Source organism: Spinacia oleracea, chromosome 6 (assembly GCF_020520425.1).
Source record: "Spinacia oleracea cultivar Varoflay chromosome 6, BTI_SOV_V1, whole genome shotgun sequence".
Lineage (NCBI taxonomy): Eukaryota > Viridiplantae > Streptophyta > Magnoliopsida > Caryophyllales > Amaranthaceae > Spinacia > Spinacia oleracea.
In genome coordinates, this window is record NC_079492.1 from 32,577,636 (window position 1) to 32,649,724 (window position 72,089).

Consider the following 72,089-nt stretch of genomic DNA (forward strand, 5'->3'; position numbering starts at 1 on the left):
GGACTTGTCACACGAAAAGCTGATAACTTACCATCTTACCCAACTACTACTATTAGATATGATCTTTATTGCATATAAAAACATATAACTTGGAACATCCGATCTAAACGTATGATATACACCAACTTTTTACCGGGGCATCGTCCGAGCAAAACACTAGTAGAAGAATATAAAAGAATCATAAGTAACAAAATTATAATGTGTATGTTTGCTGATTGTACTTTATAAGGGCCTCAGTTTTATACTTAGCACAAGGCCTCTAAATTGTCAGAGACGAGCCTGTATATAAGACTATTCATATTGATCATCAATGACAAGCTACTAGCAATAATTGAGAACATGTGCATTATAGGCTGGTTACAAAGTCCAAATCCCCCCTCCCCACCCGCAATTTGCACATTGTAATTCCCTTATGGCTCATCAATACCATAAAAAATATTGATGAATTCTATCTCGTTTTATGTTATGTTGACATTTTTAAAGTTATGATGATCTTTAGAAACGGGTAGAAAGTGTTTTATTAATAACATAAAATCAATATTTTTGACAAAGGCTAGTAAAAATATGATATGCATGTAGAAGAAGTCAATACAAATAGAGTTCAACTAAATTTTAACAAAATTTTATCAATCAAAATGGGAAATTTACGCCAACTTGTCATACAATTGTACTTATATTTTGAACACTTTCCCAAATCCTAAACAATACACATTCCTTCTTTTGGATGTTCTCATATACAATATCTACCATAGAGCTATGTAGATATATGCATGTGAGCATGTCTTCCTCTAACCACTCTAGGGGAACTTAAGCTGATCATAATTTTATGTTTCGAAAACTTCCCCTAATCCTAAACGATATTAGTTCATTTTTTCAGATGTTCTCATATATTTTAAATATATTCTCAAAATGTAAAAAAATATCCCTATAATGTGACATCATACCTCATTCTCCGCATTAATAGTCCTTGCACAAGCACCTTTACCTACCCCACTCGGAATCTCCAATTTATATCATATTTGTATTGATCCTCGCTCCCCTTCCAATAATAGAATCATCTCCCTGTGTCTCTCGTTGTTCCTCTTTCTTATAAAAATCTTATTTTTTTCTCCTCCAATTTCCTTGATTTTTTAGGGTTTGTCTTAAGAATAATATACACGTACAAAGAATTCGTGAACATATGTTTAGACTCGAATAAATCAACTTTATACGCCTGTTAATAATTTGAGTTCACCCTCAAAATAATAGTCCGGGTATTTAATGAGCCGAACTCTAACTCAAATATATTAATTTAGTTGTCTATCATGCAAACTTTAGAAAAACTTCTAAAAGTAAATCCTTTACCCCAAGACATAACATCCGCATTAATACTTTGTATACGCTGACATGAATATATCACTCTAGCCTCATACTCTATTCATCGATATACTTTAATTTATCACATGTACAACTGTACAAGTGAAGATTGCGGCTCTCTATTTCCAAAATTTGAAAATCATTTCTATATCTTTCCATTATCCTCTCCAATATATTATATTCAAATAATTGAAATATATTATTATTGTTTCTCTCACCGTACTCTTATTGATATATGTAAGCAAAATATTGCAATCCGAAATCTTACAAATTGAGGCTTTAATTGTCGTTTGCATCAACGACCTCAATATTCCGTGCCAAGGTACATTTCTAAACAATAGTTTTAGACATTTTGATATAAATTTTCAATGTTTTTTCTGTTCAAATTTTGAATGATTATCTTATGTGCAATTAGCTAACAACTATGTTCCTTTGTATATGTATAAGAGTTGCATGCTAAGTGTTCGATTAATTGTCCGTTATATATCGATGGTTTTTCAATTTTTTGTGATTTTGTTGCAATGATTTACAATAACATTCGGAACTAGTCTTATGAACCAAGGTAGTATCAATTGAAGAAGTGCATTAGATCGACAAAGATGGTAAACATTAAAGGAGGGTTAGGAAAGGAATCAAAGGGAATGAGAATAAATGAATATAGATGAAACAAAATAAACAATTATGGAATATTAATAATCATCATTTCAAATAAACGGGGAAATTAGTTGGTATGACATATTTGGGTTTGTGTTTTTATACTCCATACAACTCATGATTCATGTGGTCAAGTAAGTAATATTTATCCGTGTTTGATGATTTATATCAGTGCACGTGATATTTTTTTTCTATGATGTGAGATTTTTTAGTTTCGTTTTAAAGTGTATTCTCAAAAAAATATCTAACTTTTATGATCTAAATTTTTTTAATAGTGAAATCTGTGCATTGAAGATCGTGAAAAATTAGGTACAAAAAACATGCGTTTATCAGCTATTATCTCAATTATTTGTTTTTACATTCTCGATTTTTAACAAATGTATGCATTAGTTTCTGAAAAGAGATAAGTAATGTTTTTGTCTTATTAATATTGTAACAAGTTAGAGAAATATATTTTTTTAAAAACTAAAAAGGGAAATGTTAAGCTTTTTATTGGCAGGAAATAAACTTTTTTGATTTTCTATGTTATCGCTAGTTATTATTATTATTAATAATAATAATAATAATAATAATAATAATAATTATTGATGTGGCCTAAAAGAACGCCGCCTGGCTGTACCATTAAAGCCCAGAAAGAAGGCCCAAAGCCCATCAGCAGGCAAGTCTCTAACCCACATAGACCCATCAGTGGGTCATGGGACCCACTTACTCAGGAAGGAGCCCATTCTGCTATTTTCCAAAGAGAAAGGCCCAAATGCTTAAGTAGCCCACTTGGTCTAAACCAAGCCTCCAAAACTTAGCAGGACACGTGTCCTGGTCTTGCATAACATCTAATCATGCAGGACCAGTTCCCAAGAAACCCTAACACTATAAATAGTGCAGATCCCTAGGTAAAAGGCAATCAATTCATTCCCACCAACCAAAAACTATCTTTGCTCTGCTTTCTCTCTACAAATTACTTATCTCTCTAGCTTATACTTACTTAAGCATCGGAGGGAATATTCCTACGCGAATATTCTTGTTTTGTAGGTTGCCAGAAGTTCGTGCCAGGTCATACTTGATACCTCCGAGGAACGCGTGCCACATCAGCACCATAAAAGATCCCACAACATTTGGCGCCGTCTGTGGGGAGGTACCGAACTACACTCTGACAGAGAGTACGCTGGTGAAGGAGAAGAGAGACGGCCCCTCGAAAGAAGCCAACGGCACATAGAAGAAGCCAATCGAATCGCAAATGCAGGAAACACACCGCGACGGGTGCAGGAAGCTGAGGTGGTTGTAGAAGAAGAACCAATGACCGAGGCGTCTCCGCCAGGCGGCCATCTAAGTCCCAGCGTCCGAGACGCCGTGCTAGATGAGAATCTAGATTTGTCAGTCTCGGTAGGCTCCCTACGCGAGATCTTAGCAAGATTCCAACAACAAATGAATCAGACCTTTCGACAACAGATGAGCACTACATTGCAAGATGAAATTCGGAAAAATATGCTAATCTACAGCGCTGAGAGGACGGCTCCACAGAGACCCCTCAGCCTAGGCGTCAATCGGATAAGCAGAATGCCACTCAGATCCAACGTATGGAGGGCTGGAGGAGGTGGTCGTCCACAAGCAAGCAGGGGAGTCAGCCCTGTGCCTGAGCACTCGGGAAACGGCCGTGACCCCCCCCCCCCCCCCACTTTTTTACCTCGAAGGGACCCGGTCATACGACCATCGTCTAGGGGAAGCCCACCAGCCGTCTTACGGCCTGCCTCAAGGCGTCAAGAACATTATGAAGCTGAATCTGAACTATCAGACACCGGGTCCACTCCTGTGATGGAAGATCCGCCATTTTACCCCACTACACATGGACAGACCCAGATGACACCCAACAGAGTAAGCATGCGCCTCCGCCTGCTATCCAACCGTCGTGAACCAACTTATCATATTCAGCAAGGGTTTAACAATCTGACGCTAAGGCACATGAGTACCCCTTTCTCTGACAAGATCATGAACGCCCCGAAGGAACCCAAGGTAAAAACTCCTACAATTAAATCTTATGACGGGACCACCGATCCTGATATGCACCTTGTCGCATACCGCCATCACATGTATGTTCAAGGAACCAATGAAGCCACTTGGTGCAAATACTTCCCAGACACGCTCAAAGGAGTAGCGTCTAAATGGTTTGAACGGCTACCCCCAGGATCAATTGCCTCTTTCAACGAACTACAAACTTTGTTCTCTACAAGGTTCATGGCACACAAGGAAGAAAGGAAAACAAGCATGCATTTGGGACGGATCCAACAGGGGAAAGACGAGTCCCTAAGAAGCTACGTGAAGCGTTTCAACCAAGAGGCCGGAAAGATCCCAGACTTGCCCGATGGCGTCTTCTTTGATAATTTTATCAGGGGATTGAAGAAGGGATCCTTCAAGTTTGATCTGGTTAAGAAGAGTGTAAGGACTATGGCCGAAGTCCTGGACGAGGCTGAAGCATTTATCCATGCAACAGAAATATGCAGCGTGTCAAAGGAAGGAAGGATTGGAGAAACAGCAGACTCCTCCGGAAAGAAGGATAAAGTGGACCGAAAAGCCCCACGAGTGAATGGCACATGGGCCCTCTCAAAAGAGCATGATACCAACTCTCCTGGGCACAAGAGAGAACGACCGCAGGAAAGAGAATATTTTGAGTATAACACAGATCTCCTCACCATACTAAAAGACGTTGGGACAAGGTGTGACCTTGATCGACCTTTCCCCATGAAATCTCCTGCTGAGAGTCGAGATCCCAAACTATATTGCCAGTTCCATGAAGACATAGGACATGAAACTAAGAATTGTAGAAGCTTGAAAAGGGCTTTAGATGGCCTAGCCTCCAAAGGACACCTCAAGAACTACTTACAGAAGAATGCTCATGGCTTTGGAAAAAACCAATACAAAAAGAACAAGTCACCTGCCTCACCTACCAAGGGACAGCACAGCGACGGAGGATTTGTAGCCGTCATATCTGGAGGACCGGCCGCTGGAGGACCCACCATGAGAGGACAGAAAGATTATGCTCGCCGCCTAGGACAAGTGCTGCTGTCAGAAAAAGCACCCATAGATCCATTCCCAAGGATAGAGATATGTGAGTCAGATGGTGGACGGATAGCCACTCCGCATGATGATCCCCTTGTGGTCGAATTCAAGATATCTAACATGAGGGTTAAACGCATACTAATAGACACGGGAAGCTCGTCCCACATAATGAGTCTAGAATACCTCAATCGCCTAGCACATGACCCCAAAACCATCGAAAGAATTCACTATCCCATCATTGGTTTCGGAGGGAGCATCATTCACCATGTGGGCGTGATCACTCTGCCGGTTCGAATTGGGGATAGGAAAAATGGACGAAAGATAGAGGTGGACTTCCTAATTGTTAAAGACTTGACTGCATACAATGTCATCTTGGGACGACCCACCTTAAACAAGATTAAAGCTGTAGTCATCACCCATCTGATGCTTTTGAAGTTTGTGTGCAATGATGGAGTGATAGGCACCATACATGGAGATCAAAAACAGGCTAGGGACTGTTATCTGACGACCCTCAACCCGTCAGCATGGAAGCAAGATTCTGCCGAAGTCAGAGGTAAACGAAAGCATGAAGATGAACCTCAAGTCGCCAAAGAAACTAAACCCGTCCAAATAGAAGCGGTCAAGATTGAAGAAAGTGGCTAAAATAGAATATCATTAGGTTAACTATTGTACTCAGAGCCTACAAAACGGCCTAGCTATTGTACTAGAGCCCACAAAACGGCCTGAAAATGCCCGCCTAAGACGCGGTGAATTTAGCGTGCAATTTAGTAAATGAATATTTTCTTATCTGACGAATACAAGTCTCAGTTAAATCTTTAAAAAAGAAACACTAAGGGGTGAAGAAACTCACCAGAAAACAATCCCTAAATAGTGGCGTCAATATCTACTAAATAAACAATACCCAGTGCTAATAAACACAAAGGGTTCAGACGTCCAACATGACGCCTTCTCTTCGGAAGGCGCCCAAAAAAGAGAGAAAGAAGACTCAACAAGAGCAAACATTCAGACATAAGACCTCCTCTTTGGATGGCGTCTAAAAGGAATAATCGTTTGACGGCCTGAGAAGTGGCCTAGATTAGCGCCTCAAATTAGGCTGATCACCTAAAACAATGAGGTTCCCGTCCAACAAATGGACCCAAAAAGAATTCCCAAGAAATCAGTAACGAATTGAAATGGAATTAAAATAAAATAAAGTGCACAAAGGCACAAAATGTTTATACATAGCGCTCAAGGCGCAAACAAACCAAATCAAATAAATGCCAAAAGGCACCGAAGTTATTACAAACGCCCACGGCGTCATTCAAACCAACCACGAGAAAAGCTGATCAAGGATGAGGGGCAATAGAACTCCCATCCAGGACGTCTTGGCCTTCAGGGGAGTTCACCTCGTCCTCCTCCATGTCCTCCTCCCCGTCACTAACGAACTCAGGCGGATCTAAGCCTAGGCGTCTAGCCGTCGAAACGGCCATCTGGTAGGAGATACGGCGTTTGAACCAGGAAAAGTCTTTCCCGTCCATAGACTGATCCCACGCCTTTTGGGCACTCTCCAAAATGGACTCCTCGCCCAACTTGAAAGAGCTCGCAGCCTCCTTGCGCACGGCCTCAATCTTTCCCTGCATGGCCTTGAGCTGACCCTCCAGGACGTTCACCTTGGAAGAGAAATTAGTCACCCGCTCCGAGACAGAGGAGTACTCCTTTCTCAGCACGGCCAGTCTCTCCTCATGCTCCAGCAATTTCTCTTTATACTTCTCGGCGTCCTCCTCAGCGTTCCTCAGAGCTTCATTTTCGGACTTAATCTTTTTGTCCGCGTCCAAGTTGATCAATCTGGCTGTCTTCTCAACTACTGCTCATGATTCTCAATCTGGTCCTTGTGCTTGAGCATCTCATTATGCATATCAAAGTGGTAGTTCCTACTCTCGGCACAGCGGATGAAAAGCTGCCGAAGACAAAATAGAGTTCAGAAAGTATATATAATAATAAATAGAGATCTAGGAGTAAGTGTCTCACATCAAGGACGAGGGACTGAATGGACCCAAAGAACCCCAAGTCAATCCCGGGGAGTGACCTCACATACTCCTCAGGAATGGCCGCATACACGTTCGCAAGGATCTTATCATTCGCCTCTAAGCTAAAACCGCCAGAAGGGGGGATGCTCGCCACTTCGGTCCGCCGCATCCGCTTGAACATCTCAACTGAACCAAACGTCAAGTTATCAAACATCATGCAAATACCGACTTGACACAACAGATTTAAAGTATAGAAACACTAACCAATTGGCGAAGCTGCAGGAGGCATGGAGGCATTATCAGTAGAAGGAGCTTCAGCTTCCTTGCCTTTACCCTTGTCCTCCTTGGACGAGGTGGTGGCGTCAGCAGCCTCAGCCTGTTCAGCTGCTACTTCGTCAGCAGCCGCTCCAGCAGCGAAATCCCCTTCAGTGTCCACCTGGGGAGGGACCTCCTGTTGCTCAGGTGGAGGAATGGACGCCTGGTTAAGAAGAACCTCTCCCCCAGCTAGGGGAGCAGACGGTTTTGGTTCCGACGGCTTTGCTGCAGCATCGGCCGTACCCATCTTCTTAAAGAAGGGTCGTTTTGGCTTAGGAGCCTCCGTCGAAGATGCAGGACACTTCTTCGTAGCTGACGAAGTGGGCTCCTAAAAAATGTAGGAAGTCAACGACCAAATCGTAATCAGAAAAGAATACAGAGGCATAGTAAAAAAAAAAATTACCTTGGCGACGTCACCAGAGGCACCCTCGCCGGACTTCTTGGAGGAGTCCTTTTTCTTGGCCTCCACAGCCTTGAGAATGTCCTCAGTGTATACCTCGGACAGCCAAGCAGGTACGTCCACTACGCCCTTGTCTTCGGAGGATAGGTGATCCATGGTAGAATCTACAAAGCCAAGGGTTAGTAAAAAAAAAAAAGAGCGATGTTGAGTGAAAATCTATGGAAAACTACCTCTACTCAATTAGGAACAAAGACCAACGGCCTACATGGGGAAGCCAAGCATTAGGCACCCAGGCATGGCTCTTTGACGACAGCCGATACATCTCAGCCTGGAACAGGGGCTTTACTAGCCCCTATTCCCTTCACGAAAGGCGAGGGAAGGCGTCATCTTTAGATAAATAGCGGGGCCGACGGTTCCACCTAGAAAGACGTCTTGAAAGAGAGAGGTCTTCCATTCGAACAATAGACCACTTCTTCCTCCACCAAACCCAACTAGAAGTCTTACCCACCACCGTCTTATATCCCCGACGGCTGTAAAGGGTGAACCATCCCTGGGGAGAACGAGAGAAAGGGGCAATAACTACAGGACGAAGGAAAGCAGGGAAGGAAGGGGTGATGCCGCTCAAAGCGCATTTTGCAATAAATCCAAAAACGTTTGCCCAAGAGTTAGGCGTCAATTGAGCAAGGCCAATATCATACCCCTCCAAGACGTCCATCACAAAGGGATGCAAAGGAAATCTAAGACCCAATCTAAAGGCAGCAGTATAGACAGCTACCTCTCCCTGAGAGAGTTGGTCCACGGAATCATGGGGTCGAGGGCTCCTAAGACTAAAACCTGGGGGCAAAAGCAGAAACCGCTCAAAGTCACATCCCTGCTCCCTCAGGTACCTCAGCCATTTCATGCTGGGAAAGATGTCAGAAGGAAACAAATTGACATCCTCCTTCCCTCGGACCATAGGAGGAAGGTTTTTTGCAAACTCCTCGTCTGAAGAGCTAGAGGAGTCATCTTCAAAATCCTCGCGTGGAACACGGGGACGGCAAGTCACATTCTTCCTTCTTCTAGGAGAATGTGTCATTCTTATGGCCCCGTCTCCTGTATTACGAGAGGAACGGACTCCACTCCTACTTCCTTAGGACGGGTTCGAAAAAGGAACCCTATCGTCCCCCTCTCGCGGTGCAGCCCATGCACGCACGTTGGCTGTTTGTCTAATTCGAGTCATGCCGTCCTGCATAAGGAACAGGACATCTGACTTTAGCAAAAGAAAGAAAGAGATGGGTGTCATAACCCCCAGGACGCCTCCACAGAACACTATAAACGATAAAAAAGAGGGGGCCCATAAGCATGCAGAAAACAAGAGTTTTGATAGAGAACTTACCAGAAAATGATCAAACTAATGAGAAGTCTTGACAAATCTTCTAAATCCTCAAGAACACTGAACAAAGAATCCAAGAACACTCAAACGCAAACACAAGCGAATCTTTGGCAAAACAAATTCGCTCTCTCTCTCTCAGAAAATTGCTCTGAGGTAACAAAAGAAAAATGCAAGAAGTTCTGAAGGTTTTAAAGGAAAACCTGAGCTCTGAAAATCCCTCACACGTGGCACTCCCTCCGATCAAGCAGCCTACCCCACAGGGGCAAGGGGCATCCTCCTTGAGGGGCAAATGATGTGGCCTAAAAGAACGCCACCTGGCTGTACCATTAAAGCCAAAAAGAAGGCCCAAAATCCCATCAGCAGGCAAGTCTCAAACCCACATGCACACGCAGGGCCAAGACCCATCAGTGGGTCATGGGACCCACTTACTCAGGAAGGAGCCCATTCTGCTATTTTCCAAAGAGAAAGGCCCAAATGCTTAAGTAGCCCACTTGGTCTAAACCAAGCCTCCAAAACTTAGCAGGACATGTGTCCTGATCTTGCATAACATCCAATCATGCAGGACCAGTTCCCAAGAAACCCTAGCACTATAAAAAGTTCAGATCCCTAGGTAAAAGGCAATCAATTCATTCCCACCAACCAAAAACTATCTTTGCTCTGCCTTCTCTCTACAAATTACTTATCTCTCTAGCTTATACTTACTTAAGCATCGGAGGGAATATTCCTACGGGAATATTCTTGTTTTGCAGGTTGCCAGAAGTTCGTGCCAGGTCATACTTGATACCTCCGAGGAACGCGTGCCACGTCAGCACCGTAAAAGATCCCACAATAATAATAATAATAATAATAATAATAATAATAATAATAATAATAATAATAATAATAATAATAATAAATAATAATAATAATAATAATAATAATAATAATAATAATAATAATAATAACAACAACAACAACAAAATATTACTCCGCAATAGTAATAATAAATAACATTTAAAATATATTATTGATATTTTATTAATATAGTTAATTACTATAGAGTATATTACTACGAATCTACAATAGTTAAAATTAAATTTTGTGATAATGAGTTTATAAGTCTAATAAATTTGTTCATCTACCATAAATTCATAATATACCACTTTGATCCTATTTGTTTATGTCGTTCTTCATTTTGCACAGTTTTCTATTCAAACATTTAAGCATTAATATCTTCAACTATTTGTATGTACACATTTCTTCTGTTTGTGAATACTTGCAATAATTTGACTATTGCACTATTCATACATTAACTTTGACCACACTTTCTTACTAATGTATATAAAATAAATGTTATTGTGTATTTGTTGTTGTATTAATCTCAATGTATATTTTTCAAATATCGACCTTTTATATTTTTTTAACAATATAAATCACGGTCTTGGCAAATATGTTAGTCAATATGTTGCAAGTATTCAAAAATAGAGAGAGTCTTATAAAATTTTATAAAAATATATGGAACTGCACATCTAGATGAAACTAACAAGATCCGACCACTTGAATATGTTTTTTCTCATATAAAATCATTGAATACTCATTGTCAAAATTTCTCTCTTTTCAAATGAAAAATTCAAAACAATTCTAAATGGGAAATCAAAAGGGAACATAGTGAGGGAGTAGTAGGTTCACGTAAAACCTCTCAAAATAGGCGTTTAGGGCACGATTATGTGCGGTTAGGGTACCTTCAACGTCGGTTATCCGGGGGGGCTCCGGCGTCGACGGTTCAGTGTTAGGCGACGACGTTCAAGTGTCAGGCGGCGGTGACGACGTTTGGTTTGATCAGGTTTGTTGGTTTGAAGGGTCTGTTGGTTTGAAGGGTGCAGTTTCTTGGTTCGATTAGTTTGGGGTTAGTTGGTCCTTGGCAGGCGGTGGTTGCAGGCGAGGCGGTTTCAGGCGGTGGTAGGGTATCTCAGGCGGTGGTGTTTTCATTTTTCGGTGGTGCAGCGGGAGTTTGTGACAGAATCAGTTTCAGGGTCGACTCCTCAGTTCTCAGTTTCGTTTTCCGGCGGTGAGTTCAGTGGTGCGTTCAGTGGTGTTTGGCAGCTTGGTGTGTTCAGTGGTGTGCTTCGGGCGTTTCAGTTTCTATTCGGTGAGTTCAGTTCAGTGGTGCTTTTCAGTTTCAATTACATGGTCGGTTTCGTGCGTTGTTTTGGCCGGCAGCCTGTGCATTTTGTGATTGTCAGCAAGTACATACTCGTGTTCGGAAGTTCGTTTCAGGCTCATGCGTTCAGTTTGGTGATTTGATCAGGTTCGTTCAGTTTTCGACAATTCGTAATTTTAGTTTCTTGCCGGGGTTCAGTTCGATGATTTGGTTCAGGTTCGTGAGTCCAGTTTGGTGATTTGGTCAAATTATTGTGTTGTTTTTTTACGTTTGTTTTGGAGTTCGGTGTTTGTTTGCTTTCGTGTGCTGGGCAGCTTGAGTTGTTGCTTTTTGGTGTTGGTGTTGTTTGTGTGTTGAGTTTCTTGGTTGCTGTTTGGTGTGGGTTGCTTCTTGAGTTTCGTTTGTGTGTTGTTGTGTGGCAGTGGTTTGTTGTTTGGTGTTGGTGGTGTTTGGTGTTTGGCGGTTTTTGGTGTGTTATGGTTCTTCGAATCTCGTGCCCCTTTGAAGGGTGTGATGGGTGTAATAGTGGGGGTGGGAAGGGGTTATCCAAGAAGTATTTCATTGATCATCTAGGGGCTCGTCATTTTAAAGATGGTGCTTTGAAGGCTTCTCACAAAGCCAATGTGGGGAGAGATTTTTCTTTATTCTCTGCTTTAGATTCCGTGCTTCACCAGGCTGGTATTTGGCTCTGTGGTGAGTGTTTTTGCAGTCACACTTTTAGTAAGAATTGTAAGCATGCTGATGGTTTGGTGGTTTGTGCTCCTTCTTTCAAAGAGGTTGCGATCCTCGGTATCCCCGAGCCTACTGGGTCTGTTCTGCTTGTTGGTTTGGCTGGTGGTTCTGTTGGTTCTTTTGGTGATTCTGTTGCCTCCTCTCCCTCCTTTTTTGATACTGTTTTACTGCATGGGGTTTTGGCTTGCAAGTGTTTTACGGTTAAAAGTATCCCCAAAGCTAACCGGCTTGGTTTTTCTCGGTGCCTTAAAGCTGCGCTGGATAAGGTGATTGCTTCCCCACATGACCTTCCTTCTTGGATCCTTTTTCTCATCCTTCCTTTGTGCACCCTTAGGGTTTTTCGGTCTCGTTCTGATAAGAAGTCGGGTAAGAAGGGGTGTAGTCAGGTTGATGGTATTTCGAAGGCTCTTCAGGTCTGGAGAGAGCCGGGCGGACCTGAAGTTCTGGTTAGAGAGCTTCTTAAGGAGAGTGATCGTCGTTCCATGGTGGAGGAGGAAGAGGAGGGGATGAGAAAGAAGGTGAGTTATGCTGCGTTGAATAGGAGGCAATGTATGAGGAAAGTTAGTGATGGCCATTTCACTGCTGCTGTTAGGGTTTTGACTTCGTCGGGGGTTGCACCTGGTACTGAGGAGACTCTGCGGGAGTTAGAAAAGAAGCACCCAGATGCGCTGTGTCCGGTCATGCCTCCCTTTTGTGCTGATGTCGAGGCGGTCTCGGCCCCTAAGGATGTTGTGTTAAGCAGGATTCGTAGTTTCCCCAAGGGAACCTCCTGTGGGCGTGATGGTTTACGGGCCTAACATGTTGTGGATGCGCTTGGTAAGGCTGCTGTTGCAATGGCTGATGACTTAGCTACTTTTATTACTGCGGTGGTTAATCTGTTACTTGCTGGTAAGTGTCCTGCTTCTTTGGGTGAGTTTATTGCTAGTGCCCCTCTTACGTCTTGCTTAAGCCTGGAGGGGGTATCCGTCCTATTGCTGTTGGGACGGTTTGGAGGAGGCTTGTATCCAAGGTCGCTGCTGTCGTGATCGGGAAGGAGGTTGGTAGTTATCTTGAGGATTTTCAGTTTGGGGTGGGTGTGCCTAACGGGAGTGAGGCTATTCTTCATGCGGTCAACAGGTTGGTCGAGGCCAAGGGAGAGGTGAGAAGCATGTCTATGCTTCTGGTTGATTTTAGCAATGCCTTTAACTTGGTAGACCGTAGTACTATGCTTAGAGAGGTCCGACGTCGTTGTCCTTCGCTCGCTCCTTGGGTTGAATTCTGTTATGCCCGGCCGGCTAGGTTGTATTATGAGGGCTCTGTCTTGCTTTCATCCCAGGGGGTTCAGCAGGGTGATCCCTTGGGGCCTTTGTTGTTTGACCTTACCTCGCATCCGCTTGTCCATCTGATCAACGAGAAGTGCAATCTTGATTTCATGGCTTGGTACCTCGACGATGGTACCATTATTGGGGACACTGCTTTGGTTTCTTTGGCTTTGCAGGTGATCACTACTGAGGGTCCGGCAATGGGGTTGCATTTAAATGTTGAGAAAACAAAAATCTTTTGGCCTACTCCTGATCCGAGGAGCTACGATTCCACACTTTTCCCTCCTAGTATTGCCCGCCCCAAGGATGGAGTCACACTTCTGGGTGGGCCAGTTAGCTTGAAGGCTGACTTTTGCAGCCGCTTGATAGAGGACGGGGTCGCTATGACGGTGGGTTTGATGGAGGCCGTGGTTGAGCTTAATGATCCTTAACCGGAGCTCCTTCTTCTGCGGTGTTGTGTGGGGGTTAGTCGTTTGTACTTCTCTTTACGGACTTGTCCGTCGCATATGCTAGGGTCTGCTCCTATTTCCTTTGATCTCGCCTTAAGGAGGGTTCTTCAGAATATTATTGTGGATGGTGGTGCGGGCTTTGGAGTTTGGCAGTGGCGGTGTGTCACTTTACCTTTTCGGTTGGGTGGTTTCGGGGTCTACACTGCGCAGGATTCTTCCGCATATGCTTTTGTTGCCTCGCGTCTCCAGTCTCTTGGTCTCCATAACATACTGCTTGGCCATGGTGGTGACTCTGGTTTAGGCCTCACTTGTGATTTAGCTTTAAATAGCTTTCGGGATTTGTGTCATTTCGATCCTCTCGATCTTTTCCGTGTGGTACCAGGCCCCCCGTTTATGAAAAAGTTGGCTACAGTGTACTTTGATATGGTAGAGAAGAAGATGATGGGACAGCACAACCCGAGTTCCAGAGAAAAGTCTATACTCATTAGCAACCGAGCGGCGCACTCCTTAGACTTCTTGAGAGCCCTCCCTATTGAGGGGTTAGGGCAGACGATGCACCCAAGACAATTCAGGTGTGTTTTGTGTTATCGCCTTGCGATTCCTATGTTCCCTCCTGACTTTACTTGTCCTTGCTGCTCTTCCAAAGTCATAGATCGTTTCGGGGATCACGCAGTGCATTGTGGTAATGATGTTGGCCTGAAATTCCGTCATAACTTGGTTCGAGATGTGTTAGGGGATATCTGTTCGCAGGCTGGGGTTGTTGTGCAGAAGGAGGTGCCTTTGGGATTTCTGTCTGAGGAAGGGAGAGATCTTCGTCCTGCAGACCTTCTTGTCTACTCTTGGGACAAAGGGAAAAATGTATGCTTAGATGTCACAGGGATCTCTCCATTCACTGGGCCAGGAGTTGATGCTTTTGCTCCTGGGGTTGCTGTCGCTAATGCTGTTGCAAGGAAGAAGAAGAAGTATGAAGCGAAGTGCATAGACAACGGATATGGTTTTATCGCTTTTGCTTTCTCCACCTTTGGAGAACTAGGGTGTGATGCCCTCGAGTTCATGGCTAGGGTCTCACGGGTTGCTCAGAGTAACACGGCTGCTGCTAACATTCGTTCTTTTCTTTTTCATCGTTTGTGTTTTGCTTTGAATAAGGGTGTTGGAGCCCAATTAGTGGCTAGGCTCCCATCCAACTTTGTGTAATCGCTTCTTTATAATAATAATAACAATAATAACAATAATAACAATAATAATAATAACAATGATAACAATGATAAAAATAATAATAACAATAATAATAATAATAATAATAATAATAATAATAGTAGTAGTAGTAATAATAGTAGTAGTAATAGTAGTAGTAATAATAATAATAATAATAATAATAATAATAATAATAATAATAATAATAATAATAATAATAATAATAATAATAGTAGTAGTAATAATAATAGTAGTAATAATAGTAGTAGTAATAATAATAGTAATAATAGTAATAATAATAATAATAATAATAATAATAATAATAATAATAATAATAATAATAATAATAATAATAACGTTTAGAGTGGAAAAAGGGGCGAGTAGGGTGCGCTAATGGCCGTTTAGGGCAGTTTCCACGGCCATCTCCGACGGCTTTTCCGGCACGGCGAAGTTTCGCAGCGGCGCGCAGGGCTCAGGCAGGGTTTAAGCTGCGGTTACTGGCGGTTTTTTAGGCGGTTAACACGACGTTTGGGTGCAGTTTCGGTGATATTCTGGTGCAGTTTCTGGTGCGGTGTTTCTGGGTTGTGGTTACAGCGACGACCGAGGCTGTTTATAAGGCAATTACCGGCGAGTTTGGCAGGCGGTTTTGGGCGTTTCTTGATCAATTCAGGCGAGTTGTTGGTTTCTTAGTCGTTTCAGGCGAGTTTCCGGCGACATTCAAGCTGTTACGTGGAGTGTGTTTGGTGTTTGGGTTCGCTGCTATTACGTGGGTTTCTGACCGGCTGCTTCCTTTGTCCGACGACCTTGGAAGAGCTTCCAGTTGGGTGATCGTCGCATCCTCATTTTCGAATATATATCATATTTCAGATTAGTGAGAATTCGCTGGAGTATTGTGCATTGCGCATTGTGTAGTGCGAATTCGCTGATTGTCTTGTGAATTCAGTAATTTGTGTGTCGTGATTTTGTGGCTGGAGAATTATGGTTCGTTCCTTTGTGAATTGGGGTTGGTAGGGTGCTGGGGTTCTTGTTATTTGTTCGTTGACAAGCAGGTTGCAGAAGGGTGTAGCTTTCTTTAAAGTCAAAAGTTGTGTTGCGGTGGTGGAGACTAGTTTTCTCGGCGTTGTGTTGAGGTTAGTGGGGCAGTTCACCGACAGTTTTTGGTGCAGTTTTTGGTGCAGTTTCCGGCAGTTTTTGGTGCAGTTTACCGGCAGTTGTTTTGGTGCATTTCCGATCGACGTTCGACGGGGAATTTTTGGTGAGTTCCGTTTTAGATTCAGTGCGGTTGAAGTGCTTTGATATGGCGGCTTCCGTGGAGAAGTTTCATTGCCCTTTTGTGGGTCTTAGCGGGTGCCAGGATGGAGGTGGGCGTGGTTTGGTGAGGAGTTCTCTGATCACTCACTTACGGGATCGTCATTGTTGCACTGGTGTGCGGGATGTAACCCGTCATTCCCTTACTACCAATTTGCAGGTTTTTACTACGGCTGAGGTGACCTTTCGTCGTATGGGAATTTGGCTATGTGGAGATTGTTTCAGGACGCATACTCATCGTATTAGGTGTCGACATGGCAGTGGTTCTAGTACGGTTTTTGTGGACCCACCTGATTCTGGGGATGGTACTATTCGTTTTACTCTCTACGGTATTCAAAAACCACAAGCTCCTGCTTCCGAGCTGTCTACTTCTGATGCGCCTCGAGAACATCATTTTTCTTTTGATGTTGCTCTTCTAAACACTTTATGGTCTAAGCGGTTGCGTTCTGTGAAATCCATCCCTCCCAAATGTCGTTTGGGTTTTTCGCGAGTTCTGAAAGGGGCGCTTGATAAGGTGATTTGCAGACCAGATGACATCGCTTGTTGGGTTCAGTTGCTCGTGTTACCTCTTTGTGTCCTCAAGACTTTTTCTCCACGAAGTAATCGTGAGTGTTCCTCCGGTGTTAGGCGGCGACAGCAGGAAGAGAGTATCACCTCTGCTATTCGTTCTTGGGGTGTGTCTGGTGGTTCTGAGCAACTTGTCATAGACACATTGGCTAGCGTGTCTCCCCCTCTATTGGATGTTGACGAAGACCATGATTTGGCAGAGCGTAATATTATGCAATGCAAGAGAAAGATTTCTGACGGTCACTACACTGCTGCCGTTAGGGTTCTTTCTTCCTCAGGTCTTGCCCCTTACAATGATGATACTCTTGCAGATTTGCAAGCAAAGCATCCTTCCGTTCCGGTCCCTACCTTACCGAATATCCTTGTTGATCATCACCTTACTGCTTCCTCCGCTGTTGTTTTGGAGCAGATTAAGGGCTTTCCACGTGGTACTTCGTGCGGTAGAGATGGCTTGCGTGCTCAACACCTTTTGGATTGCTTGGGTGGTGCTGCTGTAGCTGTTTCTGATGAATTGGTGGATGCTATCACTCAGGTAGTTAATCTCTTTCTTGCTGGAAAGTGTCCTGCTGAGCTTGGAGGATACATTGCAAGTGCTCCTCTTACGCCACTTGTTAAGCCTGGTGGGGGTATTCGGCCTATTGCTGTGGGCACTATTTGGAGGCGCCTTGTTTCTAAGGTCGGGGCTGCTTTGATTGGTCCGCGTTTAGGAAACTACTTTGGAGGTCTTCAGTTTGGAGTTGGAGTTCCAGCAGGCGGTGAGGCCATTCTCCATGCTGTCAATCGGTTGGTTGAGGCTCGTGGGGCCGATGTTGGCCTCTCTATGTTATTGGTGGATTTTCAGAATGCGTTCAATTTAGTTGATCGATCGGCTTTGTTGCGTGAGGTTCGGCTACATTGTCCTTCTCTTTCGCGTTGGGTTGAATTCTGCTACTCTTCTCCAGCGCGGCTGTATTATGGGGAGCATACCTTGTGGTCTTGTCAGGGTGTGCAGCAAGGGGATCCTCTCGGCCCTTTGCTTTTTTCTCTGGTTCTACATCCATTGGTGTGTCGAATCAGAGACTCATTTGATCTATCTCTTCAGGCTTGGTACTTGGACGATGGCACTATCGTTGGTGACACTTTGGTGGTTGGACAGGTCTTGGAGTTGATTTTGGAGGAGGGTCCTCATTTAGGTCTCCATGTTAATGTTGAGAAGACGGAGGTTTTCTGGCCTTCGGAGGACCCACGCCGTCGTCTAGAGGGTGTCTTTCCTACGGATATTGCTCGTCCTGCGCTTGGTGTTAAGTTGCTTGGTGGCCCAGTCATTTCGGATTCCTCTTTTTGTAAGGAGTTGGTTTCGCAGCGTGTGTCGAAGACTGTTGTGTTGATGGATGCTGTAGCCAAGCTTAATGATCCCCAGTGTGAGTTGTTGCTTCTTCGTGCGTGTACTGGAGTTTCTAAACTCTACTTTGCTATGCGCACTTGTCCGCCTCATCTTTTCGAAGCGGCCCAATTATCTTTTGATGTGGCTCTGCGGGCTTCTTTAGAGCGCATCGTGACTGCTTCGGGACCTGGGTTTGGTGACTGGCAATGGCGCCTTGCCACCTTGCCTTATTCTTAAGGAGGATTGGGTGTGTATTCAGCTGGTGATGTTCGGGATTATGCTTTTCTTGCATCCCGTTTGCAGTCTTCTGGTTTGCAGGATTCGCTTCTTCGGCTTTCAGGTGTTGATGGTCCGGGAACGGCCTTTGATGATGCTCTTGGTCTTTTCAATAGGACCGTGGAGACCGACCTTATGCGTAGCCCTAGTGAGATCGCTGCCCCCACACTCATGAAGAAATTGGCAGACATATATTTCACGAAGGTTACTGCTGATGCGGAATCCGCCTACTCCTTATCTTCGCGCCTTGTTGCCCTATGGAAATCACAGCAGGGGGATCACTCCTCAGCTTGGTTGCGGGCAGTCCCCATCTCGGGTTTAGGCCAGACTATGAACGGTAAGACTTATCGTTCGGTTCTTTGCTATCGGTTGGGTATTCCGTTGTTCTCTGATTCGACACCGTGTTCTGCTTGCTCTCGGGTTTTCGACGGGGACATTTATGGTGATCATGTCGTGTCTTGTGCTGGGATTGTGGGTATCAAACATCGACATAATGTTGTTCGTGATACCCTTTTGGATATTTGCTATCGGTCGGGGATTTCTGCTCGCAAGGAGGTTGATGTTGGGCTGACTAGTGAGAGTGATGGAGCTCTTCGTCCTGCAGATATATTGCTTTACTCATGGGATGGTGGTCTAGATGTGTGTGTTGACTTGACTGGATCTTCCCCTATGACGCAATCTGGGTTGTCAGGCTTCGTTCCGGGTCGGGTTGTGGCGGTTGCAGCGCAGCGGAAGCAGGATAAGTATGCGGCACGTTGTAGGGCTTTGGGTTACAGTTTCTTTCCTTTTTCCTTCTCTTCTTTTGGGGAATTAGAGAAAGGGGATGTTTCTTTGCTGAAGCGGGTCCAGATGTACTCTAGGGCTCAGGACATTGGGGCACGGGCAGCTGCCCACATTTTCAGCAGGATCGGGTTCGCCATAGCTAGAGGAGTGGGGGCCGAGATATAATAATAATATTATCAAAGTGTCTTTTCCCCTAATATTGCTCGACCTTTACACAGTGTTAAGTTTCTTAGTGGTCGCGCCAGTTCCAATTCCGTTTTTAGTGGTGAGCTTGTGATACAAAGGGTGACAAAGACCATTGTGCTTATGGATAAGGTTGCTAAGCTTGATGATCCTCAGTGTGAGTTGTTGTTACTTAAGGCATGTACCAGATTTTCTAAACTCTACTTCTTTTTGCGTACTTGTCCTCCTTGTATTTTTGTGGCGGCTCAACGCACATTCGGTGGGGCTCTTCGTTCTTCCCTGGAGCGTATTGTTACTGCTTTGGGGCCTGAGTTTGGCGATTAGCAGTGGCAACTTGCCATCTTACCTTTTGCGTTTGGAGGGCTTGGTGTTTATTTCGCAGGTGTTGTTCATCATTATGTTTTTCTTGCTTCTCGATTACAGTCTGTTGATTTGCAAACAAAGCTTTTACGACATGTTCACAGTGTTGGTCTTGGTCCAGCCTTTGAAGATGCGTTGAGTCTCTTTATATAACTGTGGAGTTTGACAGTTTGAGTAATCCTAGTGAGGTCACTACCCCTAAACTCATGAAGAAATTGGCAGATATATATTTCACAAAGGTTATTGCATCTGCAGAATCCACATTTTCTTTATCTCCCCGACAATCGACATTGTGGAAATAGCAGCAGTGAGATCACACCTCTGCATGGATTCGGGCGGTCCCCATATCGGGTTCGGGACAGACGATGAATGCTAAGACTTACCGTTGTGCGTTATGCTACCGGTTGAGTGTTCCTTTGTTCTCTATTTCGACACCGTGTTTTTCTTGATCTAGGATTTTTGCGAGGGATATCTTCGGTGATCATGGCGTGTCATGTCTGGTATTGTGGGTATTAAATATCGGTATAATGTAGTTCGGGATACGCTTATTGATGTTTGTTATCGGTCTAGAATTTCGGCAAGGAAAGAGGTTGATATTGGACTGTCTGGAGGGAACGACGAAGCTCTCCGACCTGTAGACGTGTTACTCTATTCTTGGGATTGGGGTCGTGATGAGTGTGTTGACTTGGCAGGATCTTCTCCTTTGACACAATCTGGGTTGTCTGACTTTGTTGCGGAACGAGTTGTGACTGATGCAGCTAATCGAAAGAGGTTCAAGTACGAAGGAAGTTGTCGGGCAATTAATTATGGTTTTCTTACTTACTCATTTTCTTCTCTAAGGGAACTGGATAAGGATGTTGTTGCGTTGCTGAAGCGAGTTCAGAAGTTGTCTAAAACTCAAGACACTGGGGCTTGTGCTGCTGCTCATATCTTCACCAGGATAGGTTTTGCTATAGCTAGAGGAGTGGGGACCCAAGTTGTATCTCGGCTTCCTACTAAGACGAAATCGACATGAAAACATGATTAATAGCAATAACAATAAAAATAATAACTTTACTAATTGCATGTGTTTTATGAAGTTCTACCACTTTTTTCCCCAAAAAAAATAAAAAAATTCTACCACTTTTCATTTTACAAGTTTGTAATACGCACCTTTAACCATTAATATTTATTGTTTCTTGTTAATTAAAATTCAGAAAAGTTCACAAAATAAAAACTTCCTTGGAAAAACAAATCTTACAAGTTACGAGATTACTTTACAAGGTACCAAATACGGTTAAAGTGCTTATATATATATATATATATATATATATATATATATATATATATATATATATATGACCACATGAATATCATGAGTGAGTACTGATGTGGGCTTGAATATCTCCACCATAAGGCCCAAAGAAGCTACAATGACCAATACAGGCCAGCTGGGCCCAAGCCTAGGAAGTAGGCCCAAACCTTGGTATCTAAACGAAATAAGAGCAGCCACATTTTGGAAAGCCCATCTTCTCTGAGAAGCCAGGTCCAATTTGTAAAAGGCTCATCATTGTTGGCCAAATGACACGTGTCCTAAATCCCCAAGGGGCACGCACCCCACAGCTAGGGTTGAGGGATCAGTTCCCAAGAAACCCTAGCACTATAAATAGCTCAGATCCCAAGGTAAAGGCAATCAATTCATTCCCACCAACCTAAAACTATATTTGCTCTGCCTTCTCTCTACAAATTACTTATCTCTCTAAGCATCGGAGGGAATATTCCTACGGGAATATTCTTGTTTTGCAGGTTGCCAGAAGTTCGTGCCAGGTCATACTTGATACCTCCGTGGAACGCGTGCCACGTCAGCACCGTAAAAGATCCCACAACATTTGGCGCCGTCTGTGGGGAGGTACAGTGTCATGGCCGAACTACACTCTGACAGAGAGTACACTGGTGAAGGAGAAGAGAGTCGGCATGTAAAAGAGGAACGTCAAGGAAGATGGACGAGGCGAACTTCACAGAAGAAAAATGAGGCCCAGGGCCATCACTCTCTAGAGACTCCTAGAAGACAGCATGAGAGCGTCATCCGGAGAAAGAATGGCCGCGGCTCTGAGGAGAAAAGAAGGCGAAGGAGGTCGTCCTCTAGGGGCTCCTTTATATTCAACACGGCTCTTAAAAACATCCTCCTCGCTGAGGGACCGAGTCTGGGAATAGAACCGTCCCCCCGACGACTGACCACCTCCAGCCAACATGCCCCTTTCTGCGCTTTCCACAACGACGAAGGACATGACACCCAAAATTGTCGGATGTTGAGGAAGATATTAAGTGACCACGCGGCTGAAGGACACCTCCGCCAGTACATCCATTTAAAGGACGCGGACAAACAAATGAGCCCCACCTTTAAGAAGTGTTCAGACGAAAGAGTTATGGTAAATATCAGGGGGAATAGCTGCAGGAGAACCATGTAAGGAAGGATGGCAAAAAGGTCCATCTTATCTTCGCCCAGCAAAGATGAATCTTCCCTCTGTAGAAATTTCCAAAGACGATTACAGAAGGGCGGCAGCGCCATATGATGATGACCCTCTGGTTATAGAGATTAAGGTGGCTAACCTCAAGGTGAAGAGAGTACTGGTGGACACGGGGAGCTCGTCTGACATAATCAGTCTGCAATGTCTGCGGAAATTAAGACATGATCCTGAAACCATAGAAAAAGTGTACGGGCCCTTAGTAGGATTCGGAGGGAGCATCGTTTGTCCAATCGGCTCCATCTTACTCCCGGCCACTATTGGAGTTCCCCCAGTGACCAAAGAAGGTGTCATCAGGTTTATAATTGTAGCAAACCTCACCACATTCAACATCATACTCGGCCGTCCAACACTCAACGACCTAAAAGCTGTGATCGTTCCTCATTTACTACTGGTCAAATTTGTTGGAAGTAACGGACGCGTTGGGTCTCTCTATGGAAATCAACAGTTGGCCAGGGATTTTTACTTATCGACATTGGAGCCAACGGCCTGGGGAGCCTCTCCAAAGGGAAAAGAGCAAGCTAAACCTCTGGCAAGCCGTCGTAAAACCCGGGAGACACCAACGGAGCACAATGCAGAAAGACGACCTGAGCCAGTGGGAGCACACTATGCTATAATTCTGGACTTAGCAGACCCGTCACGAACGGTCCCCATTGGGATTCACCCTGACGACCCCATGTCAGCAACATTAGTGCAACTGCTCCGAGAATACAAGGAAATATTTTCCTTCACGGTAGAGGAGATGCCAGGCATTGATCCGGCGATAGCAGTGCATAAGCTAAATGTGGATAGCGCCATAAAGCCAGTGCGCCAGAAGAAGAGGAATCATGGAGAAGCAAGAAATTTGGCCGCCGCTGCCGAGGTTAAAAAACTAATGGATGCAGGCTTCGTACGTCCGTGTCAGTACCCAGACTGGGTAGCTAACGTAGTACTGGTACCGAAGCCTAATGGGACATGGAGGATGTGTGTTGATTATACCGATCTCAACAAAGCTTGCCCCAAGGACAATTTCCCACTGCCAAAGATAGACCGACTCGTCGACTCAACGGCCGGACATGCCATGATGAGCTTCATGGACGCCTACTCCGGATTTCACCAGATCCCATTGTGGCCCGAGGATCAAGAGAAGACGTCATTTGTCACGGAACAAGGATTGTACTGCTACAAAGTAATGTCGTTCGGTTTAAAAAATGCCCCACCCACCTTCCAACGGTTGGTGAACACGGTTTTCGCGAAGCAGCTGGGGAGGAATATAGAAACCTATATCGACGATATGATTGTAAAAAGCAAACAAAAGATGGATCACCTCGACGATTTGAGAGAAACCTTTGAGACCCTCAGGACATACCAAATGAGACTCAATCCCAAGAAGTGCATATTCGGGGTGTCCTCTGGCAAGTTCCCTGGCTTCTTGATTGACGAAAGGGGCATTGAAGCAAATCCGGACAAGGTGCAGGCGGTCATCAATATGACGTCGCCAAGGACGGTCAAAGATGTGCAACGCCTAACTTGATGTCTTGCCGCCTTGGGGCGATTTTTATCTAGAGTTGGAGATAAGTGTCATTACTTTTTCAGTACCATCAAAAAGGGCACCCAGTTTGAGTGGACGTCGCAGGCAGAGGCCGCCTTCCTACGTCTAAAAGAACACCTGCATACTTTGCCACGACTAGTCAGCCCTCTCTCAGGAGAAGTCTTGTATCTGTACCTTGCCATCTCAGAGTACGCACTAAGTGCCGTCTTGCTTATAGAAAGGGATGGGACGCAACTACCTGTCTACTTTGTCAGCCACATGCTGCAAAATGCTGAACTCAAATATCCAACAGTTGAAAAGTTTGGCTTCGCTCTGTTCTTGGCTAGTAAGAAGCTTCGTCCATATTTCCTGGCTCATCGACTGGTAGTATACACGGGTCAACCGCTAAAGCGACCGTTCACCAATCTAGAAGCGTCCGGAAGAATGCTCAACTGGGCAATTGAGCTTAACGCGTTTGATATTTCGTATGAGCCGCGGAAGGCAATAAAGGGACAGGCATTTGCTGACTTCATTGCGGAACTGACCAAGCCACCCTATTTTTTTTTTTTTTTTTTGATAAGGAAAGAAAACCCAGGCGGACTACCTGACACCATCCTTTCGAATGGGTAATTACAATGACTATGAGCTAGTAAAATACTTCTTGTAGAACAAAACAAACAATGAAACTACGCTCCAACCTCATTCTATCCCAGCCCCAGTTCCAAGTAAACTCGGTGAATAGACTTTAAAGATAAACGAATAGCCGAACGGTATATGATGACGCTCCATTCTCCGGAAGAAAACAAACCCGATGCCCGACACTACACCTACACTAAAACTATACTAAATCTAACCTAACAAATTGTACAGCAAACCAAGGAAAACAAAAAAGCCTTAAAGATCTAATATTAACTAAACAAAAAAGTGAACCTTACAAAAATAAAAAAAAAATAAAAAAAAATAAAAAAAAATATTAATCTAATATATACACTAATAAATTATCAAAAACGGACTAAACAAAATTAAAATTTAATAAACCATATACAAACTAATCAATTTGTAATTACTAAGGAAGGCTGAGGAAAAAACTTGAAGAAGAGCTCAGGAGCTTCATCTCTAAGTATCTAGTTTAGATCTGGAGAGCTCTTGTTCGACCAAGATATAGGATGAAAGAGCAATGTTCTATAATTTCCAATTAAGAAAATTAGTGGCTTGACGAAATTCCGGTCGTTTTCTGAATTGACTCGGAGATGATACTAGTCGGCGACGAGGAAGATGGCGAAGATCTCAAGGGTAGCCGGCTGAGGCATATGAGATTGACCACCGACCAAAAGGACGAAGAGGACGGCTGGGCTCTAGCCTCCGTCTTTGGATTTAGTGGTGTCGAGGAAATTTATGTTGCCCGACGATACGAACAAAACCAACGAGTAACTGAATTTCAGATCGAAATCTAACAAGTCACTTGGATATATTTTCGGATGCTTTGGGCTAAAAAATGTGCTTCCTCATTCGATAAATCAAATCAACTACAAAGAGGAAGCAAGCTGGAAAGAATGTCTAAGAAAGTGGCTGAATTTTAGAGGGCTTTGGTTTAGATCGAGTAGAATTTTTTCTTATTTGGGGCTAGGGTTTCTAGAGAGAAGGGAGAGCCCCTCTCTCTAGAAACAAGCATTTTTGCTTAGACAGAGGGACTTTGGTACAATGTTACCAAGCCACCCTATTTGAAGAATGAGAAAACCCAGTGGATAGTTCATGTGGACGGCTCTGCCACCCAGAATGGTCGGGAGCCGGCATTATCTGCGAATCACCAGAAGGGGATATCTATGAATATGCAATGCGTTTTAACTTTCAGGCGTCAAACAACGAAGCTGAATACGAAGCCCTGATATGTGGAATTCAGATGAGCAAAGCCGCGGGGGCGGCAGACGTCCTTATTTTATCTGACTCGCAGTTAATCGTCAGTCAAGTAAAAGGAGAATATGAGGCCAAGGATGACGCCATGATAAAATATCTGGAAAAGGTCCGTCAAGAAGTTCAGCAGCTGTCTGACTTTGAAATACAACATATACCCCAGTCTGAAAATAACAAGGCAGACGCTTTATCCAAGCTGGCAAGCTCAGCATCCTGCGACACGCCACGTCATGTATTCTGGGAGGTAAAACAGTTCAAAAGCATTGACGCCTCGAGAACAAACATCTTAGACCGAACAGCCACCTGCATGGATGATATTATCAACTTCAAAATGAATGGAGTACTCCCTGATGATCCCAAGCAGGCAGAAAGATTACAAAAGAAATGCACCTGGTTCGAGATATGGAACGGGACTCTATACAAAAAAGCCTTCTCACGACCTCTTCTTCGCTGCGTAACCCCCGAGAAGGGGCATGAGGTACTGAAAGATCTTCATCAGGGATTATGCAGCTCTCACATAGGAGGGAGGGCCCTGGCAGAAAAAGCCCTAAGAACCGGATACTATTGGCCCACTCTCAAAGAAGACGCTCTCAACTTGGTCAAGCGGTGTGATAAATGCCAACGATTTGCTCACCTAATTCGACGGCCAGCGCAGAAACTGACGGCAATCACCAGTCCTATACCATTTGCCAAATGGGGGATGGAATTATTAGGTCCCTATACGACGGCACCAGGAGGATTGCGTTATGTAATAGTTGCCGTCGACTATTTCACTAAATGGGTAGAAGCTGAAGCTTTAAAAAACACTAAGGCACAAGATGTGAGAGCATTCATCTGGAAAAACATCATCACAAGATTTGGCGTGCCTCAGTCTATTGTCTTCGACAACGGGCCACAATTTAAGACGCCCAAATTGGAAGATTGGTTGGCTGACCATGGTATCACAGCATGTTTTGCATCAGTAGGACGCCCCCAATCTAACGGACAAGTAGAAGCATTCAACAAAATCATCTCTGAAGGGATGAAGAAGAAGCTTGATGAGGCAAAGGGCTTATGGGCCGACGAGTTACCCAATGTTTTATGGTCTATACGGACCACGGCATAAAATTCCACGGGAGAAACACCATTCTTGTCAGCTTATGGGGCTGAAGCCGTCCTACCCATTGAAATGTGTGAACCAACTCTGCGCGTCATGTTGTTTAATGAAGATGCCAATTGGGAAATGATGAAGGCGGTCTTGGATTTCTTACTAGAAACAAGAGGAAAGCGGCTCTACGACAGCAGCTATACAAACTCCGAATGACGAGGGAGTACAACCAAAAGGGTTTCTAGAAGAATACTAAAAGTCGGAGATTTTGTGCTTAAAATGGAAGCCGTCGGACGCGCCAATGAACAAGGGAAACTCACTCCTACTTGGGAAGGTCCATATGAGATTTACGAGGAGGTTCGAGACGGAACATACCGGATCCAAAAAGACGTCCAGAACCTAGACGCACCATGTAGCATGCTTTAAACATTAAATGAAAAATTCCCTGCAAGCCGGCCTTGCTGGGAAATCTTTATGACAAATATGTTACCAAATTCCTTGGAGAAATGCAAACTAACGTTCTCCTAAGAAATAAAGACTAGTCGTTTAAAGGCCTAAGAAGTGGCCCAGATTAGCACCCTCACTAGGCTGATCACCTAGAACACAGGGGTCACACATTTCTAAACATAGCTATATAAAGTAGCTAAAGACCTCGGCAAAAAGACCAGGACAGGCATCTGACGTCTCAATTTAGAGACGTCAGACATAATTGTAGAATCAATCACAAAAACAGATGACAAAAGCTAAAAAGCAATAGGACGTTCAAAAGACGCCATGTTATTCCAAAAAATTAGTCATAATTACAAAAATTATGCACAGTGCCACTATGCAAGGCGTCACGAAAACAATTTCAAAATAAATACAAGACGCCTAGGAGCTCTCATTCCTCATCCTCGCTGGGAACAAACTCAGGAGGAGTCCGTCCTTCCTTCTGTGCCTTCTCCACCTCAATCTGATAGGTGAGGAACTTCTCGAACCAGCTGAAGGGACGTTCACTGGCAAATTCGGCATTCCATGCAAGCTCCATACCCCTTCGGGTTGATTTCTCACCTAGCATGGCCGACTGGTCGAGAACACTCTTTGACGAAGCAACCTCCTTGCGAGCCGCCTCCAGCTGGACCTCCAACTCCTTAAACTGAGTCTCAAGACGAGAAAACTCAGCTTCCTTCTCCTTGATTTTCTTGGAAAGGTCCTCCATTTCAGAAAAATTCTGATCAATTTGCAAGAGATGAGCCGCGTTCTCAGCATTTTGGGAAGCCAGGGCGGTGGTCACAGCGTCAATCTCCTCCCGCCTGTCAAAGCGAAGCTTCTCCAGCTCAGCAAAATGCTGATCGCCACACTGACTGGCCAGAAGACGGTGTCGAGCCTCTTCATGCACCAAAACAGTGCGCCACTTCTTCAGTGAGTCCAGCAGAATGAACATCTGCACAAAAACAGCAAGAGTAAAACACAAGAGAAACAAGAATATGTAAATGATAAAGGCATAATGAAACTCACATCCAGTGTCGAGGACTGCATAGCGGCAAGCATATTCTCGGCCGCCTCGGGAAGAGTCTCAGCATACTTGGGAGGAATGGCATTGCGCATCAACGTCATTATCCTCCTTCGGTCATGAGAGTTGAACCCACCTGAAAAAGGGATCTGATCCAATTCAGCATCAATGTCTTTTGAGGGTCGGGAATTTTTATGGGAAAAACAACGGCCTTAGAATCCCTGGGAGAGACTATAGAACTGCTAGACGAGGAACGGCAGGTGGTTACGATGTTGGAGTAAAACTTACCCCCAGAATTCCTAGCTCTTTCCGCCGCCTTCAGAGGAATATTCCGACGGACGGCTTCAGGAATCCCCGCAAGAGGATCGTGAAGGAAATAATGCCCTTGGTCCAAGTATGCATTCTATGTCAAGTCTAATAAATGCGGTTCAGTATTAATTAACAAGTTAATAATTCAGTGAGATCAAGTGAACTGAATGCCTAGCTAGAGGCCGCTTCAGTTCAAGTGGAATTAATGATATTAATCCACAGCTTACTCTTGACTGAACCCGTAGGGTCACACAAATAGTACGTAAACGGATCAAGTATTTAATGGCATTAGATACTCCATCTATGGATATTCGGAATCGACGGATCTTGGTTTCAGTGGGAGCTGAGATCGTCACAGGCAAGAAATGAATACTCCGGAAACGATGATATTGCCGGAAACGAAAATATGGATCGAATCGGAAATATAAATATTATCCAAGTCGTAGATGTTGCCGGAAACGGAAACATGGTACGTATCGGAAAATGTTATCGGAAATGGAAATATTACCAGAATCGGAAATATTGCTGGAAACGGAAATATTGTCAGAATCGGAAATATTATCGGAATCGGAAAATAATTCCGGAAACGGAAATATTAAATATTTGTTCGAAACGGAAATTGATTCCGGAATCGGAAATATTAAATATTGTTCGTATCGGAAATGAATTCCGGAACCGGGAATTTAATCGGAAGCGTATCGTACGAATTAGCATCGGACGAGGCCTGCCGGACGAAGGCCCAGCACGAAGTCGGGCCATCGCCCAGCAAGCCAAACGCGCGCCACAAGCCCAGCCAAGGCAGCGCCCAGGCCTACCGCAAGGCAGGCCCAGCGCGCGCCAAGGCCACGGCTGCGTGGGCCTCGCTGCGTGGGCTGCTGCTCGCACGCACGCGCATGGGCGGCGCTTGTGGCTGCCGTGTGTGTGTGAGTTTGTGTTCATGCATGATTCCTAAAACTATTAGAGTTAGTATATGATTAAATTCCTATTCCTAAAAGGATAAATTAATTAATTAGAGTTCTTGTAGGATTCTAAGTTTAATTAATCCGTGTCCTACTAGGATTACAATTCCCTTTCCATAACTCTATAAATACGTGCCTAGGGTCACATATTTTAAGAGATTAATTCAAGTATTCAAAGTGAGTTTTGAGAGAAAAATTCAGCCACATTCCTTGCTCAATAGTGCCGAAAATTCTAGTACCTTAAGGGCGATTCTAGTTGGTCAATCTTAAGGCGGATCCGGACGTGCTGTGGACTATCTACGGAGGGACGACACTTGGAGTCCTAAAGACTTGTTCTTGTTCGGTTCGGGCGCAGCTAGGGAAGGCACGCAACAAAGAGTATGCATCTAAATTATGCTATATGATTATGTGTAAATAATATGTATTCCTGGCTTAATGGTTGTTTCCGCATGATTTATGTATTGTCATATGTATCATAACCTAACAGTGGTATCACGAGCCCCTTATTATTTTCATAATCTAAATTGCATGAACATGGTTAAATATTACAAATTTGCAAGAATTAAAAGGGGTGATTAATTTTCGTAATTGTTAATTAATTACAAATTGCGTTTATTTAATTATACGTACGCAGTTTTTCGGCAGTTTCTTCGTTACTCATTTAAATCGAGTGATTTTTGTGTCAATTCCGCATGTAAAAGGCATTCTAAAATTTTGACAAAAAGACTATTTTTCTGCCGAACCCAGAATTCTCAAATTCGAAGCCTAACTATGACTTTTCGAATGTTTTAGTTTTTCGAATGCAAAATTTCGTAAATTTAAGATGTTAAATTAAATATTTGCGATTCTTGTTGATAAATCTTGAATTTTTGATTGACCTACTGTATATGTTTAACAAGTTTGAATGCCTAGCCTTGTTAATTATGCAATCTAATTTGTAATTATGATTAATTTGTTGAAAATTAGAATAATTTAGAATTAATTTGATTTTCATAATTAATTATAATTTAATTAGAAACCTATGATTAAAAACCACCATAAAAATTGTAAATTTATGATAAATTTTAAATTTTTATGACCTAGACTTGAATCCATGACAATCGGAAATCAATTGAATAATTAATTTTCGATTTTTCGCCCTAAAATTATGAAATTAATATTATTTATTAATTTGTCATTAATTTTAAATATAAATTTTAAATTTTTATGCGATTCGTTTATATAACTTGCACGCACAAAGCAATGGACGCTTCGTGTTACCCTTAAGGGGTGTTGTATAGTGCGGGCATGCGACGACGAGCAAGGGAGCTCGTCGCCCGTGCGGCACGAATGCAATGAGCAAGGCATGGTGCACGAGCACAAGGCAGCAGCCCTGCCTTGTGTCGTGGGCCACGAGCTATGAACAAATGGGCATGGGCGAAAGGCAAGCCAAGGCAGTCGCGTGTGGGCAGCAAGCGAGCTGCGCCACGACGCGCACTGCCTCGCGCAAGCGCGCGCAGCCTCGCGCGCAGCGAGCGCAAGCTCGCGTGCCACGAGCGCTGCGCCCAGCGTTGATCGCGCGCACATCGAGCGATGTCGCGCGCACAGCGAGCGATGGCTCGCGCGCACAGCGAGCGATGGCTCGCGCGCACAGCGAGCGATGGCTCGCGCGCACAGCGAGCGATGGCTCGCGCGCACAGCGAGCGATGGCTCGCGCGCACAGCGAGCGATGGCTCGCGCGCACAGCGAGCGATGGAGCGCGCGCAGCGAGCACCACAGCGTGCGATGACTTGCGATGGAAGATGCAGCAGCTATGCGACGAGCGCATGGGCTGCGCGCACATGGCTAGCGATGGCTGTGTGCGTGCAGCCCATGGGCGTGCGATGCGTAGGGTGTTTGCGTTGCGATTAGATCGTTTTGAATGTTTAATTTGAAATTTTTCAGTTTACATAATTTTAATTAATTTTAAAATTAATAATTTAAATTATTTTCTTGGATTTTAATTTTGAATATTGTAATTATAATAAATTTTATTTATTCTAATTATTTTACTAAAATTAAAATCATGAATTAATTTAACTACGACTGAAATTAAATTAAACTTTTGGATTCAATTATAAATTTATATGAGCTTTAAATTTTAATTAAATTTGTATGTTTCCGGTTAGACTTGAAATACATTTTTATGTTTAAAATTAGTAAAGCATATGAATTTATTGGTTTAAGTGGGAGCCCTTTTAGTCATAAAACTCTTGATTAGGTCTACAAATCCTTAAGGTTAAAACAACTTGATTAGAATTAATAAGGACTGAATAATTGGTAGATTATTAGTGCCCTTGATTAATTGCTGCAAATGTTTACGTGATGCATAATGTGTTTTACTAACCAGCTATGTGGGCCATTCATGATAATGAATGGGTGAATGGTATATATTGTATATGTACTGTTTTGCAGGTTATGAAGTGACTAGTATGGCCCAAATAGGATAGAAAATATGGTCTGCGTACCATTAATTTGAATGTAATTGGTCTAAAGTACCAAAGTTATTTTTCAATTCAAATATGGTCTGCGTACCATCAAATAGTTGTAATTAGTTATAGCTTATCCTATTTGAAGAAAATGGTGCCTCCCACGGAGATTTTCAAGACGGACTTTGAAGTTAAAGCTTCAAGATGAAGTCGGGCCATACTAGATCACATTTATCTTATGCATGTTTTAAGTTATTTATTGCTTTTAAACATGTCTTAAAATGCATGAGATCAAAGCTTGATTATGTTGCATGATTAAGGATTTTATTTCACTTAAAATCTAACCAACATAGTAAGAGCCTTAAGTTCCAAACTTAAAAATTGAGTTAAAAGGTGCCATGCCAAAATATACTTGCTTGGATATCCTTTACATCAATCTAGTAATAGTTTTCGCTCAGCGAGGTGTTACTTATTGGTCCTAAAGGGGCAAGGTACACAAATAATTGTGAGTACATGTTAGTTTTGGTGAAACTCAACGATATAAGTAAGGAGTCCTTTTATGTCGTGGCAAAATCGATAGGTTTACCTAATAAGTTCTTAGACGTACCTATCAACCAAGAATAGTTTCTAGACTATTAGCAAAAGGCTTTTGCTTACCTAAGATGTTTTAGGATTAAGTCGACAAACTGTGCTTAGTTCTTCAATGATTTTAGGATCTTGGAATCATTTTATTCACACCTGCCGGAACACATAACTTGAATAAAATGCTTAATAAACATTGAATTATGCATGTATGCTAGAATTTAAGTTTATTAAGAGAAAATGTGAATGGTTATTTATTTGTTTATTCTTTTCAATTGTAGTTTTAATATGGCAAACAACAATCAAAACATCATCATGGGTTCTGAGCTTATGGTCAAGCTGAACCTGGCAAATTTTCTTGAATGGGAAGCTAAGCTAGTTGAAATAGTCAAACTCAATGGACTTGAGTATGTACTGCCACATCCCATGCCAAGCTACTATGCCAGAGACATGACCCCTGAGAGATTTTACGCCTGGGATGCGGATCTCAAAAAGGTTATGAGTCTCATGCTGAACAATATCCCTGATGATTGGGCTAAAAGGTTTGTAGCCTATGAACCTTTTACGCTCATCAAGAATCTGAGGGATATCTGTCGTGGAATTACGGAGGACAGGGACCTGAACGTCCATGAGTTGATTGAATCAATGTCTGGTCTAAAGGTTAGTTCTCCCAACAGGTGTTATAGGATGGAGGTCCAAGAAACACATGTTCAGCTCCTTCGCACCAAACAGAGGGTAGGCGTCCCACTGAGGTTCCATGTGGATCTTATGTGTTCATACTTTGGTCGCCTAAGTCTACTAGGAACACCAATAAGCGAAAGGATGGCAGTCTCTATCTTGCTCAATTCACTACACAGTGGGTTTGGTCACTTCAAGCAACTATACCTAAGTGAACCAAGAGAAGAAACAGTTGCAGAATTTGTTCACCTTGTCAGAAAGGCTGAAATAATACTGGACTGTGAAGCCAAAGATTTACTCAAGGCTAGAAGGAGACCGTTCAAGAAAGGTGGAAAGTCCAAGGGCAATGCTAAATCAAAGCAGGACAAGTCCACATCAAGCTGTCTTTATTGTGATGGAATAGGCCATTACAAAAGAGAATGTCCAAAGCTAAAGGAAGATCAGAAGAACGGAACAGTCGTTCCATCTTCAGGTATTTTCGTTATAGACTGTATACTTGCTAATTCAACTTCTTGGGTATTAGATACAGGTTGTGGCTCACACTTATGTTCCAATCCACAGGGACTAAGAAGAAGTAGAAAGTTAAGCAAGGTTGAAGTCGACCTACGAGTGGGAAATGGAGCACGGATTGCTGCATTAGCTGTAGGAACTTACTATTTGTCGTTGCCCTCCGGGCTAGTTTTGGAACTGGAAGAATGTTTCCATGTTCCAAGTCTTACTAAAAACATCATTTCAGTTTCTTGCTTAGATGCTAAGGGATTTTCCTTTTTAATAAAAGACAATAGTTGTTCGTTTTATTTTAAAGAGATGTTTTATGGATCTGCTAGATTAGTCAATGGACTTTATTTATTAGATCACGACAAACAAGTATATAACATAAATACCAAAAGGGGCAAAAAGGATGATTCAGATCTCACCTGTCTGTGGCATTGTCGATTAGGCCATATAAACTTGAAACGCTTAGAAAGACTTCAAAAGGAAGAATTCTAGAACCATTTGACTTAGAGGATTATGGTAAATGCGAATCATGTTTACTTGGCAAAATGACAAAGCAACCTTTCTCTAAAGTAGGAGAAAGAGCAAATGAACTATTGGGTTTAATCCATACAGATGTATGTGGACCAATGAGTACAAATGCTAGAGGTGGTTTCAGCTACTTTATCACTTTCACTGATGACTTCATTAGGTATGGTTATGTCTACCTAATGAAGCATAAGTCTGAATCCTTTGACAAATTCAAGGAATTTCAGAGTGAAGTAGAGAATCAATTAGGCAAGAAGATTAAGGCACTGCGGTCTGATAGAGGCGGTGAATATCTGAGCTATGAATTTGATGACCATCTGAAAGAATGTGGAATTCTATCAGAATTGACTCCTCCTGGAACACCACAATGGAACGGTGTGTCGGAACGGAGGAACAGAACCTTGCTAGACATGGTCAGGTCAATGATGGGTCAGGCCGAACTTCCATTAGAATTTTGGGGACATGCACTAAATACAGCTGCACTCACTATAAATAGAGCTCCGTCTAAAGCTGTCGAAAAGACTCCATACGAATTATGGTTTGGAAAGCCTCCAAATGTGTCTTTTCTTAAGATTTGGGGATGTGAAGTATACGTCAAACGATTAATTTCAGACAAACTTCATCCAAAATCTGACAAATGTATCCTTGTGGGCTATCCAAAGGAAACAAAGGGGTATTACTTCTACAATACATCTGAGAACAAAGTGTTTGTTGCTCGAGATGGTGTCTTTTTGGAGAAAGATCACATTTCCAAAATGACAAGTGGGAGAAAAGTAGACCTCGAAGAAATTCGAGTCGAACAACAAACTCTAGAGAATGCTCAAGATGACATTCAGGATGAAACTCAGAGATCTTTAGAAGAATCTGGTGAGAATCATGGTCAATCTAGAAATGTTACCCCGCGTAGATCGCAAAGATATAGATCTCAACCGGAAAGGTACTTAGGTATTTTGACGAACGAGAGCTATGACGTTCTATTACTTGAAAGTGATGAACCTGCGACTTACAAACAAGCTATGACGAGCCCTAGCTCCAAGCAATGGCAAGAAGCCATGCAATCTGAATTGGACTCCATGTCTGAAAACCAAGTATGGGATTTGGTCGATTTGCCAGATGGCTACCAAGCCATTGGAAGCAAATGGGTTTTCAAACTGAAAAAGGACAAGGATGGGAAACTTGAAGTTTTCAAAGCTAGATTGGTTGCAAAAGGTTACAGGCAAGTCCACGGTGTGGATTACGATGAAACCTTTTCACCAGTTGCAATGCTAAAGTCTATTCGGATAATGATAGCAATCGCTGCATATTACGATTACGAAATATGGCAGATGGATGTCAAAACTGCTTTCTTAAACGGCGTTTTAACAGAAACTGTGTTTATGACACAGCCTGAAGGTTTTGAGGATCCAAAGAATGCTAAAAAGGTATGCAAGCTAAAGAAATCAATCTATGGATTGAAGCAGGCATCCAGGAGCTGGAATATACGTTTTGATGAAGCAGTCAAGGACTTTGGTTTCATCAAGAACGCGGACGAATCTTGTGTATACAAGAAGGTCAGTGGGAGCAAAATTGCTTTCCTAGTATTATATGTCGACGACATATTGCTTATCGGAAATGACATTCCTATGTTGAACTCTGTCAAGATTTGGCTTGGGAAATGTTTTTCGATGAAGGATCTAGGAGAAGCACAGTACATATTGGGCATCAAGATTTACAGAGATAGATCTAAAAAGATGATTGGACTTAGTCAAAGCACTTATATCAATAAGGTGCTTGATAGGTTCAAGATGGCGGACTCCAAGCGAGGCTACCTACCCATGTCTCATGGAATGACTCTAAGCAAGACTCAGTGCCCAAAAACACCTGATGAGCGTAGACGAATGAATGGGATTCCATATGCATCATTGATTGGTTCAATAATGTATGCTATGATATGTACACGCCCGGATGTTGCGTACGCACTCAGTGCTACGAGCAGATACCAGTCAGACCCAGGAGAGGCGCATTGGACTGCTGCCAAGAACATTCTGAAGTACCTGAAAAGGCACAAAGATGACTTCCTGGTCTATGGTGGAGATGATGAATTAATTGTTAAAGGCTATACGGACGCAAGTTTCCAAACCGACAAAGATGATTTCAGATCACAGTCTGGGTTTGTCTTCTGCCTCAACGGAGGAGCAGTAAGCTGGAAAAGTGCTAAGCAAAGCACCATTGCGGATTCTACAACTGAAGCGGAGTACATTGCTGCACATGAAGCAGCAAAAGAAGCTATATGGCTAAGGAAGTTCATAGGTGAACTTGGTGTAGTCCCCTCCATTAAAGGACCAATAGCCCTGTATTGTGACAATAACGGAGCTATTGCACAGGCAAAAGAGCCTAGACACCACCAGAGAGTCAAGCATGTACTTCGTAGATTTCACCTTCTACGAGAGTTCGTTGAAAGAAAAGAAGTCGAGATAAGAAAAATTGGAACTGATGACAACATATCAGATCCATTAACTAAACCTCTGCCGCAGGCGAAGCACAACTCGCACACTGCAGCTATGGGAATCAGGCATATTGGAGAATGGCTTTGATGTCTCTGTTTAATGTTTTAAAGTTTTAGAGTTTAAATCTTTGTAAAACATTATTGGTTAATCATTCACAATAAATGAAAAGAATTCATTTTTCCATTTAATTTGTGGTTTATTAAATGATGAGTCCCTTCAATTTGACGATATATTCAAGATAGACTGTCAGGACCAGTCCTGTGACTAAGAAATGTCTATCAAGTGAACTTGAATGTCAAAGTTTGAAAATGGTCCCTAGTCGGAGTTTTCTATAAAATTGGACGCATAGAAAACGTTAGACGACTAGAATGCAAGATGACTAGTAGTTCTGTTTCTTGAACTATGTGGACATGGCAATGTCATAATCATTTGCATAGATACTTACTTTGGGAAGACTAGTATCGGACAAGACCTATGAAACTTTACTGTAAGAGATGAAAGTCTGTCATAAGTAAATTTCATTAAATTATTAGACACTAAATCCTCAATACCTGAGTGATTTGAGATTACTTGTTTGAGAACTAGTTGCTTTGACGTTGACCAACCGTCGCACCGTAAAAGGAGGCTATAAAGGCAACGCTCAGGTAATCACCTATCAAACGAAGTCTAATCTCAAGATCGCAAGATTGGGATTGTCCTCCCATAAATCGGGATGAGATGCTTAAAAGTTGTACAAGGCCACTCGGAGAGCTAGAAACTGTGAAATGCATGGCCGTGCTCGGATGAATCATAGGCTATGATTATCTGTTTATTTGATCAGTTGAACTTTGAAACCGAGAAACACCTCTGGACATAATAAGGATGACAACTCTTACCTTATGTTCAAGAGCAAGCATCGAGCGACAAAGGAATTAGGAAATGCACACTTGTCCCTAAGGACAAGTGGGAGACTGAAGGAAATAATGCCCTTGGTCCAAGTATGCATTCTATGTTAAGTCTAATAAATGCGGTTCAGTATTAATTAACAAGTTAATAATTCAGTGAGATCAAGTGAACTGAATGCCTAGCTAGAGGCCGCTTCAGTTCAAGTGGAATTAATGATATTAATCCACAGCTTACTCTTGACTGAACCCGTAGGGTCACACAAATAGTACGTAAACGGATCAAGTATTTAATGGCATTAGATACTCCATCTATGGATATTCGGAATCGACGGATCTTGGTTTCAGTGGGAGCTGAGGTCGTCACAGGCAAGAAATGAATACTCCGGAAACGATGATATTGCCGGAAACGGAAATATGGATCGAATCGGAAATATAAATATTATCCAAGTTGTAGATGTTGCCGGAAACGGAAACATGGTACGTATCGGAAAATGTTATCGGAAATGGAAATATTACCAGAATCGGAAATATTGCCGGAAACGGAAATATTGTCAGAATCGGAAATATTATCGGAATCGGAAAATAATTCCGGAAACGGAAATATTAAATATTTGTTCGAAACGGAAATTGATTCCGGAATCGGAAATATTAAATATTGTTCGTATCGGAAATGAATTCCGGAACCGGGAATTTAATCGGAAGCGTATCGTACGAATTAGCATCGGACGAGGCCTGCCGGACGAAGGCCCAGCACGAAGTCGGGCCATCGCCCAGCAAGCCAAACGCGCGCCACAAGCCCAGCCAAGGCAGCGCCCAGGCCTACCGCAAGGCAGGCCCAGCGCGCGCCAAGGCCACGGCTGCGTGGGCCTCGCTGCGTGGGCTGCTACTCGCACGCACGCGCATGGGCGGCCCTTGTGGCTGCCGTGTGTGTGTGAGTTTGTGTTCATGCATGATTCCTAAAACTATTAAAGTTAGTATATGATTAAATTCCTATTCCTAAAAGGATAAATTAATTAATTAGAGTTCTTGTAGGATTCTAAGTTTAATTAATTCGTGTCCTACTAGGATTACAATTCCCTTTCCATAACTCTATAAATACGTGCCTAGGGTCACATATTTTAAGAGATTAATTCAAGTATTCAAAGTGAGTTTTGAGAGAAAAATTCAGCCACATTCCTTGCTCAATAGTGCCGAAAATTCTAGTACCTTAAGGGCGATTCTAGTTGGTCAATCTTAAGGCGGATCCGGACGTGCTGTGGACTATCTACGGAGGGACGACACTTGGAGTCCTAAAGACTTGTTCTTGTTCGGTTCGGGCGCAGCTAGGGAAGGCACGCAACAAAAAGTATGCATCTAAATTATGCTATATGATTATGTGTAAATAATATGTATTCCTGGCTTAATGGTTGTTTCCGCATGATTTATGTATTGTCATATGTATCATAACCTAACAGATCGGCCGTCGCTCCAGCTTTCTAGAGGCTAGGAGAAGCGGATGCAGCCTTGGGGACGGCAAACACCTTAGGAGCCTTCGAAGCCGTTGACTTGAAGACGGGTTTCCCTGTGCCGCCAGCCCTGCGCTTAGAAGAAGGTGCCGCGTCCGTGGCCGCCTTCCTTGCCTTTTGAAGAAATGAGAACATATAAGTTGCAAACAATCAAGGGAATTACATAGGAAGGCCTGATCAATGCCTTCTCCTCAGCAGGAGGGGGAGCCATCTGCTCTAGGACGACTTGCTCGGCCGCCTGCTGACGCTGCCAAGCCTTATAGGTGCTGGCGTCAAGTACCTTTGCCAGCCAGGACGGCATATCCACTTGGCCTTTAGAGGCGTCGTCCAGCTTATCCATGGCCTCGTCTGAAAAAACAAATAAAGACATTAGTATAGTTTTGATGAAACAGTGAAAGATTGGAAGTATAGATACATTACCTCTCGGCATATACAGACACAAACCCACCACCGAGAGGAAAATGGGATCGCCCAGTTGATCCAGATGAGGCAACCATCCCTCGGGTATGTAGGCCGTCTTGTCCTTGACTATTAGTGGCTTGGCCTTGAACAAAGACGAGATCCGTTCCCAGAGAGCGGCGGAGACCGGAGGGAAAGAGCTGCCCTTTCCAACCAAGTTGGGCTTGACGTTCCAACGTCTCATCCGCTCGCTCATCTCCAAATTTGTGGTTTTGATAACCACCCACTTTTTCCTCAAGTGATGCCATTTGGACGCCTTGCCCATCACCGTCCGATAAGCTCCCTTGTATGTAGGAATTAGCCAACCCGCGGCGGCTTTTGAAACTTGGGACATGGAGGCGATCCTTAGGAACGCCGGGAAGGAGGGAGTGATACCTTCGAGCTCACAACGGGCGATATAGCCGAACACACCCGCCCAAGAGTTGGGGGACATTTGGTTTAGGCCAATGTTGAAGCCGTCCAGCAACTACACCACAAAGGGGTGAGGGGGGAATCTCATACCAAGCTTCAGAAAAGAGCCGTACACGGCGAATTCCCCTTCCACCAGTCCAAAGCTGGTGCAGTCCATACCAGCCGGCATACGAAACTTATATTCCGAGCCTAGAATCAGAGGCCTCCCATAGTCCTTCCCCTTGAGGGTGAGGAAGTTCAGCCACGGCTGAAATGGAAAGATTGCGCTGGGGTCACTAGTGGAAAAACAATCATTTGCATCACCATATTTGCCTCGCACATTTAAACATGTGACGCAATTGACAGTTTTAAGCATTAAAATTAGTCATTTGCGTCGCAGAATTACTAATCTGCGACGCAGATGACTCTAAGATGTTCTTAAAGTCATTTGCGTCGCAGATTAATAATAATGCGACGCAAAATATTACCTCCTTTGCGTCGCAGAATTACTAATCTGCGACGCAGATGACTCTTAGAGTCATCTGCGTCGCAGATTTACTAATCGGCGACGCAAAGGAGGTAAAAAATTTTCGGTTTCTAATTAAAATTTAATTATTACCTTTTCCTTTTCTTTTTTAATTTGGTGCGACGCCCTGCTCCCATTCCCTTTCTCCCTCATACATTTCCTGCCTCCCCAAACTCTTTCTCTCTCATAATTTCCAGATCTCCATTGTTGAAATTCCAAAGCTTCTCTGTCTCTCCTTCAGAATCAGTATCGAGCTTTCCCTTCAAAGTCTCCTCTCACCAAATCATCCCAATATCTCAAATTTGTTTTAAAATTCAAGCTTAGCGAATACGAAGGAGGCAAACCCAGATCTGAAAGCGATGACGTCTTCAGCCGGATTTCAAGCCGCATTCTCTGCAAACTCCAGCTCTGAGGTGGATGACTCGGCGGCGACTCATCTGGGTGCGGTGGAAGTGGGGCTGAGTTTTTGGGGAATCTGTTGAGTCGACTCAGACCGAGTTGGTCCCGAGTTACACCGCCATAACAACGCCGAAGTGTTGGTGCTGGAGTTTCGGTTTTTATCGCCACCGACCTTGAATACCTTGTTTCGATCTAAAGGTATTTTCTCTCTCCCTACCGTGATTTCCATGTTTAATTAATTTTGCAACTTTTTCATATTGTTTTGATGAATCTAGGGCTTAATTATGTTAGTTAGTTGGTGATTTTGAGTATTTATTTTACGATTGTTTGAACTCTTCATTTTAGGATTTTGATTTCAGATGTTGTAGTTTGTTATTGATTATGTCGAATCTGTTTAGGATTTTGATTTTGATTTTAGGATTTTGATTTCAGATGAATCTAAATTTTGATTGTTTGAACCCTAGATTTTGATTTTGATTTTAGGATTTTGATTATGTCGAACTCTTAAAAGAGATTCATTAACTAGCTAAGACAATATCATGAAACATATAGTCCATCCAGTTGAAAAAATTCAGTAAGATTTACCTTTGGATTTTTTTCTTTGTCTACCATGATTGCTAGGCAACCCTGCAGTAGAAGCAAGAACTTAATAGACACACATATGCCACATATATGACAGAAAAAACAACTAATTTAGTCTTTTGGAACCTTGAAGAAATCTTCGCTGACATCTTACAGTCTGAACTCAGCCCATAGAACAGTAGAGGATGTAGAACTTGGACCAGACTGGGACCAGAAAGCCAACAGCCTGCTGCGTAAACATTTTGGGTACTCCGGGTTGAAAAGTTTTCAAATGGAAGCTCTTGGTGCTTGGTTTTCTCAGCAAGACTGTCTTGTTCTTGCAGCAACATGGTCTGGTATTTATTTTCTGATTCTTATTCTCCCTTTTCTGTGCATTTCTTCTTGAATCCTTTGTACAATGTATATACTGTGTCAATGTTTTTGAGGCTTTAATGTTTCTACAGGGAAATCTCTGTGCTTTCAGCTACCTGCGCTTTTGACAAGGAAGGTCGTGGTCGTGATTTCTCCATTGATAAGCTTGATGCATGACCAGTGCTTAAAGCTATCAAAACATGGCATCTCTGCATGTTTCCTTGGATCAGGACAACCAGATAACACCGTTGAGAAGAAAGCAATGAACGGCATGTATTCCGTTGTATACGTTTGCCTCGAAACACTGCTTAGGTGAACACATTTGTACATCATCTGGTATTGCTTGTAGTTTGAATTGTTTCTAAATGCCCTGATGTTGTCACTTGGGACTGTATGATGTCAGCTTTCACTGTCTGATGAGGTGTATAATGCATACTAATAAGTCCACTTCAGAGGCTTGCGGAGAACCGTGGAATAGCTTTATTTGCCATCGATGAAGTACATTGTGTTTCAAAATGGGGACATGACTTTAGACCTGATTACAGGTTTCACCCTTGCTCACCTTGGATGTCTTATGTTTGAAATGTTCAGTTGCTTATCCAATGATACATGTTTTTCACATTGCCATTTTGTGCATACAATAAATAACAGCTCGTGTGTTTGATTATTGTGAGGTCTAAGTTCAAATTTTAATGTTCTGTGGTTGATTCCCCAATTCTTGCTAGCGTTTATTACTTTTTCTGAAATGTTCCCATATAATTGAGGTTTAATTATTGTTTCCTTATATGAATATAATTGTTCTGAATGCAATTCAAACTGCAAATGGTAGCAAGACTAGCAGACTATTATACCTCCTGTTGAGAGTAGGTTTGGGGTTATGCAACTCTAATGTTTTTCTTTTCTTAATAAGGGTGAATATGTATTGCCTTTGTTGCTAAGAATGTGATTGTTCTGCTATTTTTGTTTGTTTTCTTTGGGCTGATTACATTATGAGCAATGTCGATATTTAGCTAGTTTATTGTAATATTTACTTAAACTTTTATGTTTAAAGTGTAGTTAGGTTATCAACATGTTGGTTGATCTATGGTGAATTTGCCTTTTATTGGGTTGTAAACTGTTTTGACAGGTATATATTAATGTATTATAACATTCCCGGTATTGGGGAGGGTCAAATTACAAAGGAAATATTGTCAAAATTTTCACCTAGTTTACTTTTATTTTTATGCTCTGAATATACTAGTACTGAAAGCTGCTTATTTTATTTAATCTATGGATTAAATAAAATCAGCAGCTCATTTTTTTTAGAATATCCAAAAGTCATTTGCGTCGCACTTTAGCTAATCTGCGACGCAAATGACATTTTTTTTAACATATTGAAAAGTCATTTGCGTCGCACATTTAGCTAATGTGCGTTGCAAATGACATTTTTTTTAACATATTGAAAAGTCATTTGCGTCGCACATTTAGCTAATGTGCGTTGCAAATGACATTTTTTTTAACATATTGAAAAGTCATTTGCGTCGCACATTTAGCTAATGTGCGTTGCAAATGACTTTTCAGCACCATGCCTGAAAAGTTATTTGCGTCGCACATTAGCTAATTGTGCGACGCAAATAAGGTTCATTTGCGTCGCATAAATGTGCGACGCAAATGACTTTTAGTCATTTGCGTCGAGAGCTTTTGCCACGCACGATGTGCGACGCAAATGTGCTTAAAAGTGCGATGCAAATGACCCTTTTTCCACTAGTGGGTGAAGGTGACCTTCCTCCCCACCTGACGTGCTCGTCGGCGCGACATCGGCGCGCTCGGGGACGTCCTCCTCTATGGGAGAAGAAGATTCCCCTTCGAATTGCTCTTCGTCCTTTATTCGCGCCATGAAATCCTGCACAGGCTGAAGACTTGGCTCAAGACACGGGGCATTACTTGAAAAGGGAAGGCGTCAAAAGGACAAGTTGACGCCCTCAGTTTGACGTACCCCTTGCATAGTTAAGAAAAACAAAGAGAAGTGGGAAGGATCAAAATCAACAAACAAATTTCCCCAAAAGAAAGCATTACCTGATAGATCAAAGTTTGTGAAGAACTTTGATGAAGAACTGCAAGAACAAGGATTTGAAGATTGTGGCGGCGCTACAGTGAACTTCGGTGGATGTAAAGACGCCGGAAATCACCTCCTCTTATAGCTCTCAAATAATCGCTAGAAATGAGGAGGAAAGTCACTCAAAATGGCCACTTATTTATAGAGGGGTAAGAAATGATTACCCCTGCCACGCGTCGTCATCCCATTGAACACTCCAAGAGCAGTGAAAACTAACGTCTGTTTTCACTCCTCATGAGGGGCAAATGATGTGGGCTTGAATATCTCCACCATAAGGCCCAAAGAATCTACAATGACCAATACAGGCCAGCTGGGCCCAAGCCTAGGAAGTAGGCCCAAACCTGGTACCTAAACGAAATAAGAGCAGCCCCATTTTGGAAAGCCCATCTTCTCTAAGAAGCCAGGTCCAATTTGTAAAAGGCTCATCATTGTTGGCCAAATGACACGTGTCCTAAATCCCCAAGGGGCACGCACCCCACAGCTAGGGTTGAGGGATCAGTTCCAAAGAAACCCTAGCACTATAAATAGCTCAGATCCCAAGGTAAAGGCAATCAATTCATTCCCACCAACCTAAAACTATATTTGCTCTGCATTCTCTCTACAAATTACTTATCTCTCTAGCTTATACTTACTTAAGCATCGGAGGGAATATTCCTACGGGAATATTCTTGTTTTGCAGGTTGCCAGAAGTTCGTGCCAGGTCATACTTGATACCTCCGAGGAACGCGTGCCACGTCAGCACCGTAAAAGATCCCACAACAAGTACAATTTAATATAATCAAGATAATATAGCACGAGTAGCAATAATCTTGAATAGATTATTCTTAAGCTTATATTAATAAACTGCTAGCAACTACGTCCAAAACACTACTCGGGAGTTCATTCTCCCATAATCTTTGACCAAATTCCCAAGGCTGGAAGTAAGCCAAATTACGAGCTATTTTATTCCCACTACGTTTAACAAAATACCACACAATATCATCAAAAAAGAACAAAAATTAACCGTGTTTTCAACTACTAAATAAAAGGTGTTGCTACCCTCTTACCTCTACGCAACGCATCAATGGCCACCAAGCTAGTTATAACTCTCAACGACAACGCATCTCAAGCTCAAATCCTTCACAACCTGCATCCCCACGGAATAGGCGTTAACTTATTTTAATATATGTAAGTGGTTTAGGAAAATGATAACAAAACCTTAACATAAAGTTACCCACTACCTCTGCTTCTAATCAAACAATGACACATGTTTTTTGCATAACTACAAAAACTACCTAGTGGTCGAGTAATGAATACCCAATCACTAAACATCTCATGAATTTTTTTGTCACCCTCCTATTCCAAATATGCCAGCATGTGTCTTAAACCCTGTATAATTAGTAGAACCCAAATTTTCCGCGTTTCATGCACCTTCTTAAAAGTATTCAATAAATTCACTATCCTGAGTTAAAAGGTTGGTTGTGAGTATAAGAAAATAAGTATCCTACACACAACAAACATGTTAATATCAAATCGTTCCAATATGGGACGGGGAAGAGTATTTAATACGGAGTATTCCGTTTAGCTAGATGAGTACTCCGATACTGAACTGAAATACTCTTAGTATAACGGCGGGAGGTAAATAAAAACATAAAATGCTGGAAAAAGCAAAAAATACAAACACACGTCCTTAATCACATTCACATGTAATTAAACGCGCTCCTTCCTGTAAACCACGTGGCTTCAGATACTAATTCATATAACGGAAACGCAGCGTTTCACTCACATGATAACGCAGTTATTTCACGATTATCTTAAAGTGATGCGTCTCGTCTATAAATCCGTTAAAAATAAAGAAAAGAAAAGAAAAGAAAATTGAATAGTCAGAATTATTTTTGTAGAAAAAAAAAGGAAGCTCTGCAAATCCGAATTTTTTTTCTATAAAACTCCTCTTCAACGACACAAGAAGAGAAGCAGCAAACAATACTCAACCACCCTCCTATCCTTTTGTTTTCTCTCTCCTCGCCGTCACCACCGCCGCCGGTGAAATCAACGAGACCGTAGCGTTTACTTTTTGCGGTGGTGGATCGGAGTGGTTAAACTATTTTCTCTCTCTTCAGCAGTTCTCCACACAATGCCAGCGCAGAAACGTTCGGCGGAGGAGAAGTACTCCGACGAGGATCCTCCTCACAACGCTGCCGTAAATCACGAAGGAGACGAGGCGGAGGAAGACGTAGACGAGCCCGTTGAAGGTGAAGAACAAAACGATGTTGTTGCCGCTGATGATGATGAACAACAACAAGAAGATGCAGAAAAGGATGAAGATAAACATGGCGGCGGCGCAGGTTAGTTGTTGTTTTATTTCTTCGTGTTTTTTTTTCTCCTTCGAATTCGTTCTTCTTCAACTGACATTTGTGGTTTCTCGATTCAATTGAAGAAATTGTTGCGAGTAACTACGAGCAAAACGAGCTAACATTTTTGACGTTTGATGCGATTTTGTTGTTGTTTGTTTTTCAGTGCCCGATCGAACTTTAGAGTGTACCAGTGATGATGATGACGTCAATGATGATGAGTAAGCCTCTCTCTCCTCACTCTATTCTGTGGATGATTAATGTTGTGCAAAATTTGAGAGATATTCGTAAGAACCAGCATTTTTGACATGTTTGAGATATATGGCGGAGAAGCTCGCAGATCAAACTGCACAAAACTTCTTGATTTTCCTCTTTTAGTTTGTCGTAATTTTGCGTTGTTCATTCATGCATTAAAAGCGGCGTCTAGTTTGTTTAGACGTGCCTTTTGCTATCTTCTAAGCGAGTCTCGTTTTTTCTTTTGGTGTTGAGCCTGTGAGAGCCGCAATGATGTAGAAGAGATTTGGTAGAGGTCTTCTGTACCACTAAGGGAGACTTTCACCAACTAAGATAGTTGGTTTCCATGTGTAAGAGGGTCTCGTGTCCTTGCGTAGATGATGGATTTTTCCGTGACCAATGTTTTTCTCTGTTGCTGAATGATTGAAGTTTACAGCTCTGTTTGTCACATCAAGTTGCGTTGTATTTCCTGCTTGTCATGTACGAAAGAATTTTACTTCACCTCATTGAAGTTTTTCGTTTTGATTATGTTATTCTTTGACTGGAAACTTGCTGTTGGCATGCAATATATAATATGATGATGAATTCTACCATCCTGGGCTGTAAGACTTGTGCTCTTCTTTCTCGAGTCTTCTTGTATTGGGAAACCATCTCCTTACTAGTTTGGCTTCTTCATTTTTCAGTGTTTTAGTTTATTACTTCTATCTCGGATCCTAGCTTTGTCTCTTTCTTCGGGTTCTTGAGAACCAACATTTTTCCCTGACTCCCTGGTACATGGGCTTATATTAGTTTGAGACAATGAACAGGGTTTTGAGTGTGTTGGGCAGTTTTATCTTGTACTCCGTATTACGCTTCTTGGACATATACTTAATGTGCAATATCAATAATTGCATGATACCCTAGCTATTTATGTGGGTATATCATTTCTGGATACTATCTACCTCTTGGGTTTTCTTCCTTTTTTGGATTTTATGAGTAGATTGTTGGTTTTTTCACTCCTTTGAGTGGCCATAATGCATGCATTTTTCATAGAGACCCGTTTGAATCAGAATCCAGTGTTGACTGTTTTTGTTCAAATTTTTTGCTATGGGTATTCACATGTAATTCTATTTGTCACCGCTTGTTGTGATGCTCTATTTTTTTTTGTGTCCTAGCAGATTCATCGTAGTTAAACTGTCCGATATTCGCAAGGAAGTGCAATGTCCAATTTGTCTTGGTAAGATTGAGATATCCTTTGCTGTTGAAATTATTGATGGATACATTAACATCATGTTTTTCCTAATTATGCATGTGAATGCTTTGCAAGTAGGATTTTGGTGCTGTTTTGTTCATGTTCAAAACTGCATCCGTTTTACTTAATGGACAGTGTATGTAACTGAAGAGGATTTCCCCCCTCCAATGCTTCAAATATGAGCTAAGAAATGGATTTTTTGTCCAATTATTCGTTTAGTGTAACCATCTCACCTTTGTTATTTTAGATTTACTTATATCAATGTTAACCCCCCCCTCCCGTTATACGGATCTCTCTTTGTGGTGAAGAACTCTATATTCAGCAGCGATGTCTAATGGACTCTTATAAAAGTAGAAGATTATCTGCTTATGTACTATAATGAGTCATAGAATTACTTTGCTCGAAATTTCTGTTCAGGTTTGTGACATGTGTTGATAGTCAAATGATTGATTGCAATGGCTACATTTTGTTAACAGGTTTAAGAAAATGCTGCAGATTATAATGAGTCATAGAATTAGTTTGTCATGTTCTGCTAGTTTAGCATTTCATGAAGAGGGTGCCATATTTGTAGATTTCTTGGATATTATCTGCTGTAAGCCTGAATGCCTGATTCTTTTTATTAGGTTCAGAGCTGTAAGTTACAGTCTGTCACTTCTTTTAGTGTAAACTGTTGATGCGGATCAATACGTGAGTCCCTCATTGAAAGAATTAATTTGCCAATTGTTCAGTCAAAATTAGGATACACATTTTATTTGCCAACTGAGACCTTGTTTTTTTCCCCCAAAACATCTTATACTAAGTTTGCCATGAGACTAGTGTACGTTAGCTAAGCTCTCCTGCTGATCTGGGTGGTTTGTGTGTGAGTTCAGCATAGCTTGCCAGACATTTTTTTCTTGGCAGAAGACCTACGATTTGCCATTTGGTCAGTGACGTTAATGAACTATTGGCGCTTTTGGAGCCTGATTTCCATATTAAGTGCTTTAGAAGTGTCAAGCAATCAGAAATGGACTGATAATGCTGCAGTATTTCTTGTTCTTTGACAGTCAAGGGAAGAACCCAACACTGGACCGGTTAATGTGGCTGCATACACTGGACCTCTTTAGACCCCATTTATGGAGAGATCCATACTTGCTGTGATTTTTGTTGTGGTTAAAGGCATTAATTGATGGTCAGAGAAAAAGGAACTTGTGTGTGTATTAGAGAGTTACTTGGCCTCCTGTTGAGGCTAGTTAATGAAGAACTAGCTGTTGTGCACGATCTCATGATCATTGACTGTAGGAGTTGGGGGAAACGTTGAGCAATTTGAGCTGATGCACAGTTTTTCTTGTGAACCCGAGTTCTTTTTGTTACTTTTCAGTGATAGTTTTAATTATTTCAGGACTTGACTAACATAATGTTCTGATTGGACATTATGTTAGTTGTGAATGGATACATTAACATTATGTTTTTTTAAATTATTAACCCGAGCTAGATTGGACATTATGTTAGTTGTGAATGGATTGGAGTAAAAAGGTCACATTACTTTGTTGAATTTGTTTTTGTATAGTATGTCACCGTTCTGGTAACTTAATCTAATATTTAAATTGGCAACATCGCGTGTCTTAAATGTAGATGTAATGTTCTATCGAAAAAAAAAGTATATGTAAAGCATAAACATACGTAGGTTATTTCAACTTTCAATCTAGCAAGATACCTGCCTACCTGGCTCTTTCATTTTTTCTCTGCTCCTGTATTTAACCGTCAGCTTATGAAGTCATCAAATAGGGAAAGCCAACTGTTTTCCTCTAAGTTTTTTCCAAATTGCCACAATTTTTGGTTTGTTTTGTGCTACTCCTAAGAATGAGTACCCAGTAACTTCAATGAAACAAACATGATATTTTAATCTCCAACTTGTTCATTAATCTAAAGTTGCTAGCTTTAATACTTGAGTCTAGGGATAAAGTTTCTCAAACAACAACTTAATGCAATTGAGATGTCTTACTCGCTAAATTATCTTATATTCAGCTAAAGCTTTTTTGTTAGTCATAGGTAACTTAAAACTTTGTTTTCTCTGGTTGGTACCTTAACACTTACAGTTCTCTCTTCCTTATGCTAGGGATCATCCGGAAGACAAGAACAGTTATGGAATGTCTTCATCGCTTCTGCAGAGAGTGCATTGACAAATCAATGCGGATGGGGTATATTTGGATGTGCTAATTACTTATTTTATGTGCATTCGCTGTTGCTTTTAAGGATCGAACATTGTCCATCTCCATTGAACCAAGATGCATCATATTTTGGCTTTGGATCGCTGTGGACTAAGCTTATAAACTACCTGCATTTCTTATTTTATCATAGACTAGAAGATGGGTCTTTGCATTTTTACATTAAAGTTCAATTGGAAAATAGCCTCTACCTTTATGTAGGGTTTTGCTTTGCACATCCTACTCTTTTTTTTTTTTGGGTGGGGGGGATAATTACATTTCTAGGGCACAACCCTGTCAACTGGTCTAGGGCTTGTTCGGTAATACTACTAGATTTCAGTTTTGGCAATGGTAACGAATATGCCATTGGAGTGTTTTATTTATTTTATTTTGCGTGCCAGATGGTAAACCCTTTTCTCCTGAAAAATTATGTCCAGGAACAATGAATGCCCTGCGTGCCGCTTACATTGTGCTAGTCGTCGGTCTTTAAGAGATGATCCCAATTATGATGCACTGATTGCGGCGATATATCCAGATATTGATCAATATGAAGAAGAGGTATGCTTCTCGAATAGCTATTTGTTTGACATACTTCGGTTAGATGCATTGTAAACGTGCACTCTCTTCACCCAACTGTGATTTCTCCATGTTTTTTTCTTTCTAATTGGCAAATCTGATAATTATTGGGTGACAGGATTTGGCTTTTCAGGAAGAGGAAATAGTTCGAAACAAACAGGTGAGCACTTATTCTTCTAGGGTACTGATTACAGTGCTTTTATACATGCATATGTATTTCTTGCAGACATAAACATTTATTGTCAGCTCTGGCATCAATGCTTCTTGTTTGTGGGTTTTACGTTTAAATGCAGTGATGCGGCTAGTCTCTGACTAGAGATCCATGTTTATTTTCATCAAACTATTGAAACTAGAAATACTTGAACAGATTCAAGCTGCAATTGCCCAAACTTTTCGTCGACAGACAGAGGCGCTTGGCCGTAAAAGAAGAAGATCGTCGGGTAACTATCGAAGAAGAAGAAACTATCGCTCTGAAGATGATGATGATGCTAATGGTCATGATGGTGGTAAAGATTCATCTTCTGCAGAAGAACGTTGCACAGAGCCTAAACCTAAAAGACCCAAGAGATGGAGAGTTCCGCCATCACCAGCGGCAGCTTCTGTTTGTGGAGATGGAGGCGGTGATGAAAATGATCAGGAGGTGCAGAGGGAAGCTGTGGTTGCACCACCAGCATTTGTTGGAACCTCAGAAATTCTTGCGTGGGGCAAAGGTGGCTTGAGGAGTAGTACTAGATATGGGAGCGGAAATGGTGGTAATGTCAAGCATTCCCGCAGCCGCTTTGCTAGGTTGACTGATTATTTCCGGACCTGGGACCAAAACGAAAGTGAGGTAATATAATTACATTTGGTTGCATGTCTGCATGTGTTGATATTTGAGAATCAATCTTTGTCAAATAGTTAGATCATTTATTATATCTTGTACTTAATACTTCGTATTAGTTATATATACTGCTGGAGTATGATAAAATGAGTCTTTGTTCAATGGTTTTGATTATAATCGAGTCTTTTGGTAAAGGTGCTGAAATAAATTTTTGTATTGCAGTTGGATATTCAGGTGGTGCTTGTTTCTCTTGATGAGCAGAAAGAACCTTCTCTGCAACACTCCTACTTGTGTGGCAAGCCAGCCTTATCCGTGGGACAATTATGCCAAGTATATCATCTGATCCAAATTTGTATATTAAAGGACATTTCTGCATTCCCCTCATTCCATAAGCACTCCTACTTGTGTGGCAAGCCAGCCTTATATGTTTCTTCTTGCAGTTTATTGCTGTTCAGACTTCTCTGCCACCTGATAAAGTTGAAATTTTGGGTGCGAAAGGCATATGCTGCTCAAAGTTGAGCTCTTTGTCGACCATGCAAGTCCAAACACCAAGTTCTACCGCATTTGAGGCATGCAAAGATGAGCTGCAAGTGTTGGATTCTGAAGAAACTCTGGCTGGACTTAAAGCCGCAAGCAATTTCACCCGGGGTCACTTGGTAAGCTTTTTTTTACCTTCTTTTGTAAGTAGAAAGTACAAGGTTTACCTTATGCTTTCCATTTTGTGCTAATCTATAGACCTCCTGTGGTTGTCTAGTTTTTAACAATGTCCAGATTTTTTAATGTCAATTTTCAGATGTTGGCTTATCGGCAAAAGTTGTCAATCTAAAGGAATACCGTTGGCTGCCACAAGGAGTTGGCCAACACATCACATATTTGTAAAGGGAAAAGAAGTATACACATAAAAGTAAGAGTTTCAGGTGTTGGTAGATTATGAAAATGAAAATTATGTTTTAGGTTGGAGTTTGAGCTTCACGGCTTCAAGATTCTAGCTGACGGTTTGTGGTTGTTTATGTCTGCATTAACGTGTAAGCTATTTGAATAGGAGCTGTTGTTGTTCACTGTCTTATTGCAGTTATACTTATGGCTATTGGCAAATGCCAGACTTTTTTTAGCCAATGAAATAGATTGTAAATTAGTTAAGCATTATCCAGCAAACATTTGGATGATTTTATCTAATGTTGAATTTACATGCCAAACATGGGTCCTAAGTTGGTTCCCAACTGGCTACAGTCTTAAGACTGTTGATATTCGACGATCATTGCTGTCGTCTGACAATTGTTAAGTTTTAAGCCCTAGCAGTATGTGGAAAGAATGAAGGTCCAGAATTTTGAATTTGTAGATTAGTTCAGTTGAGAAAGACATTGATGGTGTCTTTGCTTACAAGTAAAGATTGGGCCCTTGTCTGACAACATTGCACCCATCTGTCTGCGAATTTTGTGCCAAGGAAGTTGCTATTTCTATCTACCTATGGGCTATGGTTATAAATATAATAACTTGAGTTTTAGTCTTGGATGTATTCATGTATATTGGCTATTAACTAGTGTAGCTATAGCAGCTAGCTATATACATTTCCTAGGAGTAACTACTCCGTACTTCTTTGGCCCTTTCAAAAGAACGGGCTTATCCTAACACATAATTGCTTATTATTCATGTAACAGTGAATTTACGAATATACCCCCCATTTCCTTCATTGTTTATTTTTATCTTTTCCTTGTTAATAGTGAGATTATGGTTTTACCCCTCCCCTTTCATCATAATCTTATGTGCCACTTTCCTTACCATCTGTTGCCACACCCTTTCCCCGCCCTTTCATTTTGAGTCCTTTCTCATTGCTTCAATGTCCTACTTCTACCAATACGACAACATAAGTATTTTATAGTTATGTGGTTATAGACAATGTAATGTAAATAGTACAAGGCATAATAGTTGTGTAGAAAAGTATCCATTATAACAAGACTTCGCATGTAATCAATTTCGTATTATCAATTACGTGCAAATAGAATTTTAGCACTGTTTTTCTAGCATTTACCATAAATTTATACGGAGTATATCTCGTCTTTTACGTAATATTTTTATGAAATAATTTTTGTATACATTGGGTGTAACACCCTAATAATTCTTTGCTTTTATAAAACCATTTTCCAACTTAAAATAAAGGAATTACTAAAGTATTACCGCCACCGTGATAACGGTTAAGGCTATTACCAGAATTACGCAGCGGAAATTAATGTCAAATAACTTTTAAAAACATAATTAATGAAATATTGAGGCCTCCTACAATTTGGAACCATAACGGCCCAAAAACCAAAGTATAAATAGTTCAAACATTTCAAACATAATTAAAGTATAATTAAATAGTTCAAAATACGAAAACATGCAACTCTCTCGATCATCCCAAGCCACATGATTCCGATCAACCAACCTGCTATATTATTCTACTCCCCATCAATGCAAGTGCAAATGATAGATCATCATAGGGTCATTAAGGCAAAGGCCATGACCAAAACAAACAAAGCACGTAGTCAGCAAAAGCTGAGTACTTACAAGAATAGAGTGAATGAAACTAAAACATGCATCACTCACTAAGTACTAATCATCATGCAAAAGCCATATATTAATTAACAATCAATCATGAATACAAGACTCGACTCTTGACTCGACTCTTGACTCACAATTTAATTAGAATAAGCTTCGAACGGGCCAAAAGAAAGTTCCATAAAGGAAAAGGTGATGGGAGCCAACCATACACCAAGTAATAAATAATAAAATCGGGCCATACCGAGTGTCGGGCCATACCGACGGAATTCCTGCGCATAATATAAAGGAAATTTTGGTATTTACTACCTTTAAAATACACCATTTTTGTATTTACTACCTTATGAAATTTTTATTTTAAATTACTACCTTAAACTTCAAGATTTTATTTATTTACTACCACTTTACAGTTTTCTCATTTTAAAATTAAGATATCTCTTTCGTTTCTTAATCGTTTAAAGTGATTCGAAGTTCATTATTTTCCTTTTTCTATAGGGATTTCATTGAGAACGTCATTTCAAAAATATTCGTTTGATAATTCATAAATATTTTAAAATTTTAAAAATAATATTTAATTTGTTTAAACTTTTACGAAATGTTAAAAAGTAAGATCCATATGGAATCCTTACATATAAATGAGAAGATTGAGTTTTGAATCACTTAAAATGATTAAGAAACGAAAGAGATATCTCAATTTTAAAATGAGAAAACTGTAAAATGGTAGTGAATACAAAAAAAATGGAACTTTAAGGTAGTAATTTAAAATAAAATTTTCATAAGGTAGTAAATACAAAAGTGGTGTATTTTTAAGGTAGTAAATACCAAAAAATCCTAATATAAATGAAACAACGTCTTGTATCATTAGTAGGAGTACGAGCTTTCCGGCAAGACTCTCCCCATTGTTCATACTCAAGGTATATACGTTCCAAGAGTTTTGAAGCTTGTTCTGGTTGCACTTTACGTTTATTAATATTTTATTAAAGGTGAACTCAAGACTCAATAATGTACACATATACAATTAATAAACGACAACCAAAACAACCTTATTTTAATGCTTTAGGACTTGTGATCAACCAAACACGACTCTTGTGAAATTACTACCACGTTCCTCCTCACCAAAGTGAGATTCCACATCATGCTCATTAACATGAGGGTTGTGCCCTTGCACGACAAATCCTAATTCATTTCATACAAAATATTCCCAACTGAACCCTACATGTGCGGTGGCTTACGTGAGCTAACCCTTCACATGTGGTAAAATAAATAGTACAACGAAATACGAATAATTGGCTCAAAGTATGCTAGACATCCCGTACGATAGCATACAAATAAATGATCCATCCCTTGCATGTGAAACAAACCATACATGCATAAATATTGAACAACATGATTGACAATGAAATCCATACTCATAATAATCTCAACATGCTTGTTCAACCAACAATTCAATAACTCCAATAATATTAATCCACATGATCGTTCACCAAAACATATATGAATCCACATAATATAATTCACATCATCAACAATCATGTAATGTCATTGACAAAAGTGTGGTCGCCCTAGACTTGTACGTACCTTGAATACCTAAGCGTAGGGGCCATTGCAATAACGAGCACTCACTTAGAAATCACCTCCTATCATCAAAATAATGAAACTTAAATTATTTCCATGTTCATTAAATTTCCAGCAACTTTATAAAATCTAAAACCTTATTTAAACTTTAGAATTCAATCGTTTTTCAATAATATAATCGTCTCAATTTGCAAAACCAATCCCTAGTACGAAAACATACTTTTTCCGCCTTTAAAATCAATAAAAATCAACACTTTAAGCCTTTATTCAAATCTGAAAATATAATTGATTATCATAATTAAAATCATCACCTAATTATGCTAATCAATTGACTCATTAGGTCTAGATTAAAACCCTAACTTGAAAATCCCATTAAAACCAATTTATCATCATAAAAATCAATTCTTTATTCAATAAACGGATCTGAAAATTCATAATTTAATAATTAAAATAAGCCTAATGAATCACAATACGCAAATCCTCAAAGCACAGTGTTCATAACCGATTCCCAACATTTTAATCATCCAAAACAATATTAATATTATAATTTAAAATAAGGAATTGAAATAGAATAGATAAGGAAGAAGAGAATTATACCAATCCGGCCTATAGCACGGAACAACCACGAATTAGAGTGATTTGGCGAAAAAGAATTGAATAACGAACACGAACAACACACACACACACGTCCGTGTGTGTGCGCGCACAGCAAGGGCGACGAACAAAGGGCAGCGCGCGCGGGGCTTGCGCAGCGTGCGAGTGAGAGGGGCGAGAAGGGGTGTGCGCTGAGCTCACGAGCAAGGGGATGAGCAAGGGTGTGCGCGAGCACACGAGCAACACACAGGGCACAGCAGCAGCGCAGGGCACGAGTGCTCGCTGCGGCTGCGGGCAAGAGAGGAGAGGCGAGAGAGTGTGTGGGCGAGAGGCGGGCACGAGGGCACGAGGCCGTGCGGTGTGCGGGTGCAGCACGAGGGCACGAGGTCTTGAGGGCGTGCGGGCGCCGAGCAAAGAGAGAGAGAGAGAGAGAGAGAGAGGAGTTGGAGTGAGGGGCAAGCAAAGCAAAAGAGGATTTATGAAATTTTAGGGGTTCATTTAATGATGAGGAGTCCTATTTATAGGCTCCCTATTCTCAATGGGCTAGGCTTAGGAAAATAGAATTGGGCTTAGGGAATCAAATGATTGGGCTAGCTTATGACTTGAATTAAATTCTTTTGATTGGGCTCGTTTAATAAAACGAATTGTACTTTTCATTTAAAACCCGAAACCTTTGAAATCACTTGCAACCCATTTAATTTTCCGACTCAAGAATTAAATTCGTTTCGTAATTAATTAAAATAATAAATATTCTAATTAATTAAAATACATTTAAATATTATTTAAATGCGAATTAATTTCCAAAAATCGTAAAATGCTTTATAAATATAATAAAATGTATTTATAAATATTATAAAAATACGAGGTATTACAGTCTACCCTCCTTAAAAGAAGTTTTGTCCCGAAACTTGTGTTCGGAAATCAAAATTTAACTCAAAACTTGAAACTTTATGAGACTTTTAATGCGTTCACTTGCAAAAATTTTAAGTTGTTGTACTCTTTACATGATTAAACAGGACAATAATAAGCGCAAATTCAATCGGAAGCACTAAATTGAGCATAAAATAGGGGAAAATAAGGTAAAAAGCGCGAAATTCTACCGCACTCTACCCCCCTTAAAAGACACGAGTTACGACCCCGTAACTCAACTAACCTCGGGAAAAAGCTCGGGATATTTCTTTCTCATTTCGTCCTCCGCTTCCCAAGTTGATTCCTCAGATTCTTGATTAGACCACAACACTTTGACAATTTTCACATCTTTAGTACGCGTACTACGCACTTTGCTATCAAGGATTTTGACAGGTCTTTCCTCAAAGGTTAAACTTTGGTCTAATTCTATAGTCTCCGGTTGCAACACATGCGATTTATCCGGGATATATTTCCTTAACTGAGATATGTGGAACACATTATGCACTCTATGCAAGTCCATAGGCAAGGCTAGTCTATAAGCTACCTTTCCAATTCTTTCTAAACTTTCATATGGGCCTATGTACTTAGGGCTTAACTTCCCTTTCTTTCCAAATCTCATGACACATTTCATTGGTGACACTTTGAGCAACACCTTATCACCTATATTGAACTCTTCATCCCTACGTTTCAAGTCTGCATAACTCTTTTGGCGATCCTGCGCCGCTTGAATCTTTGATTGGATGGTTCGGATTTGGTTCATGGTGTCCTCTATCATTTGAGGTCCCAACACTACGGTTTCACTAATGTCGTTCCAGCAAAGGGGACTTCTACACTTTCGTCCATACAAAGCCTCAAATGGTGCCATTCCCATTCTAGAATGATAGCTATTATTATATGAAAATTCAATCAAATCTAGGCTATCTTCCCAACTTCCTTGGAAATCAATGACGCATGCCCGAAGCATGTCCTCCAGGGTTTGGATAGTCCTCTCAGTTTGTCCATCCGTGGGTGGGTGGAAGGCTGTACTCATTTTCAATGTCGTACCAAAGCTCTTCTGCACACTTTTCCAGAAAATCGAAAGAAACCTTGAATCCCTATTCGATACGATATCCTTAGGAACTCCATGTAACCTCACAACATTCTTAATGTAGGCTTTAGCAAGTTGTTCCATTTTCCAGGTTTCCTTCATTGGTATAAACACTGCTGACTTAGTCAACCTATCTACCACAACCCAAATTGTATCATTTCCAGTCTTTGACTTAGGCAAACAAGTGACGAAGTCCATAGAAATATAGTCCCATTTCCATCTTGGAATCTCTAAAGGTTGGACCTTTCCTTGAGGTCTCCTGTGCTCTATTTTAACTTTCTGACAAGTCAGGCATCTAGCCACAAATTCAGCCACTTCGTTCTTCATTCTTGGCCACCAATAGACCTTTTTCAAGTCCTTATACAACTTGTCACCACCTGGGTGCACAAAATATGGCGTATTATGCCCTTCTTTCATCAATTTCTCCTTCAATTCTCCACACTTTTGAGGCACGCACCACCTGCCTTTGTACCTCAAACTTCCATCATCATGGATTCGGAATTCTAACTCCTTACCTTGCGAAATCTTTTCCTTGATTCGCTCCAACTTCACATCACCAGCTTGATTCTCCCTAATCTCATCAAATGGTTAAGGCATTCATCATTCCCCCAAGGCTTTCACCACTCACTATTTCAAGGTTCAAACGCTACATGTCCTTACATAGCTCGTTAGCAACTACTAACGCATTAACACTATGACTTGATTTCCTACTCAAGGCATCCGCAACTACATTAGCTTTTCCTTCATGGTACTGGATATCCAAATCATAGTCCTTAATTAATTCCAACCACCTTCGTTGGCGCATATTCAGATCTTTCTGTGTGAAGATGTACTTTAAACTCTTGTGATCCGTAAATATCCTACACTTCACACCATACAGGTAGTGTCTCCATATCTTCAATGCAAACACTATAACAGCTAGCTCTAAATCATGGGTAGGGTAATTGGATTCATATGGCTTCAACTGCCTTGACGCATACGCAATAACCTTCCCGTTCTGCATCAATACACACCCTAAACCATTCTTAGAGGCATCACTATACACATCATATGTACCACTCTCATCTGGCAAGGTTAACACTGGCGCGGTTGTCAATCGCGTCTTAAATGCTTGGAATGCTTCCTCACACTGGTCACTCCATTCAAACTTTGCTTCCTTCTTCATCAAGGTAGTCATGGGCTTGGATGTCCTAGAGAAGTCTTGCACAAAGCGTATATAGTAGCCAGCTAATCCCAGAAAACTTCGAATGTCAGTCACACTCTTGGGTGTAGGCCATTCACTAACAGCTTTGATCTTAGCAGGGTCAACTGCCACTCCTTCTTTAGATACAAAATGTCCCAAAAATGCAACTCTTTCCAACCAAAACTCACACTTTGAGAACTTGGCATACAACTGGTTATCTCTCAAGGTACTCAACACAGATCTCAAGTGTTCAGCATGGTCCTCTTCACTCTTTGAATACACTAGGATGTCATCTATGAAAACCACTACAAACTTGTCCAAATAGGCATGGAATACACGGTTCATTAAGTCCATAAATATTGCAGGTGCATTGGTTAACCCAAAAGGCATAACAGTGAACTCATAATGTCCGTATCTAGTCCTGAATTCTGTCTTTGGTATGTCATTATCAGCGATTTTCAATTGACGATAACCCGAACGCAAATCGATCTTTGAAAATATTCCTGCTCCTTTCATTTGGTCAAATAGGTCTTCTATCCTAGGTAAAGGATACTTATTCTTGATCGTGACCTTATTGAGCTCCCTGTAGTCTATACAGAGCCTCATACTTCCATCCTTTTTCTTCACAAACAACACTGGTACTCCCCAAGGCGATGCACTTGGCCTAATGTAACCTTTCTCCAATAGATCTTCTAGTTGGCCTTTTAACTCATTCATTTCTGCCGGAGCCATTCGATAAGGTGCTTTTGAAATAGGCGCGGTTCCAGGCACTAAATCTATGGTAAAGTCAATAGGTCGATTGGGAGGCATCCCCGGGATCTCTTCCGGAAACACATCAAGAAATTCATTAACTACTACAATATCTTCAGGCTGATCCTTGATCACATGCTCTAGGTTCCTCACATTACATAACAAGACTGGGTTCCTTTACCGACTAGCTTCACGAGTTCCATTGTCGTGATGATTCCTATGTTCATAGGCTTACCAAAACGACGATATGACACTACTTTGCCTAGGCTAGACCTCAAGTGAACCTTCTGCTTCTCACAATCTATTTTGGCTTTGAACATGGCCAACCAATCCATTCCTAGAATTACATCTAGCTCTCCTAACTCAAACTCGATTAGGTTAGATAAGAACACGGTCTTGGCTATGGTCAAAGGCACATCTCTATGGATTTTGGTACACTTCACTATACTACCAGTAGGTATGACTATAGGTACTTCAATTGTTTCAGGCTCTTTCAACCCTAGTTTCCCCAAAGCATCTACTGATATAAAAGAATAAGTCGCACCAGAATCAAATAGAACTTTAACTAAAACGGAATTAATAGAAAAAGTACCCGCTATGACGTCAGAGGAAGTTTCCGCTTCATGCCTAGATATCACATTCAACTTTCCTTGGGCAACTCCTTTGGTATAGCCACCTCCATTGGTGTTTCCATTGTTGTTTTGGTTCCCATTCTGCTGTTGGTTTCCTACAGGCTTTCCATGGTTCTAGCGATTGCCATTTCTATTGCCATTGTTACCACCTTGGTAGTTCCTTTGGTTTCCACCTCCATTTCCCCCATTTCGGTTTTGATTGTTCTGATTACTGCCTTGGTGGTTACCTTGGTTAGGCTTTCCATTCTTAAAATAGCATTCATACTCCCTGTGGCCTAACTTCTGACAGAATCTACTTGTCACTAAGTTTCCATCACAATCCTTTCCAGGGTGATTCATGTTACAGCGCCTACAGTCGTAGGTCCGTACTCCATTCCTTCCAGACTGATTTCCACCACCTTGGTTGTTGCGATTACCACCATTGTTTGCCCTAAACTGGAAATTCCCATTTCCTTTGTGCTTCTTAAAATTCCCCTGATTCTGATGGTTATTCCCTTGATTCGAGCTTCCACCATCCTTTCTCTTTTCAGTACCCCCATTCTTCCTTTGTTGTAATCCATACAGGTGAGCAGCTTTTCCGTACAGGGTGTCTAATGAGGTAAAGGTCTCTCCAGACAACAACAGTTGTAAGTCCATGGTTAAACCATTCTCAAATCTTTGAGCCCTGAGCTCTTCCGTTGCCACCACTTCAGGTGCAAACCAAGACAACTCTATAAACTTAGAATAGTATTCCGTCACAGACAGACCCTCCATTTTGAGTTCGATGAACTCCTGCGCCTTTTGCTTCTTCAGGTAAGGTGGGTAAAACTTGTTCCTTAGTGTAGTTTTGAATGCTTCCCACCCAAAGTTAGGTGTGGCTCTAAGAGTATTCTCACATCGTTGCCACCATAAATCAGCTTCACCTCTCAGGTAGTACACAACACTGTTCACCCTAAGGTTTTCGGGGCAATTCACAGCTACAATGAGCTTATCAAACTCTCTCAACCAGTTTTCAAGCACACTTGGTTCAATCTCTCCGCTATACAGTGGAGGCTTGCTTTGAGATATTTTCTTAAACATTTCCCCAACCGGATCATGCACTGGGTTGGCTCTAGTTTGAGCTAGGTCTCGAACTGCCTCAGCTAGTTGTCTAACCACTTTAGAAATCTCTTGGTTAGCCATATCCCTTCTCCTGAATAAAATAAAAAGTCTAACTTTAATATTGGTTGGACATGACATTACTAAGGCACTAGTTCGACAACGAACCTACTCACAACAAGAACACATTTAGGCGCACCCTAGGGGAAGAGTTGGCGCCACTGTTGGGCCTTCTCACCCCACTATTCGATGCATGTAAATTTAGATGGTTGCTACTTGACCACCTTGCACATAAAATTTCATTGAAGAAATAACAATTAATCCCTTTGCGATACCCACAAGACTTAGAATTGAGAATTGAACTTAAGAGATAACGAAAAGGAAATTCTATTCTTTTATTAATGCTTCAATGAATAAGTCTTACATCCACTAATGCCATAACATTTATTCTCCAACTATAATAGAACTAAAAACCATAAGTAGTAGCTTTGCCACTTTATTATTCAACGAAAAATAAAACTAAGGATTACATTTTTCTAGAGACTAACGTCATCACGACGATCATTTCTTTCCCTGTATTGCTCTGGAGTAAAGTCTTGATCATTAGGATCATCCAAGTCTTCTTCCGGATCCGAGTCTTCATCCATAGCCTCATTATTCTGCTGTGGCTCACTATCAACCACATTGTTCTCTTCAAGCTCATCTTCAGATCCACTGGATATCTCAATGGTTGGTTCAGGAACTACAGGATTAGGATTTTCAATCGCTACTACATCATCATCACTATCCTCCTCAACATCACTAGCTTGCTCATCATGGATCATGCCATCCTCACCATCACTTTCTATTCCTCCATAGCCCATACCTAGACCCGCAGAATACTTCCCATCCTCATAGCTATTCTCCGCAACCTCTAAGATAGTAGCAAGAACCTCAGAATCATACTTCCACCTACCATTTCTAGTCCCATATTTGTACCAATTAGGGGTACCATCATTAAAATGCATGTCACTGAACTTGTTCTTGAGGTCTATGTAAGGGTTTTTATGGGGAAAACAATGTATAACCATACTAGCCATCATATCTTTGTGCCTAAGGTGGGGCATATCCTTGGTCGAAGCCAAATAGTCGCAAGCAAACACGATCTTCTGAACATACATGCGAGGAGTCTCATTATCCATCTTCTCTAAGTATCCTAGGCTGGTGAACTTAGAAGGTAGCATCCTTAATTCCTGAAAATTCACAACTAAAAAGTCTTACTAGCGCGTTCCCATAGAAATTCCAACCCAAAAAGGATACAATAATTAGTTCGTGGAGCCATACAATTTTCAATGCACATGTATATGCTCAACATAAAGTATGATGCAATTAATCACATAAAGCAAGATAAAACATGGTTAGAACATATACATGGCAATTAATAAATCACATTGTCACATAATATGCATTCTTAGACTAATATGCCCTTCTTAGTCTAACCATTCCTCACTTGAAAATAATATTAATTTTTGAAATTAATTAAGAAATAACTCCTAACTTAGTTGAAATTATTTAAATTAGGCAAATTTGCCAAAAAGGACCTTTTATAACTCAAATTTTGCGAGAAAGGACCTTATATAATTTTTTTTGTGAAAACACACCTTAAAGTAATTTATTTTGCTAGAAAGGACCTCAGGGAAGTTTCCGGCATTGACTGAGCATTTCCGGCCATTGACTTGCACGTGAGCAACACGTGTGGCTTACGTTGGCTAAAGACATTGATTTTCCCGAGTCTTGAATTTTCAAACTTGATTTTATTTCGATTTTTTTTTTCAACTTTAGGTTTTAAGCCTTAGAATTTTGGAGGAAAATTGGGTGTGATTAGCAAAATAAAGTCACACGTGCTTCTCACGTGCAAGTCAATGCCCGAAAAAGCTTAGTCAATGCCGGAAATTTACTTTTGGTTGTCTTTCGCAAAAAAAAATTACATTAAGGTGTGATTTCACAAAAAAAAATTATATAAGGTCCTTTCTCGTAAAAAAATTTACATTAAGGTGTGATTTCCAAAAAAAATTATATAAGGTCCTTTCTCGCAAAATTTTGGTTATAAAAGGTCTTTTTTAACAAATTTGCCTTTAAATTAAAATCGAAAATTAATAAGAATTATTAATTAATTAAATGAATTAATTTCGGATAATTAAAAATAAAAAAAAGAAATCCGAAAAAAACTTAAAATATAAATTCAAAAAAACAAAAAAAATATTCGAATAATAATTAATAAATAAATAATAAAATAAATAATAAAATAAAATAAAATAAATAATTCGGATATTTAAGAAAATCCGAAAATAATAAATTTTATTCGAATTTAATTCGAAATTTTCGAGTGAAATAAAAAAAAATATTTCGGAAAATTTAATTAAATTATATAATAACCCAACTTTTCAACTCATTTCAAACGACCCAAAATAATTAATATTCGACCTTTAAAATATTGAGTACTCAAAATAATACGTTTTGACTTTAGGAAAATAATATTTAAAAATCCTAAAGTTCCGCATTAGTCTTCGATTACCACTTTGTAGTATTGATTACTACAAAGAAGGAATGAAACTAAGCTCTAGTATACCACTTTGTAACACCCTAATAATTCATTGCTTTTATATAACCATTTTCCAACTTAAAATAAAGGAATTACTAAAGTATTACCGCCACCGTGATAACGGTTAAGGCTATTACCAGAATTACGCAGCGGAAATAAATGTCAACTAACTTTTAAAAACATAATTTATGAAATATTGAGGCCTCCTACAATTTGGAACCATAACGGCCCAAAAACCAAAGTATAAATAGTTCAAACATTTCAAACATAATTAAAGTATAATTAAATAGTTCAAAATACGAAAACATGCAACTCTCTCGATCATCCCAAGCCACATGATTCCGATCAACCAACCTGCTATATTATTCTACTCCCCATCAATGCAAGTGCAAATGATAGATCATCATAGGATCATTAAGGCAAAGGCCATGACCAAAACACACAAAGCACGTAGTCAGCAAGAGCTGAGTACTTACAAGAATAGAGTGAATGAAACTAAAACATGCATCACTCACTAAGTACTAATCATCATGCAAAAGCCATATATTAATTAACAATCAATCATGAATACAAGACTCGACTCTTGACTCGACTCTTGACTCACAATTTAATTAGAATAAGCTTCGAACGGGCTAAAAGAAAGTTCTATAAAGGAAAAGGTGATGGGAGCCAACCATACACCAAGTAATAAATAATAAAATCGGGCCATACCGAGTGTCGGGCCATACCGACGGAATTCCTGCACATAATATAAATGAAACAACGTCTTGTATCATTAGTAGGAGTACGAGCTTTCCGCCAAGACTCCCCCTATTGTTCATACTCAAGGTATTGATGAGCGGCATTTATGTCGCTCTAGGCCTAGGATTTTATAGAATTTTATTAAGCTTTTTGATAGTTTTGCGTAGTTTTGTTGCATTTTTTATCCCCTTATTCCATCTTTGTACTTTTCAGGTAAAAATGTTGAAAATGATGGAAAATGGCTGAGAATTGCTCGAACAGGGCCCGTGCGATCGCACAGAATTTATGTGCGTTCGCACGGGTTAGCAAAGTTGCCTCCAAACTCAAGCAGGTTCGTGTGCTTGTGCCCCAGGAGTGTGTGTTCGCACAAATTCGAAAAATCGATGCAGGAACTATATGGGAATTTGTGCGATCGTACCACAGAGGAGCTCGTTCGCACGAATCTGGAAAATCGATGCAGGAACTATGAGTGATTTTGTGCGATCGCACCACAGAGGAGCCCGCTCGCATGGAATTTCGATGGGCTCGCACTGAATTCCTGTGCGAGCACATGAGGATTTATGAAGATTTGGCCAAGTCAGAACCGTGCGATCGCACGGTTGCTGAGCACGATCGCACGACACGAAGGAGGAGAATCGTCGCTGAACTCGTTCGCATGGATCACAGCACGATCGCACAGGTGCGATCGCAGCTGGGTATTGTGAGGGGGTCGAAAAAGCAAGAGGCTAATGCATGACCTTGTCCCTCGTGGGCGTGACGTCGTCAGATCAAGTGTAGTTAGATTTCCTGTGAGTTTACACCCAATCGACTAGTAATATAGGAGTCGCCATTCAGTTTTTAACGACAATGAGAAAAACTGACAAAACCCGGTTATCGTGACATAAAGGGAGTGCAATTATGTTCGACCACGACGGCCATAGGTTCCCTTGTGATCCCTGGTGTGGGGATCGCTAAACGTACACCCGCAGGGCAGAGATTGAGAGTTCGGGGGAATGTAACTACCGAGAGGAGTGCTCATTGATAACTCCAGAGGCAGGTTATCCTTACTAGCTCAGCATAAATAATTGAAGGGACATGCGTTAACTATTAAACTATTCTGAATTGATTTTAGCAATATGCAACACATAATACTAAATCGATCGTGATTATCTTGTTTAGATTGATTTAAGGTACCTAGCATGATAGTTCAATTGTCCAGGATATTATCTTTATTAGGCGTGATAGATCAATCAAATTAATAGTTTAACAATTTTATAAAGGGTGCTGAAAGCGATTAAATCATGCGAAGGGACACATTACGACGCACCCTTGAGAGGTGCGTCACGGTTCTTAGAAAACTAACCACTTGGCTTTGTTATTTCTCCTTTTATCTAACGAATCTTGGGTTTCTGAGCAGTGTTCCAGTACTTAAGCTTAATTCATCAGCTACAAGGGACAGGATACGTTCTGTTCGACTTTTGGGTCGATTGCGACAGAACGCGGGATCAATTTCGCAGCGTGAGGCTTAGGCTTAGGGTTGGAGTCACTACTCGGATTTTGAATTGTGTGTTTTTGTTTTCGTCGATTACGAGGCTGTATTTATAGGGAAAGAGTTGGTGGAAAGATAGATCTTTAGAATCCGAACCCAAAGAGAATTCGGAGACAACACGCCCCAGGTATTTTCAGCGCCCAGGGCAGGGCGCCGAAGATTTCGGCGCCCAGACCCAGACGTTGAAAATAGGGTCTGAGCCGAGCCTTTTGTCAGATTTGGACTCTTAATCACAGAGCTTTTGAGACTTATCCGAGTTTCTTAGTGCGTATCAACTTACGACGGAATGCGTTTGGGCCCGTTACGAACTCTGGGTTCGTTAGGAATTTAATTAATACATAACTCTTATTTTCGAATTATAACAGGAATAGAATTCCTTTGCCAATTCTATCTCTTTTAGGACTTTATATTGGAGTGCAACACCTAATTCTGACAGATTTCTATCTTTTATGTCTTGCCACTTTTAACAACTTCTTCTTACGGCAGTTACCATTTTTAGCAGGTTTCTATAAATAGCAGGTTTGGCTGAAATGAAAAGGGTGATCGAGATTCGTTATTTTATAGGAGATGCGTTGCCAAGCGGAGATTTATGTTCTCATCATCGAACCTTCCCTTTCGGGAATGGGGACAAAAGTAGGTGTCTACAGTTAGCCCCCACTTTGACTGAGTCTTGGAGTAAGACGATGGTCAAAGTTTTAGACGGAGTGCGTCATACAAGCCATAGTGTATGTGACCTGTTTTGCGAGGGTCTCACGAGCCCTCGAGTGATAACATTTGACTTAAGGGTCATCACTTGAAGTGTTAACATATTCCTCACGTGTCATTGGAATTTGCTAAGTATAGGAACTCCCTCGCCTTGTCATTGGAAGTACCTACAGATGTATAGAAACTCCCTCACTTTGTGATTGGAAGTATCAACAGACGTTTTCGAAATCAAAGCTATAAAGTCTAACCAGGCCTGGCCAAGCCTGATCACGAGGTAAAAATGTTTTTAAAGATTCTCATTTTCAGGGTTAGCTAAACGAGAAAACCCCCTTTGTTTTTTATGGGACGTAAAACGAAGGAAAATCCAGCACATCGCTCTTTTTTGGAAAAGCGGAAAACCAATCCTTTGATTTTTGGAAAAGGGAAACCATCTTTTGATTTTTGGAAAAAGATAAACCATCTTTTGATTTTTGGAAAAAGATAAACCATCCTTTGATTTTTGGAAAAGGATAACCCGGAAAAAGTTATTACTGCAATGACTAAGGACCTGCGCGACTAGTGACACAGACCCCGCCCGCTGAAGGTGGGCGAGCCTGTCCTGCTGAGGGTGGACGCCCCGTCCGATAGAAGTGGACGAATCTGTTTTGATGTTTTGAAAATAAGGACCTACGCGGTTTGTGACGTAGACCCCGCCGGCTGAAGATGGCGAGTCTGTTTTTTTGAAGATTTCATTTTGTTATTATTTTTGTTTTCGAAAACTGAGGACCTACGCGTTTTAGTGACACAGACCCCGCCCGCTGAAGGTGGGCGAACCTGAATTTGTTGTTGTTTTTTTTTTATTTGGGACTCGCATGGTTCTGACGCGATCCTGCCTGATCGAGGTGGGCCAGAACCTACTTCATTTATTTTTGGGATTTCTTTTGGGATTTTTTTTTTCATTCTTGTAAGAGCGAGTTCTCTCGAGAAATGCTCGGGTTTAGTTGTAACCTGAATGTGGGTTGGCAACGTGTCTAAATGAACCATCGTTTAGTGGCCGTTTGCCTTTCACGGTTTCGAACAGGTCTTTACGGCCCATAGGATGTATGTCACCGTTGAGAACTGACCTAGTTATGCTACTACTTAGGTCCTTGCGAAATGACTGGTGGGACCATATGCGAATGTTAACGGAGACCCTTGCTTTAAGGTCGAGTCCGTCTTTGATTTTGTCCAAGCACGGGACGCGGCCTGGAAGCGTTGTTCCAACTTGCATCGTGTATTATCTTTCTTTCGAGCCCCCAAGCATTCGTACTAGATGGTTGCTCTTTACCAAGAAGAGTGCGTATTTTATAACGTCCTTGATCGTGTTTGGGATCGTGCTCGTAAGTGCGAGCGACCTTGGTAGTGGTATGCTACTTTGATGAAATCGTGGAGTGCGACTTCATTTTCCGGGCAACAAAGTTCACTTCATTTTTTTCAATGATTAATACATCGAGCTTACTTCGGCCCGGATTGACCTTTTTATGACAAATAAACGCTTTTAACTTGAGAAACCAACGACGTAATGATTTTTTTTTGTTTCGAAGAATGACCTTGATTAATATATTTTTTATTGCTTTTAAAAAATGTACACATATTTTGGAGATGAGTCTAAGTTTCGACACTTGCTTTCACCATTTGGGCTCTAAAAATATTTTGGGCTTGATCTTGGTTACAACAGGGCCCCGTGTCTACTAACACGGGTTTGGGCGTTTTCCTGGTTCGCGTTTTGGAAGAGTCGGGCCTTGGACTGCACTTTCAATGCCCCGTGCCAGGTGTTAGATATTCCGGCGCCCAGCCTCGGGCGCTGAAAATGCTGCCTTAGCAGCCCTTTTTTATTTTTCGAGATTTCTCAACGCGTTTCCGAATGGGATCAGGATGATTTCGTGTATATATAGGGGGTTAAGTACGTTTTTCTTTTCCACCACTGCCAACTTCTTCTCTCAATTATCTAGCTTTATTTTTTACTCTTGCCATGTCGATTCCTCCTTTCTCCCTCCAACGAGTTGTTAGACGCTGGCTTAGAGCCCTTAATCCCACAGAAAAGGTTTTGTTGAAAGGATACCACTTAGAGGCACTTTTAGGCTTACAACAAATTAACATTGATTATAACTTTCTGTATGCCGCCCTACCCTTTTGGGATTATGATCACCATGTTTTTGGTTTTCGGGGCAATGAGGTATGCCCTTTGCCAGATGAATTTGCCGCAATCCTGGGTTATCCTACCAATGCTACTCCTGCTACCCCTGGCACTGTTGAAGAGGGTAAAAAAACTATAGGGGCTTTCCTATTACTAGATGATGAAATGCTTGCTGAGATCATTGTGGGTGATAAGGTTAATTTGGCGAAACTTGCAAAACATCACTTTAGGCCTAGTAAGAATATGACTGAACAGAAATTGAATATCCGGGCACTTGTATTCTGCTTGTTGAACCACTATTTACTGTCGAATAACGATGGTGAGTTTGGCGACATAAGGTTGATTCCCCTGATCAGTCAGATGGAGTGTTGCTATTCTATTATACCGTTGATTGTTGCTGAGACCTTGTTGGGTGCGGATGAGTTAAAGAAGGATGCCAAGTCCGAAAATTTTAAGGGGAGCCCCCTATTGCTGCAGGTAATTGATCGTTTATTTGCGCGCATATAATTATTTTTTCTTTTCGTTTGCCTCTGTCTGGAGCTGATTTTCACCGCCCAGGGCTGGGCGTCGGAATTTCTGGCGCCTGGTCCTGGGCGTTGAAAATGCGTCCCAGGCCTTATTATTTTTCTGATCGCACCCGTTTTTTGCAGACTTGGCTCATGGAACGACTTAGGCTTCTAGAAGCTCCTGCCGATCCTAAACATTATCGCCCTATAGCTTTAGGCAACCGAAAGTATTTGCACCAAGGCCAGGACGAGGCCGAATGGGCCTCCTATTTTGCTCATGGCATATGCTCTATTAAGTGGGTGGTACCGTGGTGGGGCTTGACTAATATGACGGGGGGTTCCGAGACGGTAGTTCATGTTTCTTTGTTGGGGTTATCTCGGCCTGTTTACATTTTTCCTTACCGAGTCATGCGACAATACGGCTTAAGGAAGACTATCCCATTTGCTGATACGGTACCACCTAAAGTAGCGGTTTTTTCACGAGCACGGGTTCAAGCGTGGGCTAAGTATTATGGTGGCCTCCCGCGTTGGACCGCGACTACAGATGATTTTGTGGATCTTTCCGAGAATTATAAGCTGTGGATGAATTCCGATGATAAGGCTGTGAGAACTAAGGCTCGAAATGAAGAGCCGGCTGAACTTTTGATACCTCGAGGTAGGGCTAAGTATGAAAACCGTAATCTTGCTAGCTCTCGTGAAAATGGCATTAAGACTATGAAAGCTCGTCCTGATCGAAAGCGAAAGGAAATTCCTCCCCGTTCCAGTTCTAGGCCTAAAAAGGTACCTATCATGAAGGGGTCTGCTGTTCCCAAAAGAAATGGAAGCTCTCGCGGAGATCGTCGCCGGAATAATGTATGGGTTAGGAAAGTTCATCCCCCAGTAGAACCAGTGGCTAATCCAACTGATGTTGATAATCCTTCCCCTCCCATTAATATTATTTGTGCCCTTGAGGCTGAGCGGGCTATAGCTGTTCAAACTGAAAATGTTTCTGAGGCCTTGGCATCCCTGGAAGTTAGTGTCAAGGAACCCGTTCTTATGGAGATCGACATAGGGGTAGCGCAGAAGCCTGTGGGGGTGGACCCTGCGATCATTTCCCTCTACAACACTCTATTTGATGATCCAGAAGAACTCGAGTAGTGTAGTTCTTGCTAGGGTGTAGATGCCCTTTATTTATTTCAGTTGTGTTTTTTTTTCATTTCTTAGCACTTTTGTTTTCCTTCTTATTTTTAAATATTAATAAAGGCGTGATTTTTTTTTTCTGGTTTCTTTGCTTTCTTATTCTCGCTTTGCTTCTCTTTTTTATTCGCTCATTTCCAACACTTATGCACATTATATATTTTTTGATTGGACCGAATCCATAAATGGGATTGCCTACGTATCCTTGTTAAATAACTTTAACTTAGAATCAGGTCGCGCGTAGTTCTAGCTAGAATGAATTTTAAGATGCCGGATTCGATAAGTATGTTCTGGGATGGAAACATATTATTTGAAACGGTAGAATAGGCGATGTTTATTTTGATCTGCTGCTTTGCCGTAAGTCGAAATTTGCTTTATGATTTTTTTTGAGTACATGTGTTTTGCGCATTATTTGAGTACATAGGCTATGTTTTTGAGTTATGTATTTTGTGCATCGTTTTTTTTTGGTATGTATATCTGAATACGTGAACACGTGCTGTACCCCCCAAGTGTTTGTTATTTTTCCGTGTATGTGCGGATAAAATGACGAGCACTTTTGGGTAAACTTTGGCAAGCAGAGAGTTTCAACGCCCAGACTGGGGCGCTAATGATTTCGGCGCCCAGCTCTGGGCGCTGAAAATGATTTCTAGGGTGGTTTTCGGGCGTGTTGCTTCTTTTCTTTCACATGTGTCTTGCTTTTATTTCTTTTTTGTTATTACTTTTTCATTCGTCAGAAATCAATTTTGACACTATTTCGGAAGCTTTTGGACTGTTAGCGTCAGATGCATTTTCGTCCGGATTAATTTTATCTATTCGTGACTCAAAACGGTTTTGAAAACAGAGTTAGGGTGTGAAAGATGTGAAGATCTTTGTGTAGGATTTTTGGGTGGGTTGAGGTGCGTGTTGTTAATGGTGGGAATGATGGGTTCATGTATTATGATTTTTTTTTTTGTTGAGCAACATTTTGCATTGTTTGATTTCTTTTCTTTTTT

General features: G+C 41.4%; 2 protein-coding genes across 4 annotated transcripts; both read left to right on the forward strand.

The window, feature by feature from the left end:
- Nucleotides 1–40,360: 40,360 nt before the first annotated feature.
- Nucleotides 40,361–42,434, forward strand: LOC130464305 (ATP-dependent DNA helicase Q-like SIM). Of its 3 annotated transcripts, none has more exons than XM_056833817.1 (4): nucleotides 40,361–41,159; nucleotides 41,700–41,878; nucleotides 41,987–42,206; nucleotides 42,298–42,434. In XM_056833817.1, the coding sequence occupies exons 2-4, from the start codon at nucleotides 41,815–41,817 to the stop codon at nucleotides 42,389–42,391; spliced, it is 378 nt and encodes a 125-aa protein (XP_056689795.1). In that variant the 5' UTR covers nucleotides 40,361–41,159; nucleotides 41,700–41,814; the 3' UTR covers nucleotides 42,392–42,434. The 3 variants fall into 3 exon arrangements, with proteins under 3 accessions (XP_056689795.1, XP_056689794.1, XP_056689793.1); XM_056833816.1 differs by having other exon boundaries at nucleotides 40,362–41,159; nucleotides 41,711–41,878; XM_056833815.1 differs by having other exon boundaries at nucleotides 40,364–41,159; nucleotides 41,583–41,878.
- Nucleotides 42,435–45,884: 3,450 nt separating this feature from the next.
- Nucleotides 45,885–52,615, forward strand: LOC110791745 (putative E3 ubiquitin-protein ligase RING1a). The gene is made up of 10 exons (XM_021996503.2): nucleotides 45,885–46,313; nucleotides 46,486–46,540; nucleotides 47,711–47,769; nucleotides 49,880–49,961; nucleotides 50,405–50,525; nucleotides 50,662–50,703; nucleotides 50,911–51,372; nucleotides 51,586–51,693; nucleotides 51,804–52,019; nucleotides 52,157–52,615. The coding sequence occupies exons 1-10, from the start codon at nucleotides 46,103–46,105 to the stop codon at nucleotides 52,187–52,189; spliced, it is 1,389 nt and encodes a 462-aa protein (XP_021852195.2). The 5' UTR covers nucleotides 45,885–46,102; the 3' UTR covers nucleotides 52,190–52,615.
- Nucleotides 52,616–72,089: the final 19,474 nt, after the last annotated feature.

Bases quoted from the DNA above. Each gene is read 5' to 3' on its own strand.
- LOC130464305 (XM_056833817.1), top strand. From the start codon at position 41,815: ATGGAAGCTCTTGGTGCTTGGTTTTCTCAGCAAGACTGTCTTGTTCTT. The intron at 41,879-41,986 runs GTATTTATTTTC...ATGTTTCTACAG, and splicing joins TCTTGCAGCAACATGGTCTG to GGAAATCTCTGTGCTTTCAG. The intron at 42,207-42,297 runs GTGAACACATTT...GTATGATGTCAG, and splicing joins TGCCTCGAAACACTGCTTAG to CTTTCACTGTCTGATGAGGT.
- LOC110791745 (XM_021996503.2), top strand. From the start codon at position 46,103: ATGCCAGCGCAGAAACGTTCGGCGGAGGAGAAGTACTCCGACGAGGAT. The intron at 47,770-49,879 runs GTAAGATTGAGA...TCCTTATGCTAG, and splicing joins GCAATGTCCAATTTGTCTTG to GGATCATCCGGAAGACAAGA. The intron at 51,373-51,585 runs GTAATATAATTA...TTTGTATTGCAG, and splicing joins GGGACCAAAACGAAAGTGAG to TTGGATATTCAGGTGGTGCT.